Genomic DNA, 72,089 nt, shown 5'->3' on the forward strand with positions numbered 1-72,089 from the left:
ATACATAAATTCCCACAAAGAAACCTAAAAACCATCAGAGATGGTCGTTGCTCGTTTTAAGTCTACAACTTGCTTCATGTTTGTCTTTAATTTCAACATGATCTGCTGATGGTTGTCACCTTCTTTCTAACAGTGACAATTTACCAAGAAATAAGCAAACACAAGCTAAAAAATGTGGGCCCAGTTTGTAACATACATGCTCACTGCGTGGCACCATTATATGAATCCTCGAATTAAACTGAATGAAGCCCAGAATTAAAGTGCTGATACGCAACATTACTAATACTGGTGGGTATTGTTTGGGGGGGGGTGCAAACCTCAGCTATACTGTTAACATTATTTTAATATGTTAATATTTAAAAAGACCAACAGAAGATTGTGGTTCAGTAATGTTGAGTTTAACTTGTAGTTCAGAAGTCAACGGTAGATGGAAAGTTCTGTCAGCTCTGCTGCTATCAGGACATTAACGAGTTTACAGCCTGTCTGGTCGAATGTGCTCACTCTGGAAGAGCTGCTACAGCTGATCTGGGGGGCCGTCTGTCCTCCCAGCATTCCTACCACTGCAGCATCTCCTTTTCCCCTGGTGTCAGCCTCTGCACAGCCTTTAACAAGCCACAGAGATGCTGTCACCTTCTCTGAAAGGGCTGCGGTGTCAACTTGGATTACTGCACCTACTGTGAAGGGGCCGATACACTTTTTGACTCTTTCAGCTGCATCAAAGACTGACTTACAGCCCATGGCAATGCAAAGAAATGATGTGGAAGGTCTTAAATCCTTAAATCCAAGAACAAATTATGTGCTCAGTTGGAGAATGCAGTTCACTGTAAAAAACTCTTCTTTTCTTTCAGCACTGAGAGTAAGGCCGTTTGAGTTAGGTAGCATTTAACTGCTACCTAAATAATTATTTAAGCTGGAGAACTAAACCATAGAACAACTCTATAAGGCTTTCTGTTATCTGGAAGTAACTTTTATATATATTTTTAAAATCATATGAAATCCATATTGATCCTTCAATGTCATCGGGTTTTTTTTTTTAAATCACTTTTATTAGATTCAAATGCTGATTGTTCATGGGGAAAAATTCTGTTTGAATAACAGGCTGACAAGACTGGTGAGTTACCGGAATTACATCTTTTGTGTGTGTTTTAAACACAAAATGTTCATAAATTAAGCAAGTGAGTTAAATCTGAGAAATTTACCATAACAAACTGCGACTTTTGCTTTGTGTAGCTAGTTGCTGGCTGATCTTTTTTTTCAGCTTTTGAAGTCAAGCGCTGTCATGTGAAGCTGCCATATATCACAATTCAAACAACAGGAACTCATGGCACAAATCAACTAATAATATTTACAGTATTTTTACGATAAATCAAAGTCAAGGACAAAGATGTCAGATAGCAAAACAGGAAAATTATTGTGTGCGAAGGCCTGAAAGCAAAAATAATGAAGATGTAGATTTTAACGATTTGAAAGAGAAACAGGAGAGTAAGATAAAGCTGCAGTTCATGTCGTAAATGCAAATGCTTTAGATTTCCTTTTAGATTCACGGGCCACTTTTTTAGGTACACGCACCAGTACTAGGACCTCTGTTTTCCTCAGAAACGCTTTAATTATTCATTGGGTAGATTCAACAAGGTGCTGGAAACATTCCTCACTCACATTTTGGTCCAAATTGACGCAATAGCTTCACACGGGTGCTGCAAATTTATCGGCTGCACATGCATGATGACAATCTCTTGTTCCACCACATCCCAAAGGTGCTCTTCTGGATTAAGATCTGGTAACTGTGGAGGTCATCTGAGCACAGTGAACAAATCGTTCTGTTCAACAAACCAGTTTGAGATGATCGGAGATTTTTTACACGGTCCATCCTGCTGGAAGACGGGTGGACTGTGCCCATAAAGGAATGAATATGTTCAGCAACAATACTCAGGTAACCTACAGTGTGTAAATGATGACGCGCAAGTGTCACAATGTGTGTCAAAGTCCTGCCTTGTACCTGTTGATATGAGGCAGAATGGATTCTTTTATTTAATTTTCATTGTCATTTTTTGCTGTGCCTACAGGAAAACTCGATTTACAGACAAGCTTTCAAGAAATCATCCACGTAAACAATATAAAAAATAATAAAAACAATCCAAAATCATAAGAGATAATCCTCCATAATCATTTTACTGCCCATTTGTGGAGTACTGTGCCAATAGCCTCAGTTTCCTGTTCTTATCTGACAGCAGCAGCCGGTGTGGTCTTCTGCGGCTGTATGTTTCTTGTGCATTCAGAGGTGCTCTCTGCAAACCTTGGTTGTAAGGTGTGGTTATTTATTTACTGTTACAATCTAATCAGCTGGTAAAAATCTGGGGATTCCCCTCTGAATGCTCACAAGGAAAAAGTCTGTTTTTCTAGGATATTTTCGTTAATTTCTTTTAGTATCATTCTCTGTAAATCCTAGAGGTGGTTGTGTGGGAAAATCCCAATAGATCAGCAGTTTCTGAAATGCCTGTTGTGCATTAAAATAAAAACAACAACAAAACAAATACTAAAATTTGTGAGTTAAGGGCTTTGGTAGATATGACACAGATGATGGGATAATGATACTATAGCAGTTTCACTCAGATTTTTTTTTCCCACTTCATTTTTCGCAGTTACCAGAGCCAGCAGTTCCAAGGAAATGATACAACCTGTCTAACACGCTGGCACAATACGTCTCTTTGCCTCAATTGTTTTCCAGAGAAGTGAAAGTATGTAAATCATAAAAGATCACATCAAAAGGTGTTGTCAGGTTCCCATACTGGATGTATGTAGGTCTGTGTGCACATTTTAGAGTCCAGAGTGAAAGCACTCTTCTGTTTTATCACCTAACTTTTATAACCCGGTCACATGAATGTGGAGTGTGTGACTTAAAGACAGGAACCTACTGAAGTAAGACACTATTAATCTGACTATGACAGATCTTCCCTTCAAAGGAGGCCACAGTCTAATTAAGATTCCTCGATGGTCGCCTTGTGTGAGAACTTTGGCACGTCTGATTCTCTGTTGGACACCTGACGTTGGGGGCCTCACATCCAGGCTCCGTTTTAGTGGCCTGAGGTGTGACTTTAGCACTGCTGCTCTCACCCGCTGAGACTGGGTAAACACCAACGAGTGACTTCTGTGGGAGAAACACAGTTCAACCTACCACAGATGGAGGGAGCGTGATATACAGTGTTGTGAAAAAGTATTTGCTCCCTTCCTGGGTTTTATTTTGGCATATTTGTCACACTTATATGTTTCAGATCATTGAACAAATTTAAAAATCAAAAACCCAAGTAAATGCTTATTTAAAACGATGACTTCATTCATTTTGAAATTCATATGTAAAAAAGTTATTTCCCCCTAAAACCTAATAACAGGTTGCGCCAAATTTGGCAGCAAGAACTACAATCAAGCGTTTGTCATAACGTTGTATATAGCATTTGTATTCTATATTTATCCTATTGTAAATTTGATTCTACTGTATATAGTATTTTATTTTTATTTTATTCTATTCTGTACAGTTGTGTACTGTATTTATTCTTATTGTATTCTAATTTTTGCTTCAGAACTTTTGCACTGTCCACTTCCTGCTGTGACAAAACAAATTTCCCACGTGTGGGACTAATAAAGGTTATCTTATCTTATCTTATCTTATCTTATCTTATCTTATCTTATCTTATCTTATCTTATCTTATCTTATCTTAACTGCCAGTGAATCTTTCACATCACCGTGGAAGAATTCTGGCTCACTGCTCTTTGCAGAATTGTTTTAATTCAGCCACAGTGGAGGGTGTTGGAGCATGAATGGCCTGTTTAAGATCCTGTCAAACAATCTCAGTCTGATATAAGTCCGGCCATTGAATAGGCTACTCCAAAACCGCCTTATTTATTTTATTTATTTATTTTTTGTGTAGGTAGGCTTGCTGCTGTTTTGGATCATTGCACTTCTGCATAACTCAAATGAGGTTGAGCTTCGAGGCATGAACTGATGGTCGGACATCCTCCTTCAGGATTTTCTGGTAGAGAGCAGAATTCATGGCTCCATCAATTACAGCAGGTCAAGCACCAAAGCAGCCCCAGACTATCACACTGCCACCACCATGTTTGACCATCTGTATGATGGTCTTTTTATGAAATGCTGTGTTAGTTTTATGTCACATGTAACAGAAGTCAAACCTTCCAAAAAGTTTGAAGTCTTGGATATTTTCATCAAGATATTTTTTAGGTAAATCTGAGATGAGCCTTTGTGTTCTTCTTAGGCAGCAGTGGTTTTCTCCATGGATGCCATTTTTGCCTGGTCTCCTTCTCCTTTTCTTATAATGTTCTTATTATGAACTCTTAATTGAGGCAAATGAGGCTGCAGTTCTTTTGTCACTCCATTGGATGTGTTGTTGATGTGTTTGTGGAATCATTTTGGTAGGCTGACTACTGCTGGGAAGCTTCATCATTGTGCCATGTTTTCTCCATTTGTGGCTAATGGCTCTCACTGTGGTTCGCTGGAGTCCCAAAGCCTTAGAAATGGCTCTGTAACCCTTTCTGGACTGATAGACATCAGTGACTTTGTCTCTCAGCTGTTTCTTTAGATCATGCTGTTATTTGTTGCTTTTTGAGGTCTTTTAGGGTACTTTATTTTGTCAGACAACTTCTATTTAAGTGATTTCTTGATTCGGTAACTCTGGCAGTAATCAGGCCTGAGTGTGTTTAGTGAAATTAAACTCAGCTTTCCAAAAAATGTGACTTATTTAGAGCTAACCCGTGATTTAACTTTTTAAAATCATGATTAAACTTTTCACACATGGCTGGGTAGGTTTGGATAACTTTTCCCTCTTAATAAATGAAATTGTAATTTCATATTTTTTTGTGTTTACTCAGGTTTTTTTGTTTTGTTTGATGACTGGAAACATGTAAGTGTGACAAATATGCATAAAGAAAGAAATCAGGAAAGAGTGCTGTCAAATAGCTTTTGACTGCACTATATTTGGAAAATGGAAACAAAGTCGTTAATTTCAATAGAAACTGTTTGGAAATTGCCGTGTATAGCGGACTTGTTTGGAAAATGTGATCCGTCCTACATGAGTCAGAATAAAGAAACTGACTTCCAGATAGGTCTTGTTTTTGACATAGTTCCAAGTATTTCCTCTTCCTATTGAGTAATGTTAAACTACCTGTAGGAGAGTTATAATGCTTCTGTAGTCTCTGTGCTGTAGGCTCAGGAAAGTCCTGTGTTACTACAAGCTTCCTGGTCACATACGTTGTTCAAGGATAACACAGGAGTTTAAAACGCCACCTTTACAGAGACAATAAGCATTACAATGAATATAACAGCGCACATTTTGGAACAGCAGTTGCTTAAAGGTATTCATGATGTCACACAAAGGAAAGTAACAGTGTATAACGCCTGACCAAACGATGCATAATGAGCCGTTCTTGGATCGCTGGTGTCTGTTGCAAACATGATGAGATGCGGCTCGCCCATTCCTGTTGTTGAAAAGGTGTAGGTACTTTTAGTGACCACACAGGATTGCAAAACACGCCAGGAACAGAAATTTTCACTCCAGCTAATGTGTGGCTTGTTTGTTCTGTGTTCGCTTTATCGCTAATGGGGGGAAAAGTCTGGCCACAGCTTTGATCCAAGGCAGAACATTAGGCATCTTTAAAAGGTGGCCTAACTACATGAGTTAAACTGTAAATATGGATATTTACATATTTGACTTTTGTGCTTCCAGCCTATCCAAAAACTTGTATATTTAGTAACTATATTCAGGCTTCCACAGTTAAGGATCAATTTTGCCAGTACTTCGGGAGCCCAAGATTGGGAAGCTTGAATATCTTTTTACCACCATTTTTCCTGAAAAGTCATGGTGAGATTTAGAAATACTGCAAATAGCATTTATGCCATAAAATGTAGGTTCGACCTGAATTATCAGTGTGTGTTTGGGGCAGATTTAGAGCACTTGTCTATCACCTCTGGGTTCTGTCTCATACAACCTGTTTCTGTACTAGATGGTGAAATATCTGGGAAAACTTATTATTGATAAAAAGTGTGCGTGATGAGGCACCTGACTGACCAAAGCAACTTAAAGTGGATTTATCTCACAGGGAAAATTCCCTGTTTCATTTTTCCTTTGTAATATTATGACTATGAGTGTGAGTCACTTCTGGCTGCGTGTGTGAATTATCAAATTCATCTTCCTGCTTTTTCCATGATGATCCACAGCCAGACCTGAAAAGTAAAAATAAATGTTAAAACTCCAGTCTGCTTGATTACTGAGTAAAATATCTGTGACATCTTCAGACCCTGTCTTTGGTGATCTTTTGTTTTGGTTGAACTGGAGGTAAAAATGTAGCAACACATGAAAGGTCTCCGGTGCTGAAACCAGGAGGAGACACAAATCACAGAGATTTGTCAGGAAGGGGATCCGGAGTAAAAACAAAATATAATACCTGGGTCCATGTGCTGTGTTGTCACCTTGTGAATAAGGGAGCAGCTGAAATAAGTTTTTAAATGTGGGTAAAATCAACAAAAAGTAAATAACACTGCTAATAAATACATACTGCTACCGCTACATAATCATTTGCTCACTAGCATTATTTTAAATTTAAAAAGTTAGATATATTCTAAAAGGAATCACATGTTTATTATAAACCTTACATATCATTATAGTATAAGTTATTATTATTATTATTTCATGATACTCTTAAGAAAAATTTGCCTGGCAACAGCCACATTCAGCCTTTCTTCCTCTCTTTTTGCTTGGGTTTTTGCTTATCTCGATCCCCCCTCTTATCTGGTCTCAATTCTGTCGTCTGCCGCTTACCGAGACGCTTTATATTCACTTCCACTGCTGATTAAATTACTCGAGCCCTCAAACGGGGTTTCAGAGAACATTATAACGCAGTGAGAAAGATGGCATAGTTTGGAGGCTGATGACTGTTAGCGCCTCAGGTGTATCCGTTTAAACAACTGGTTGAACAGGCTGGGATCAACTGACAGACCGCAGCGTGCGCTTAAAATTTATGACACTAGTGCAGCAGCTCAGCACAGACAATGATCTAATCAATGAGCAAACAGAGCGTGATCATGAGTTTTGGGCTCCGTTGTCTGACTGATAAGGCCGCTTGTTCAGGAAGTTGGAAACCTGGGAATTGACACCTTTAACCAGATATGGGTGTTCAGACCTATTAATCCCGAATAACTTCTTAGAGTGACTCTCACTTTTAGGTAGTGGATATTTAATTTGGGAACATCCTCTTAAAACGCAAACAAGATGTGTTTGCATACACCTCTTGCCTTATGAAAATTTCGGTGGTTGAATTCACAAGCATCCTGTTTCCTCTGCTTGTATCGCTGGATAAGAAAATATCATATTTCATATATCCGTGCTCTGAAAACGATGTGACGCCAGACATTTTCCCCTCTTTGGGGTTAACAGTGATGTTTTGACCCTTTTTAAGCTCTGTGCTGTGTTTTATATCCAATCTACTAACCAAAAGCTCACAGATACTTACCTTGCAGTAATAAATAGAATACTTAAGTGTGGAGGCATTTTCATGTCTGGACATGCCAGCAGAAGTTCCCATCTTCCCCTGTGATTGACACACACCATCCAGTGTGTTTAGTGGCCAGTTATTGCAGCGGTGAGCCAACAATGAGCTCCATTTGGCTCCAGGAAGGTGTGAAATGGCACACTTCTCCTTGAACCCCCTCCTGTTGGCTTTGTTGTTGGGATTGATTTAGCAGACAGGGCAAGTCGGGGGAGTGTGTGTCCTTATTCACCGAGCACACACACACACACACACACACACACACACACACACACACACACACACACACACACACACACACACACACACACACACACACACACAGCCTGTTGTGACACAGCCCCAAACTCCACCCCCTTTTACTCACACACAGTAGTGACTCTTCACCCTGCCTACTTCTGCCTCAGTACAAGTCTGACTTCAGCAGTGAGCGCACCACTCGTCTGGATTAGACTCATCCATCACAGAGGGACTTTACAGCGTATCTACACAGAGGCGCAGACCCCGACACAGGAAAGCAGCATGGGGAGCAGTATGTCATGTGTCCCCCAGCACAACTTCAGATTCTCCAGCAAGAGTTTCATACGCAGAAACAGGTAAGAACTATTCAGTCTCTCCGGGTGCTCATACTGTACTTGTGTCGGTGTGCAAACAGAGCACATGTCATGCCCTTGACAGCAGATTGTTATTTTAGACACTGGCTTTCAACCGGAAGGTATTCTTGGTATTTCTTGAGGGTTTGAGAAGTGGGGTTACACAGAGGTTGTGCATTTTGTGGGGCCAGGTTCAGGATCATAATACAGAATAGTCCCGGAGTCGTGCCTGAGCAGCCTGTCTGTCTGGCCAACGGTGTCAATGATCCAGTTACCATTTGCCTCCTCTTTGCATCTCTGTGAAGATGATCTGCCAGCTGTCGATTACTCTGTTTTCCCTCCAAAAGAGGGAACAATCCAAAAAACAATCCAGACTTGAGTATTAACATGATTGATTTTGATCTGTTATTCTTAAATGATAAGGTTTAGTCTGCTAAGTTAGTACATGACTACGTGACTATGGAGATGGCTGGCTTACACTTGGTTTTCTACCTGGTTTTCTTTTAATCCCCCAGGATTATATGCCTGGGCATGTTACCCTTGATTCAGCCTTGCTAGACCATCACATCTGGTTCTAATTCACCTCTGCTTCTATTCTTCATCTTCTGACTAACGATTCAGGATGTAGTTTGGTTAAACATCTCATGTAGCTTTAAAGTTTTTTTTAAATAAAAGGATGAGCAGTGCGACCCTAAAAAGACAGTTGGTTTCAAAAGCTCAGCGGCTCAAACTTGGACAGTGATACACCTTCCAGGCAGGATCATTGGATCAGGACGAACAATACAGTCAGTGTTCCTGTTTTCTGTTACCGTACAACCTCTTTGTGTTGGAGAATCAGGCCAGGCTCAGGTATTCCCTGAAGAAAAGGGGAGTGAGTGGTGCTGAATGCCACAGCAGTGACTTGGAGAATGTTGGGTGTGCGAGTCCACTACCTGTCTATTATCTACAACACATTCCTCTGTCACCTTGCAGTTGCAGATTACACCACAATGCAGGACCATTATATTTTTTCACTGTGCATAAATGCATTTTACAAAGTTTTATTATTTTATTGTTCAATAGGCACTAATAAATAATTAATTCTGCACATGGACTTCCTGGACGGACAACCCTTGATTCCCAGCATAAAAACAAAAGCCGGCGTTGTTAAACTGAGGACACTGGCACACATATGTACAGATAAGCAGATAAACTACTAGCGGAAGCTGTAAAAGCAGTCTCTAAAGCCTTATCTTTGCAGTGAGGGAGCTTCCTCGTGAAGATGTGACACAAATGGTAATAGATGAGGGTCATGCAAAACAAAGAGAGACATTGAATGCTGATTTTTCCCTGTGGATATCCTCGCTATCACAAACACAAGACTCAGTTGTTCTTATCATTTAAAGGACTGGCACTGATAGAGTGGGAGCCAGGCATAGGGATGCTGATTGATTTAGGAGGCAGACAACGTGATTTAAACTAAAGTGGGACTTTGGAATGAAAAGCTTTGCTATAACAAACATTAGATTTTGGTTATTTCACTAACTATACATAGGAGACAATATTGGAATCTCTATAGGCGTGAAGTTAGATTGGGAAATAAACCAAACAGCTAAACATGGATTAGGTGGTAAACACTGGAGAGTGAGTATTAACACATAGCTTTCCTTTCTCATGACAGCAGTCGCTTGTTTCGCAAGTATAATCCCCAAGAGGGACAGGAGAAGTCCAACAGCATCATAAATATCCTCTGCACTGTCACCCCGAGGAAGGTACGTACCTCCATTAGCTCCGAAAACATAACGTCATTCATCTACATGCCAAGCAGAACTGCTCGGCTGTGGTTTTCAACCCCTGTGCCAAATTTTCTGACTTTAAATTCAGGTCTGACTGCTTTACTGCTGACATGCCCGAACTAATATTGTGACTTGGTGGTTGCAGGAAATGTCCCCTAAAGATCTGCAGACGATAGAAAACATCAAATGGGATCCTCCGTTTGCTTACGACCCGATCAGTGGCTGGAAGAAGAGCAGCATCAATGTGAAGAATTATGGACGGATGATTCACAGCTCCAAAGTTCGTTTCCGCTTCCTCCACTGCCAGGTGAGCGCAGCAAAGCACCTTTTTTTTTTTTAAATGACCGTGTGTCGCAATGTCAGGAACACAGCTGTAAAAGAAAACAAAGATCACACTACAAAATCCCCGTTGCGGCTAAAGTCATCTCCAACAATGGCCAAGCCTATGGTGACACATCATGCCAGTCATCCCTGTGGGAACCCAGTGAGTGTCAGAAGCCGAAAAAACAAAAAAAACAAAACAGGTGGAGAGTAACAGGATGTGGCTCTGCAGCCACCAAACACAATGAAACTCGCTGCTGGCTTTGACGCACTGGTTGGCTGCGAATGATCCAATCCGTTTTCCAAAAAGAGAACCGCAGCCTGTGTTTGGACATGCTTGCATAGGCTGTGGTTGTGAAACAGCTTCATGAGAAAACCTCAGGGTACAGAGAGAGTGTGTCTGATTCCAGGCACAGATAGAGGACTTGCTGGCTCCTCATGGTGGGAACTGCAGTTTGTCAAAGTTGTGACACAACAGCTCTGTCAATAAGCGTAAAAGATTCACTGAAGGAATGACGTCACGGTGGGAAAAGAACATACTGTACAGTAAAGAGCAAAAATAATACTGTAACAAGACGGTGGGCACTCAGTGAATCAGAGGAAGACGCTTGAGTAAGATGGTGTGATCCAAAATAAACAGTAATAACGTGCGCCTCCGCATGGGCCTTTATGCATACACAGCTTCATTTACCTGCAACCGGAGATTGCAGTTTTAATGCAAAACAGTAATCCTCACAGATGGGATAGATTTTACTACACGGCAAATTTCATCTTCTCTTACTGTCTCTTCAGGATATACACGACTGCTACCTGGATCTGTTCCAGACACACCTTCATTTCGTTTCCAACAACACAACCGGACTGACATACCAGGTGAGTTTTCAAAATCCAAGCAACATTATCAACAATCCCTTCCTTTAAATCCTCACGATTTCAGGATAGATTAAAAAAAAAGATTGTCACGTCATCATAAGCTCTGACATAGATCCCCCTGTCAACCAGCACTTTGTTGGTAAACAGAAGGTATGATTGCACGTCTTCACCTGTCTCATAAAACGTGAGCAGCCATTAATCATCAGTAGCTGCCGCCAATTAAACCCCTTCTCTAAAAGAGACAGCTAAGCATCTGTGTGCAGTGTTAGTCAGGCTTATAGATGACGGAAAATGGAAGTCAGACATGAATACTTCATTGACTTCCAACACTGACCTCACCGTCATGGTGAATACTTTTTGGTTAAGAACTAGAGCTGAACAGATGGCTCAAACAGATCATATAGCAGCTCTGATGATGATGCAGTGAACAGTTTGTAGTTTATGAATGAACGAATGTTTGTGTGCAAGTGAAGAGATTAGAATAGAATAGCCCTTTATTGTCATTGTGCATGCACAACGAAATTGTGGGTCAATATCAATAGTACACAGCAGGAATAAATACAAAACAAAAGCAATATATGCTATAAAAATAAGAGAAAGGCACACATTAGAGAACAAGTTGCAAAGTGAAATGAGTGAAAAGCGCCATGACTGAAGTTGTTTTACTGTTTATGTGCAGGGGACTCTTCCGTTGAAAGAACTCACTATCTGCAGCCTGCAGCAGAACTGCAATCACAGCCAACCCCAGGAATTCGCCTTTCAAATAAACGGTATGTTTGACTTGAGTAGAAAGGACACAAGCGGTTGCTGGCATTGTGCCGTGGTATCCAATAATGCTGTTTTGTTTCTTTGGCTTTGTGGAATTTAGGCAATTGATCACTTAGACTGAAAATGTATGACGTAGAGCTGTGGATGGCTCTTTTTGATGATGAGACAGACTGACATAATTTTTATTTATTGTTTTAATCTTCTGTTGTGTGGTCAGCTGTGTCGAACTGCCTCATCAGTTCATCAAAGTAAAAATTCTCCTCTCTTTAGAAAAAAACCCACCACAAAAAAAACACACTATTTCTAGACTGCAGCGTTTCCACTGTTATCACATTCTGGGGATTCAAAGGTCCCGCAATCCCTCTCACCTCTTCACCTCCTCTCAAAACCGAGATGAACCAGAGCTGGGCCCCTTCGCCTTCGGTCAGGGAGGGCCAAACTGGCCTTAAAGACCCCGCTTGTTAGACAACAGGTGCACTTCAGTCGGCCCAGCTGTCGAGCAGAAAAGCCCAGCTACCGCTCTTAACCTTGTCACCGCCTATAATCTATGGTGCCACTTTCCAAAAACTGCTCAGGTTAATGCTTGCTGAAATGCCACTTAGCTTTTGAACTTTGAATGGGCATGAAAAAAAAGCATCCGAAAGTTTTTAAATTAAAATCACAAAAAAGCTGTTGTGGCTACATAGCTTTTGTAATAGCACAGGAAATAAAAACGAGAGAAGTGGAATGGACTTTTATATCTGCTGCCGGAATATTGACATTCCCCGGCGTTGCTCTTTCACGCAGTTGGTTTCGCAATTTCCCAGATCAAGCCTGTTATTCAACACTATTGTGTTTTTATTGGTCGGTTTTAAACTTCATTAACCTTCCCCAGGGCACAGCTGCCCGGAAACATTTGGAGGAAGCGTGAGGAAGTTCTGAGTCAAAAAGGGAGAGCTGATGTACATCGGTTCTCTGAGGGAGGCCGCCGTCTTCCCCTCACTGAGTCGAAAATGCGCTGTCGATGACTTAGAAGGGTGACTGTGCAAAAGCAACACGAGAGGATGTGTAAAAATTCCTGGAAGCTTTTACACATGTAGCTGTGAAAACAAGATGTTTATTGCGGCACATTTTCAACAACAGTCAATGACCTGACTGACTGAAAGCCGGGAGAGACGTTTTCGTAATGTTCGGCATGCTTGAACTTTAAAAAAAAAGGAAAGATTTGAGGGAGTGAAAAAGATAACTTTAAGTTTTAGGGAGAGCTGTGGTCAAGGTCGAAAATTAAGACCTGCAGTGAAAAGAAAGTCAACACAAGACTCCAGACGAGCTGCTTATTAAGGGAGCAGTCAACAGGTTCACGGTTCCAGACGATTACAGTAAAAAGCCAGTGGACGGGAATGAAATAGACTATCTGACTATCTGTGCTGGTTATCTGTGGTATGTGTGGGACTGATAGGTAGAGGGAGATTCCAGATCTATTCATTCCAGGTCCTGTTCATTCCTTCTGGATAAGCACTGTGTGGGAAGGAAAATCTCCTACAATCCTTAAATACCAAACACAGCAGGTCAGAGGGGTTTTTCCAACATAGGTCTTACATGTGGTTGACTGTCCTGAACATGTGTTCACATTTATGGCCCTTATTACATAACGCCCTCAAAACATCAAAGCAGGCAGACTGTGGACATGAATGATCTGCCAATGTGAGATTAAAAAAAAAGGGCTTAGAAAGAGGAAGCGGTTTACATTTTTGACCTGTGACCTTTTACATCCTGCAGGCGTCAGCTTGAATCCCATCATCGTCTACTTCGCCAACCAAGAAGAAATGGACATGTGGTTTGGGCTGCTCAGAGAAAACATTGAAGCTAATGGAGGAACTGCAATGTCACCAGAAAACTACACTAGAGTGAGAGTAAGTTCATCAGCCTCGCCTGTGGTTTTTTTCATTACATTTGGCCTCTGTATGTGTGTGTGTGTTCTTAAGTCACACGTTGAATTAGCCAGAAAAATGCTTTGGCTTCAGTCCTGGCTCATAAAACAGGATGGGTGCGTGCGTGTAGATGTAGGTGAGTCAAGTGGGTCACTCACTGCTGGCTCTCCCTGAGGCTTCGATACTAGGGAGTGGCCTTGACCGCATCATGGCCTACATCAAACTAACCCTCACATCTGTGCAGGGGTAAAGTGCTGACTCTTCACCCACAGGTGGGGAATTAGTTGATAAAACACGTGAATTTGGATGTGTCACGAAAAAAAAGAGAAAAGAAACAGAGCCGTGAGTTCTTTAAAACGGCGTTGGCGTACAAGCCGGGGAAGGAAAGCAGACGAACATGATTATGTTTCAGGAAAAGCAGAGCTTTTCTTATATTTACTCAGGTGATGATCTGACTCACTTAACTCATCTCTTGTGTACTCACTCGTGTAGCTCAACAAGGACAACTCTCTCGAGGGAAGAGAGGAGCTGAGAAATTCCATCAACAGAGATCCCATCCACGAGTGGGAAGGCTCACAGCGAGACAGCCTGGGCACCATCACCTATGTCACTAAGGTGCGACTGCAGCACCTGCCCTGCCAGGTACGTCACCTCTGCTTCTTATCAAGACTGAATCACTGTTATGGGTCACTTGGCTATTACTGTACAGACTGTAACAAATGATACATTCATGTTTTCAAACTCTGAGAATTTTTCCCATGATTATAGGCAGGATAACATCAGCCCTTAATCTAGGTGACTCACATAGTTTTCACATTGTGCAACACAAACATCAGCTCAACAAAATGCAAGGAGTGAATGAAAAGGGTGGAGTCTATATGTGTATATAATGTCCTGCAGCTCCTTTTTGTTTCCTGTCATGCTGCACCAGCAGTGTGAGACACCTGCAACCTGGTTGCTCCTGAAAAATATATAAGAAGACAAAAAAAAGTACTGCAAACAGGGCTTCATTTAGCAGCCAATAAAAAAAAAACAGTAGTCATGACACAACTTGCATGGATCTCTGCAGTTTATTTTCTGTGGGAAAAAATCGGCAGTCCCATTGAAGTGCTTGAGATTTAGGGCCTGGGTGTGTGAGAGGCATTTGCTGGGCTCACGCAGTGACTCGACTCACCTCGCAGCTGGAATGTCAGCTGTCTATCCAGACACGCCCTCCGAGAGAGAGAGAGAGAGAGAGAGAGAGAGAGAGTAGAAACATAAACCGTCCCTCTGCCGCACCTTTAAATCCCCCCACTAACTGGTTCTGAGTGGAAATCCTACTGAGATTTAAAGTGTACCTCTCACAGCAAGATAATGCTGCTGGTTTTGTTAACGCTTGGACCGGAGGTTATTCGTATCTTATCGCTGCTTGACTTATCAGGGCTTGCCGTCTTACCTTCAGAGGTACTTGGTGCCTGTTTGTCCTCTAATTAAAAAATAAGTTCTGGCTCAAACATGTTTCTCCAATTCAATTCAGTTTTATATATATGTATGTATATATATAGCACCAAATCACAACATCGGTTGCCCCAAGGAGTTTAGTATAGTAAGGTAAAAGACCCGAGAACAACACAGAGAAAACCCCAAAATCAAGTGCAGGAATAAAATGTAAATAGTAAGACACCAGGAATAAACAGTAAACAGGGAAAATATATACAAACAGGAGGCATACATACAAATCAAGTGAAAGGCACACAGTAGAGGACATGGTAAAATATGTAAACAAGATATACAAAAATGGGAAACTGTATGCATGTATGCTTCTGGTTGAAAAAGAATATAAAATCTCAGCAAAAGAAAACCACACGCTTCATAAATCTCTCTGTCCTCAGGAACAGAATGACAGGCTGCTGGTGATGTACCCATCGACCCTGATCATCCTATCAGAGGAGAACGACGGGCTCTTCTATAAGGTAAGGTTGACCCCTTTCTGATGTTCCAATGAGTCACAGCCCAGGCTCAGTGCATCCAGCATATTCAGAGTGTGCACGAGGAAGTTGTGTTAACCTGTTGTTATACAATTGCAGGGAAAACTTCCGCTCAACATGATTACAGTGACCACGCCCTGTCAAGACGTCAAGCCCAACACCTTCATGATTGAAGGTAAACACCGTGAATCAGTGCACTGCTCTTTAGTCATATCCATGTTAAAGAGATTTTAATGAGCCTGCATTCTTATGCATGTTTCTGTGCTAAGTGCCCTTTTCCATGAATCTGCTAGCGTCACAGAGTGTAACCCCCCCCCCCCACATTTTATCCCTGCTGAATGACAATCTTGCTATAGCACATTCCAGTGAGCAAGTGAACCGAATGACAGGCTTTGTCCTCCCCTCCTCTCTTCCCAGGCAAGATGATCAACCCCATAGTGGTGTCCTGTCTGGACAGGACCGAGTTCTGCGACTGGATCCAGCAGTTCAAAGCTGCTGACGTGCCTGTTCTCAGCCCCCCGCCTCCCGTCTATGACATCATCTACACCCCGACGAAGACGGAGGTGAGGCCTGCTTCTTGCTTTCAGGGGACAAACATAATTAAACTGACCACAGCTGCTATTAAGAGAGCTATCTCTTGTGAAAATATGGGTGGAGTGAATTAAAGTATGAGTCTGGCCTTGCCTCTTTTGTAAACTAACACTCAGCATGATTATATACTTGACTTCCTCTATTTTTGCTGCTGTGTTACCAATTTAACAGTTTACCGTAGGTCTAGACATGACCAAAGTCTGAAAGATTTATTCACAGTCGCTTGCTTTACATATTTAATGCGTGCTTTGTGCCCTTTAATCTCCAGGCTCCTCAGTTTGACAGGTGGAGTGGACACAGCCAAGGAAGGATGGAGTCTGTTAAGTCTAGCCAGCCACCGAGTGGACGAGGATCCCGAAACCTTCAGTTCCCAATTCATGACGAAAACCCTCTCACCCCTGGGTACTCTGAGCCCCGTTGTGTAAGTCGGCTGTGTGCTACTTCTCAATCATGAGTGTTCAAGTGATCTAATAAACTTAATCGCACGCACCAATATTTGCACAGATATAAATATGGTCAGAGTTGTGAAAAAAAAGCCTGTGTTTGTTTTGTTGGAGCTGAGCAACCAGATGCTTTCTTTCACAAAGTTAATTATTAAGCAAGGTCTAGAGACCAAAGTGCTCCTGTTACAAAGGCTCGGGTGCTGATCCTCAGGCCTTCCAGTAAAGAAAAGGAAAAACAGAACAAAGTAATTTTCACTCAAATGATGCCTATCTGTGAAAACTCCAGATTTGGAGTCATAAGAGACCCTTAGCTTCTGCTTCAGCAGTTTCCTAATCATTCTGCATTATCAGGACATTTGAACAAACCCCTCCAGGAGAGGGGGGGGGAAGCTGCCTGCCTATCCAATTAGCTAAAGTAGAGCGTGCTGCATGCCCAGATGTTAGTATTCAGCTTCAGATCTAAGGCACAAATTAAACAGATAGAGACATTTTTCTCTCACACTCACATGACTCTGTTTGCTAAAAACATGAGCAAACAGAAGCTAAAGAGACAGCCTGTGCTGGCACATGTGCTCTAAAGCTCCAGTTCTTGGCTGACTTTTGTCCTTTGGGTGTGTTGTCCTTACAGTACAGTTCCAGCCGTCCTTCTTCGACCGAGACTGCCCAGCTAGGCAGCAGAAGCAATAGCATGTCTTCCCACACCAGGCCCGAGCGTGACCTACGACCTTTGTCGGTGCGCTACTCATCCCCTCAGCACAGCTCCTACCTCCAGCCTGCAGAGAGCTCCAAGCTGTCTCAGCTCTACAGCATACCCTACTCTGCCCAGAGCCGGGCCAGCCCACAGCGGTTGGAGAAAGCTCCACTTGTCAAGGTAATTCAGTCTGGCGTCTAACTCGATAACCGAATATTCCCTTTGAGACCGCTGACGTATTTTACGTGTCATGTGTGCGGTAACTTAAATAGACACCAGGCAATAGGCTGAGACAGGCGATCATGCATATGGTGTTAACAAATGGAGTAACACTGGCACTTAGGCTGGTTGAAAGATCAATTTAATCAAAGATGCAAGGAATGAAATCTCTCTTAGAGTTTATAAACAGAGCTTAAGCCAGTCTGGTGCACTCAGAGGGATTCTCTACTGCTCCACTGGTGCAGATCTGGAATTAGTCCCAAACACACAATCACAGCAATCACACTGTAACACTCACAACTAATTGTGGATTAGTTGATTTTTCTAGTTCCTGTGTCTATCATTACAAATGCAAGGAAACTGGTGAGTGACGCTTCTTTTTCTCCTTAATGTAAAGCTAACTCCTGCCTCTGTTTGAATCCTCTCCAGTCTAACAGCTGGAGCACTCCTCAGACATCCCTGAAGTACTCCCTTGACATCTCCCAGCGCCACTCGGACATGTGTGCCCCACGACAACCCTTGTCGCCTCTCTACGATGAGCCCTGCACCCCCGAAATCTACTCCTTGGAAGAGGCCAGGCCAGTGGTAAGTGGGCCAATGATACTGGATCCACAGGTTCAATTTACACCTGCACAGCCTGTCTGATATCAAGCAGTGCAAACACTCGTAAACACATGAGTATTTGGTCATATGATAACTCTTTTTTTTTAGAACATGCCAAATCTTCTATAGAAGTTTTAAAAGTTTTAAATTGTGATTTAGCCAACCAATCATTTAATTATTTTAGTTTGGCTTAATTTTATTTTTAAGTGCAGTAAAATATTCAGTTTTACTGCACTATTCCTCTTTATGAAGCCATCATTTATTTTATTGGATACATTTATTGTTTTGTCCACTGTAACTGAGGAATGTTGCAACATTTGGGCTAAAAATGCATATCTTATTTCTTTGTTTCTTAGCCGCGGCTCTGGCAAGAGCTGAATCAACAGCAGTACCACCACCAGGAACCCCAGATGCTGCCCTCCTCCTTCCAGCTCCACGACCCTCCTATGGGTGGACGCGGCAGGAGAAGCCTGGTCCTGACCAACTCCCAGGGCCACGCTCTGGACCTGGAGATGGACACACCTGAGAACCAAGCGCAGCAGAGAGCAGAGGCTGTGTCAAGGCTAAAGCTGCTGCCTGTGCCAGGTCAAATGCAAGAGCAGGTGAGAGGCACAGAGATACTCATCTCCCAGGACACTCCGGTTTCTGGAATGCAGTAGTGCAGAGTGAAATGATAAACTGTATGGTAGCACAGCAAGTGTGCTGCAGGTGATATTTAAACAGGTTCAGAAGAAACACACATTTTTAAGAACCCATGAGGATGTTTGTTGTAACTGATCACAGGAAGTAACTATCTCTGTTTTCACATCTGCTGACAGATACTTCACCCGTCGAGCTCTGCCAGAAAGCAGCCTCAGATGCATTATGGTTACTCACCAGGTAAGAATTAAAGGCATGCAATCACAAGGCAAATAAAACATTCCTTTTATGTTTAGAACACCTGTGTGTCATTTTGTGCTCCTAGCCCATTTTTCATCCTGTGAACAAAGACACAGAGGCCTATTTTTTTTCTTTGTGGAGAAACAATGGGCACTCTTTGAAATCTCTAATCTCAAAGTTTGAGCTATGAAAGTCCACACTTTGAGCCCGTGTGCCTAAAAGGACACACCACATTGGCCACGCTCCACCACACTGTAAATTCAACACTGTGCACACTTTGGTGTGATTAAACTCCCGGGTCTGTCAGCAGGTAGACGGAAGGTTAAAGGTTGCAGATTTGAAGGTGTAGGAAATGTGCAAATGTGTCAGTGAATTAGAGCTTAGTGTCGCTCTAAATACGCTGGTGCAGTTGTCCCAACAGGGTGAAGCTCAGTGTAAGAGAACACTGCTCAACAGATTGGATTTATCACTCCACTGTGACTGACAGCACACAACTGCTCACACAGGCTCTGCTATCATTGATGAAACAAGACTAGGATTTCTCTGGTCAGTCCAGATTATCCGATTATCAAGATGAACTAGTAAACATGATTTTACAGGGTGATTTTATTTGACAGGCTGCACGTTTTTTACTATTGACCTTAAATAAAAAGTAAAGGTGGTGCAGCAGTGATATGCAGCTCTACTGGTTTATACAGTGAGACCATATTTTGGGACAATGCACACAACACCATAATTACTTTGGGACTGCTTCCAAGTTTACTTAAACAGGGTGAGGTTTGCTTTTTGCTGCATGAAACTACAAGTATGTTAATTGTCTTCCATTCTTATAGGTCGCAATTCATACCTCGAACCCGCAGAACCAGATGACCAGGAAGTAGACTATGACAACATTTGGGAGTTCGACTGTGATACAGGAATGATCCAGCCAATGGCTGGAATTTCAACAGACTGGACAGGATTAGACTTTGGGGCCAGAGGGCTTGGTGCCATGGCAACACCACAGAGATGGTCATAAAACAAAAAGGATGGCCCGGCGCTCGTCTGGACGTGTGCAAACAACAGATCTCTATCAGGGGGATAATAAAAGCCGGCAAGCACAGCAAGCATCGTGCTGGTCCCACTGTGTACAGTAGGAACCAACAAATCCCAGGAACTGCTTTGTTAGACGTCGGGCAGTTGAGCAGAGGAATGACGGGATGAAGCAAAACGTTATGGAAGTGGCAAACAAAGGATTCAGTTGTCTGTTTAATATGTAGCATTTGTGGAAGGAGACAGTAGAGGATGCTGTATATACTGTGTAGCTTGAATAATATTTTCTAAATCTGCTATATGCTGTAAGTGCACTGTCATTGGTTTTATCTGTAGTAAACCCAGTTTTTTAAAATATTTATAGGTTTTTCAAACAGGCTGTTCATTTCATATTATACTGTAATGTGTAATGTTATTGAAGCATTCCATCAGGGCTTGTTATAGTAAAGAATATATGTATATTTTTGTAAATCTTGCACACTTCTTATTTTATTGTGCTATACTGTCAAGGAAAATAGATGTGGCTGTAACTGACTAATATTGAATTATTAATAATAATAATATCAAAAGTGCACAGTACTGATACCTCTGTGGCTTTTTTTTTTTTTCATTTTTGTTTGAGGTGCTTATTTATATTTGGAAATAAAAGTGTTCAAAGTTTCAGTATATTGTGTCTGTTTTGTCCTCTTCTCCATATAGTAATAGGAACACTTTAAAGGTAATAAAAGTGTCTTGGCTTTAAATAAAATAAAAAGTGAGTGGTGAAGGATCGGTTTGTATTAAAACGTGAGAAAATAACAGCAATAATGTAAGAATAAAACAAGTCTTTTCACGCAAACCTTATGTTGTAAAACAGGTTTTCTGCAGTCTACACACACTAGCTCACCAGGTGCCTCGTTCAAAGTCTAGTAAGACTTAGTTTCCATGTAGGCAAATAATAAACAACAGTTTACCTGTGATTAATAGATTGTACAGTGCGTTGGAAAAATCATGTGACCTCTCTAATTTCTTTACATCTTGTAGGAAAATGTAGTGCAATTGACTGAAACATGCAGGCATACATAGAAATACAGTAAATGATTTAAAAACAAGAGTTTCAGGGTTAGAGTTGAGAGTTGTACAATTCTAACCAGTTTTAAAAGTCAGTATTTTGTATGACCATCCACCTTAGTTGGTGCAAAAATACTATTTTATATTTGTCTTTTCTTTAGTATTTTTCCTAGATTCAATGAATAAAATGATTGTAAGCTATGAGAAACTAGATTTCTGCTAGTAACAAAGTGCCTGAAGATACAATTTAAAGTTATTTGCTAAGTTGTCTGTCACGTGCAGACACAACAGTGATTCATCACTGTTAGCCACCTTTTTCATGCTCAAATGATTCATAAGTCAGTGTTAACTGGCTTAACAAACAACAACAACAAAAAGATTCCTTTGAAAATAGTCAGGTACAAGGACTGAACTGAAAATGAGTGAAAAAGCAGCCAATGTCCAGAAAGAACTCTGAAAGATCCACAGAAAGCCTGAAGAACTGTTACTCGAGATCGTGTTAAAAATTACAAGAAGTGTTAGGGTTACTTTGTACTGATATTTTTACATGCACATTTGTGTTCATCCATTTGTAGTGTTACACAGTAAAATGCTGTTTGTGGCTGCATGTATGTGACCTTTTTAAAAGGATGTTTTTCATTCTGATTAGAGACACGCTGAGCTGTTTGTGTATGAAATAGTTCAGAAATGGTGCATTTGTAATTTTATTTAGCAAATCAAGAGAACTTTGAAACATCTTGGAGTTTATGGTCCAGTGTTGCCACCTGCTGGAGACAACGTCTTGACAGAGTGCTCTTTGAATACCAACAATACTGAACTTTAAACTCTTTAAATTTAAACATTATATTAAAATATATTCTTCCATATAAGCTTAGTCTCATATTTCTGTACTGACTTATCTGCAATATTTTGTTCATTCTAGGGAAAAAAGACATTGTAAATCACACAGCTGGGTCCAGTAACATGAGTTTATGTCGCCATCTAGTGTTTAGAAAGGTTTGAGTGCACGTCTGCTTTTTCAATAACACACACAGCACACAGCCTTAAATACACTGTTTACTTTAGTTCAACTGAAAAGCATCATTGCCATTATCATCAACATACACAGCTCAGTGCAACCTATATGACAACAGTATACAGATCTCTGTCATTAACATAAAATACCATTAACATAATATATAATATACATATAACTGATACTGGCACAGAATGCTGTCCCACTTAAATAAATTATGCCTCTGAATGGGAGCGGTTACAGTAGCAAATCTGTAAAATACAATAACTGTGAGTAAGAATATTTTAAAGATTGGTTGATTTAAATAGAAGCATCTGCTACAAAAAGTCATGTAATGGAAACAAGTTTCTGTAAATTTCTCCTGAATCTCTACAGTCTCTCACAGTAATCCACTTATCACTTATCAGCTCCAAGCTTGCTTCGCACATACTTATGCATCTGATTTTTCTGAAGCCTTCTTTCAGTCAGATGAACTTGCCTCATCTTGCCTTTGGTCGTTTCATTTTTTTTTCTGAACACTTTCGGATGTTAAAGTTTCACTCAAGTCAAATAACTGCTATTAAAATAAACACTTTCTCTGGAAAGCTCAGTGAGACGTAAGATCAGTAATCACAGTGCAAACGTGTTACAACAATTTGCCACTGACTTTTTGGAAAAAAATGGATCACTTCAGCCTCGACGTATTTAGAGGCTGAGAGTTGAAGGAGCAGGCAGCGCCCTGCCGTGCAGTTTCGTCTCACTGCCGGCCGCCTCCGCTTTGACGTACTTACGCAAATATCGAATGGCTGACAGGGCACTTACATTGGCCAGCAGAACTGTGTGGAAAATATAAGGGAAAAAGTGAGTAATCCTGTTGCTAAAATTCAAGTTTCAATGTGTCACGACTTTAAGAGCAATCACTTAATAAGAATTGTTTTGTAATTTCAGTCTTTAAAGAGGAAATTTTCTGTAGTATTAAACACGCTAATGCTGCACACGTACCAGCCTTCCAAGCATCTCCGACTTGTGGATTTGCAGTCTTCAGCACCCACGAGGCAAACGCAATGCAAACCAGACACATGTCTGACTGTTTGAGCGGCAGGAACGGGGCATCCAACCCTTCAAAGACAGAAATGTCTTGAGTGGGTAAGCTGTTCATGGAAATGCAATACACACAGAGAAATCCATTTGTGTTTGGCAGCTGTAAATAAACTCCCACCAAGTTTGGCCTTTCTCTGCTGTCACACAGTGCCCCAGTAAACCCCTAAACACCTGCAGACAGTTTACTTCTAGGAGTATATAAGGCTGCTTGATGCAACTGGTTTGTGAGTATTTGTGACCTTGAAGATAACCCTCATGCGTAAGCAAAAGAGCTCAGCTATCATATCAGTAGCATATTAATTAAATGCATAAAGACTCATAAATAAATATGAGGTAATTTAATTTCCTTCACAACCAAACACAATTACAGCCGGCTTAGAGCTCAGATATGACGCTCATTGAGTGAAGTCAACTTATCACGTACTACCATTCCACTTGGGTTCACTCCCGCATGCCTGCAGTCCAGTACGGATCGTGTGACAGCTGAGGAAAGAGAATCTGTTCCAGTCAGGACTGTAACAGCTGACCGAGCAGTGGACATGTCCAACATTACAGTCATCCACATGTGAGGAAAACAAAAAAAGAGCTTAACTAAACCTGATTTAATGCAAAATATTACAGCAATCAATAAATACAAGTCTATTAGTTTTGGCTTTTTGTCTGGAGGCCTCACAGAGATGCAATCTGTTGCACAGGTTCATACAGTTAGAGCAGTCTTCATCTTGCTCTTAGAATCATCTCATTTAAATTATGGCTGAGTTTAAGCGTGCCACTCCAAGATAATGTAACACAGAATGTTTTTCACTTTTCCATTGAGGCTGGAGTGGAGAACAATATCTGGTCCAGCATACTGTAGTTGATGTGTTCAGAAGACAACTAGGCTCCTTTCACCTCCTCTGGGCTGTGTTTTCTGCGCCGTTCAGGAGATTTTGGCTGATCATTTGAATTCAGACCCCTATCTGATATGTGGATATTTTTAAAATCAGATGGGTTCCTTGGCTTAAGCTTGGAGAACATAAATGATGAAAGAGGGGAAAAAAGGCATCTTGTGTGTGGACTTGGGACTTTTAGTGATGATGCTACTGAGATCTCGTCTCTTTACTTTTTTCAATCAAACCAATCAAAACTGTTACGTCTGAAATCCAGGATACATACTGATTCGACCACTGCACATTGCAATCTTATAGCCTAACGCATTTCCACAGTTACTGTGTGCATCGTTGCGTTAAAGTGGACTTACTTGGATTTGAAACGGCCGTCTGCAGGTCTTCGTATCTGAAAGGCTGCTGTGCTAGTTGGTTGAATACCCTGTCCTCAAAGTGGTAGAGCAGTGGATCAGGAAACATCACGTCTTCATTTCCCAGTGCATTTAGAGAAGAAACTGTCCTTGCATGAGAACTGCCCCTTTGCCTCGCAGGTACGAGAGAAAGAGAGTTCGACGCCTGGTTTTGGACTGTAGATGCTAAAAAATTTATGTTCCTAAAGGAGAATGTTGTTTTCCAGAAGAAGTTTTGTCTGAAGTCTTTCTCTGCAAAGAAATCATCATACATGTCTTTAGAAATATGAGACGAGCTCGCCTTGCGGCTGAACCTGGTCACCACCCTGACAGGACCGGTGTTATCCTCTTCATCGGATTCTGCACATGACTCGTCAGATGAGGAGGATGAGGCAAAGAAATAATCATAAGCTTCCGGGAACTGGAAGTTTCTGTTAGATGAGCGAGAGCTGGAAAAGATAGGAACCGGCTTGTCTTTGGTCTCATCTTCAGTTGCGATGAGCGGATAGAAGAAGCTTTCTGTGTCGAACTCAGAGAAAAAATGATCATACGTTTCAGGGACTGAACTCCCGTCATCGTAGAAGGTGGTTAAGTTATCTGCAGCTGGTTGGCTGGGAGCAGTTTGTTTCCCTCCAAAGAAGTACTGAAATATATCTATGAGAGAGATGCTGTAACTGTCTGTCAGAGAGGAAGGCGGAGGATCTGTGCCTTTGTCTTGCTTAGGCAAAACATAGTCTGCTTTCTGAGATTCTCCTTCATCTACTGTTTGTAAAGTTTTACATTTCTGCGTGTGGCTGAATGACTCAGACTCGAGTGCGCGCAAGTTGTGCACGCTGATATTTTTGGAAATCTTTCGGAGGCACTTTTCAGCCTTTTCTGAGAGGAAAGGTCGAGAAGTGTCACTCACAGATGTCAGCATCACATTTTCCGGGAAAATATCAGCACTTTGGCTCACGTGGGCTGATTCACTCTCCCATAAAAAACTTCGTGAGGGGGAAAAATTGGCCGCGCTATTAGGATTGAAACATGATTCTACAGCATCGGGGAAACCGGAGGCGTCCTCGGCCGTTTGCTCGGGTGTGGACTCGTCTATTTGAGTAAAAAAGCCCGAATCTGCCATCTCCTCGTTTTCCTGTAACGGTGGGAGGGAGCTGGGTGGAGCAGCTTTGCTGATCATTCTCAAACCCAGAATGTCATTTATTGTCAGCTTCTCCATCTCACTCCAAAAGGAAGACATAGCAAACACTGGATTCAGCACCCGTTCAGGTTTACATTCAGCTTCAGGTACCAAGATGGCATCTTCTGCTTTTCCCAACAAGTCGCACACTGAGTCTGGGCTGCTTTTGAGTCCACATTTCTCATCCCCCTTTTTTCCTCCTTGACCTCCAGACTCTTGCTCACTGACAGATGAACAGAAACTTAGCGACATGTCTGTGATATTTCCATTTGACAGTGACTCTGTGTTGAGAGTACAGCAGGATGATACATTTGTGATATCTGAAAGACTTGTTGGTACATCTTCAGACACGGCTGATTTGGTTTCTGCCCGACTCTTGCTTGTTATCTGTGATGCATCTAGTGCTTCTGTGCTTTTCTCTGAAATATCTAATTCGGGTGAGGTGTGAACCTCAAGAGGACGCTCTGTTTGCTGTGCTATATTATTCACACCTATACAGGGTGAACTTTTAGACAGAAAGCTTTCATCGGGCGAGGGATTAAAACTATCAGATGTAAATTGAGCGCTGATAACTTTGCAGGCAGAAGCTTTTAATTGCAGAGGTTTTGTGAGCAAACCTTTTAAAGTTGAGGCTGCAGGTGGAGAATAGTCGGTGTTTGCCGTTGTGGCGCTATATTGGTCTGTGTTGTGAAACTCCATTTCCAGCTGTTGTTGGGGCTCAGCCTCACTGTGACACAGTGTGGGCTCGTCCCCGCCAGAATTTCCAGCCTCCACAGCCAGGACTGACTTAGCGGCGGGTCGTCTGTCATTTTGGCCGACTTCCACAGAAGTAGCATTTGACTCTGAGCTCGATAAAAAACTATGAGTTACTGCTTTGACCTCTACAGCAGATGTTAGATTCTGTTCATTTTCAGGTGAAGTGACGGAGTAAAGCCCCTCGGCTTTTATGTCCCGGCTCTGACTTTCCATTCCCATGTCTTGTTTACCAGTTTCACCTACTGTCATTAAAACTGGCAGTTTAGGATACATTTTCAGTCCAGCTGATTTTTCTTCCTGCGACTTGCTGCAAACCTCAGCGTTTGTTGCCACAGTAGCACTGCTGATTGGTGCAGACGTTACACTGTCATCAGTTTGACTCAGTGTGGTCGCTGAGCTATTGTTTACTAAATTATTGTCGGATGTATCTGTACTCCTCCTCTGCCTGACCACGCTCTCTGACAAATATTGGTGCTGACTATCACATGGAGGATTAGAGGATATAATCACCGGGAAACTGCTGCTGGTCATTGAATATGGCGTTAAAAGAGATGCGAGATGTTTCTGTGGTTCGTTTAAATAAAACGACTTGATATCCTCAGAAAAACAGAGACCTGTTTCTGCTTTTGACGCGCACTGCTCCTCCTCCGAGTCACTCGGCTTGACTAAAACCTGCTTCTCGTGTCCGTGCCCACCTTCGCCTTGCTCCACACTGAGCCGTCTCTTCTTTCTCCTCTTCCTCTTCATGGAAGCAGACGGAGATTCTTGGATCACTGCTTTGTTTGAACATGCTGTGTCTGACTGTGAAACAATAGGGGTTTGCTCTTCCTGCCATTTAATATTTGCCATGTCCAAATCACTGGCTAAATCAGTGGCACACTTTTTACAGAAGTGTTTCAACAATTCTTCCTGTTTAAAGTCATGTAGAAGTGCGCATGTTTGCACCTTATAGCTGTTTGGTGTCGTCACCGAGCAGACGGCCGTGCCCAGTGAGTCACGATTCCACTGCTGTACCTCGCTGACTCTGGGTTCTTTGCAGGCTTCCTCCCTGATGAATAACTCAGTTTCAGTTGATTTGTTGGTGTTGAATACTGAGTTACTGGCTGCATGTTGCAAGGAAATGCTGGGCTCAGAGTGCACTTTTCTCAGTGTGTTTGTCTTTCTGATGGTGTCGACAGGCCTCTCGGTCTCTTTGCCAACTGCTGTTTCACCCCTGGCAGGCAGAAAGTTTAACTTTTGGATGTTTTTTGGCAGTGCACCTCTACTGGCCTGCTGCCCATCGCTGCACCGCTCCTTCTCTTGTATTGCCTCACTGTTTTTTCCAAAGTTCACTCGCCTTGGCTCAGGCTCTGTCAGACTTTTCAGCCTTTCAAAAAACATATTGACGGACTGCAGGTGGATATCCTCCTCGCTGCCCGAGAGGACGCTCTCCATCCCTCCTATGCCGTGTTTGCTGAGGTAGTGTTCCACAGGAGAGCCCTCACAGTGTGGGGGCCCATCGATGGGGCGGTCAGTCTCAGAAAACCCTGCGGTTAGATCGACTCTCTGAGCCCTCATGGCCAGAACAGACCCTGTGTCATCAATGTCACTCATCCCCGAATCTTCGAGACCTGCTAGCGATGGAGGAAGCAGATTACACTCCTCGCACTCAGCAAAGAAGCGCTCCCAGTCACGGTCACAGATTTCCACACTATATTCAAACTCTTCCATTTTGCTTCAACTTCAACAAAACCTGCAAAATCAAATAAAAGAGCTGTCAAGTAAAACCCATTAAAAGCAAACACATTTGTTATCAGGTAATATTAGCACTTAGAGATCTTCTCAGGATGACTAGCAAACTCTCACATCAACTCAATAATAAAGCTGCTCATAAAAATACAAGGATATGAATTTTAAGTGCGCATCATTTTTAATTCACAATTTAAATTGCAATAAAAATCATATAACTAAAATGCCACAACTTACATCTCTAGCAATGTAATATAAGTAGCATATAATGTAGCGTAATATAATCTTTTAATTTCATAATTCCGTGAAATTAAAATGAAAGCAAATAGAATTCAAATGTTTATGTATTTTAGCTGTTTTGTTGCACTTTTACATCCAAACATGGTTCCTACCTGTCCTGCTTCAAGCTGTCCTGCTCTACAGGAGATGAAGGTCAAGGAAGTCTCTGCAGCACCATGCTGTACGTCCTCTGGTAGGTGTTCTTGCGTGTGAGCATGCGACAAGGCAAGCCCCATGATCTGATAAATATAGAGCGGTGCTTCTGACCACGTAATACACGCAGTGTTCTCACAGCCACCATCTCTAACAGAGGTATAACATTTCTGAACTTTAAATAGATTCTGCCCTGGCTAATCTGCTTTTAGAGTAGCCTTAATGTTACTGTTGTTTAATTAGCTGAAAAACTCTTGGCATATTTAATTAAAGCTACGTATTTTATTATTCAAGCCTGACATTTGATCAAATAAGTGTGCTTAAACCTCAGCAAGTAGCCACAGAGGCTGGGAGCAGCTCTAAAAGAGGTCCCTCAGCAGATATGGGTGTCATGGGAGGTGTGTGTCAGTCAGCTGATACCTCACTGTTGTGACATCATGGGGTGACAGCGGATATGAAACTTTCCCATGCAATGTTTCCAGCTAAGGCAGGAGAGCCAGATAGACAGACGGAAGAAAGTGGGGCAACTTGTACGTCATTTGTGACTCTTCTGAGGCTGAAAATCAGAAATCTAAAGAAAAAAATAAGATTGCTTCATCTGAGGGAATTAAAAAATATATAAAGATGTTTAAGAAAATAAATAAAGGTGTTTTATTGTTTTTAAAAACAATGCCAAAGGATAAAAACTAAATTTAGTGAAAAAATATACAGACCAATCCATACACTGATTAATTTCAATTTAAATAGTCTTAATAAATAATTAGGTGTTACATACAAGCACATGTGTGTGTTCAGGTCATTTATTGTCCGTCACGTTATGGCATATTAATATAAACTGTTCATCTGATCATTGATGTAAATTTCTAATCAGCCAATCACATGGCAGCATCTAAATGCATTTAAACATGTAGACATAACAACAGCAACAGCAGCAACATGCAAACACAGCATACACAGAAGAGCATCTCTGAATCAAACTTTGAAGCAGATGAGCTACAGCAGCAGAAGACCACACCAGGTGTCACTCCTCCCAACTAAGAACAGGAACTTGAGAGTACAACTCACACAGGTTCACCAAAATTGGAGAAGATTGGACAAATGTTGTCTGCTCTCACGAGTCTCGATTTCTGCCGCAACACTCAGATGGTGGTTTCAGAGCTCGGCATAAACAACATGAAAGCATGGATGCATCATGCATTGTGTTAACAGTTTAGACTGGCAGCAGTGATGTGATAGTGTGGGGGAAACTTTCATGCTTTAAACTCAACATCCTGTCTGAGTATTATTGTTGATCATGTCCATCCTTTTGTGACTGCAGTGTACTCATCTTCTGACATCTCATAAAGCTCAGATCATCTCAAACTGGTTTCTTGAACATGACAGAGAGTTCACTGTACTCAAATGGCCTCCACAGTCACCACATCTCAATCCAATAGCGCACTTTTGGGATGTGCTGGGCTGTATGATGCCGGTACATCAATATAAGTCTGTGAGGAATGTTAGCGGGACATTAAGTAACCAGATACTTCCTGTTTCCTTCTGATAAGAGAATTTTTAATTATGAGACCTCAATTAGCTTATTGAAATTTAGCAATACAGTTAAATTAGAGACTGTAAGCAGTCCTTATGTCATTAAATAATTTACACTTCAATCTTTGTTTTAACCTCACCTGTCTAATAGTGATGACATGTTCTGTTTCCTTTGTCGCGATTTTTTGTGTGTTCCTCGTTCTGTTGCCATATGAAAGCAAAAGGAAAGTCCAACACAAAGCCTATTTCTTCTTTGCAGTGTTTTAGATGGGTTTATTTGCATCCTGTAATCATTTGGTTTGGAGGGCGTCTTTAGGGTGATTAACTTTGAGTGAATGTTAATTGTCAGTAAGATTTTGCCTAATTCTGCTCAACAGGCATTTGCTGGTGTCTTATGCTTTACTACCATACAACACAGGGCAGGATGACACTATGAAATATTTTAAGTGAAATTTTTATTGGAATTTTAGCGAATGAACATTTTCTCAGACTTTATTTAGAGCTCTTAGAGTGTTTTCTTAGTGCTCATATTAAACTTAAGTCATGCAGACTGGGCAGCGCATAAATCCAACTTAAGACTGTAAGAGTGTGAGAGCTGATTTTTCCATTTAAATTTCCAATAAAATAGTTGGATTTCAGATTTTTTACTTATGTGTGATGATGGAATCTTTCTGTATACCTACCTGTTGTCTTTTTCAGTAATTCATTCATTAACCCTCGAAGGTCTAAGATGTCATCTGTGACCCTAGGTAACTGAAATATTTGATTTAATTTGATATTTCTTAACCAAAGAAGTCTGTTCTGACAAAAATTAAAAAAAAGTCTGTCCCTCTTTTCGCCAGTATGTTAGTCTACACCAGGGCTGTCAAACTCATTTTACATTGTGGGCCACATACAATTCACTTTGATCTTAAGAATGTGGGACCAGTGAAAATCCCCTTTCTGTCAGTGTAAAGAAGTTAAACTAAACATTTAATCCCTCAAATTTTTTAATATAATATTTTTTTTTATTACATTTTCAGTTTTTCTACATAATAAAGAAACGTTGCTGTAACAAAAAGAAGAAATCTGTCAGCATGACTCTTTGGGCTTAAGGTGTAAGAAATAAATGTCTAAAATTACAGAAAGTTTTTGCAACTCATTGCTCAGACTCCTGTAATTAAAAAACATTTCATTTAATTCACAGAATTCTGAAATCTACTACTGTAAAAAACAAACACATAAACAAAAACAGAATTACTTTGGTACAGTAACTTTTCTCTAATTTAACTGTTTATCTGTTACTTAATTACATTAGTGTAGCATGAATGGCCGTGGGGGAGGCCTTCATCGGTAGAAAAGTTGTAAAACTTTAGAAAATAAGGTTAAAGTCTAAAGTCTATGCCCTCTCCCACATTTACAAAACAGTCCCGCGATTCTGGCCCTCGGGCCTTATGTTTTACACCCCTGCTTTATACGATCAGCCTCTTCAGACAGCTTTCCAGTTCGCAGTCCTTGTGTTTTCTTTCCTAGTTTGCATTCCAAATATCTTTCCGTATCCAAATATCTTTTCCAGGTTTGTATTTTCTTGTGTTGTCTTTTATTGTTTCCTTGTGCTTTTTGATCATTCTCCTCATGAATCTTTATCTGACTGTCTGCATGTGTACATCGATTCCTGGATCAAACATTTGCTTTTTGAACTCTTTATCTGACTTCTGTGTCCAGTGTTTGAATCCTCTCCTTCTGTGAAATCACCTTTTGGTTCATATTAAAGTCCTAGTATTAGCATTCCATTAACAAAGGCTTCTTCCACAACAAAGGGGCTTTACAACTGGAACTATAAATATTTAGGTCATTAATGGGAAGAGACAGGGGGAAATGGCAGAGAAAGAAGGAAGGGGGGGGGAGACGAGGAAGGCTAAATAAGTAAAAGATTAGGGCAGGGAGGGAGTGGGAGAAAAAAAGGATGTAAGTGACTTCATTGATGGTGTTGATTTACAGTACCTTACTAATTAAGGTAAGGCACTGTAAATCAATGTAAAGTTTATGTTTCAGTAATTCCACCAAGCTTTCTAACTGAAATTATATTTTTAACACTAAAATATAATTATTTCTGTTATCCATGAATTTTTAAATATACTGTTTTAGAAAAATCCAAAAATTGCAAAGCACATTAGTATTTTTCGATTATGATGCCAAATTACAGTTATTTATTTGGTTGTAGTGGTTGAATGGTGTGCTTGATTAAAATCTCAGAGCGCCAGCTCAAATTTGGGTATGAAAACAAAAATAAGAGCACCGTTTTTAGTTTTACACACATCACTGACAGATTTCTAAAATATTTGTGTTTGGTTGTTGCCAAACTGCTAAAAAGGCGAGGATATCTTATCTGAGGACGCCCTGAGCCTTTGTTTACAGCTATCAGCAGGACTCAGTAATAACAATGTGATTACGGGAACATCCTTGCTGTCAAAATATTCCCAGCACTAAAAGATACCAAGATAACCGATCAGGTCCGATCTCATTATCTGCTGTTAATCTCAGATTAACAGATGTTGAATGTAACCTTATTGCAGCTGAATGTACTGACTAATGATGACAAGTCTTTACTGATAATTTAGAAAAAGAACAACTCCCAAATGATTTTTCTCTCCCTGTCAGTATCGCTAGGAATAAACAAGCCGTCACAATACACCCAGGCATAACATTATGACCACCTGTCTAATATTGTGTTGGTTCCTCTTTTGCTGCCAAAATAGTCCTGACCCGTGGAGGCATGGACTCCACTAGACCCCTAGGTCTGGGGTGTGCTGGGGTCTGTGGCCCCAAGATATTAGCAACAGATCCTTTAAGTCCTGTAAGATCTGAGGTGGGGCCTCTGTGGATCGGACTTGTTTGTCCGGCACATTCCACAGAATCTCGATTGGATTGAAATCTGAGGAATTTGGAGGCCAAGCCAAAGCCTCAAACTCATTGTTGTGCTCCACAAACTATTTGTGGCATTATCCTGGGTGCATTATCCTGCTGAAAGACGCCATCAGGGAATACTGTTACTATGAAACAGGTCTTAAGAAAGGTAGGTGGTTTATTTCAAAGTAACATCCATATAGATGGCAGGACCAAAAGTGTCCCAGCAGAACACTGTCCAAAGCATCACACTCATCCTTTAGTGCATTCTGGTGCCAGGTGTTCCCCAGGTAAATGACCCACACAAATGCCCATGTGCCCATTGTTGGTGCTTTCAGTGATGTACAGGGGTCAGCATGGACACCCTGACTGGTCTGCAGCTATTCAGTCCCGTATACAAAAACTGTGATGCTCTGTGTATTCTGACACCTTTCTTTGAGAACCAGTATAAACTTTTTTCATCAGTTTGAGCTACAGTAGTTCATCTGTTGGATTGGACACACAGGCCAGCCTTCAGTCCCCACGTGCATCATTGAGCCTTGGCCTCCAATGACCTTGTCGCTACTTTACTACTTTTCTTTCCATGGACCACTTTTGATAGATGCTGAACACTGCAGACTGGGAACACCACACAACAGCTGCAGTTTTGGAAATGTTTTGATCCAGTTGTTTAGCTATTCCAATGTGTTCCTTGTCAAACCCATTCAAATCCTTACACTTTTTTCTTCTAACACATTAACTTTGAGGACAAACTGTTCAATAGCTCCCTGATATAGTCCACTGACTAACAGGTGCCATGATGAAGAGATAATCAGTGTTATTCACTTCACCTGCCAGTGGTCGTAATGTTATACCTGATCATTGTATTTGTATATGTAGCAATCAGAATTGATGTCCGAAGGCCAAAAAATGCCAAACAGATTTACTTTCACAAGTGGAGCATTATGGCCTTCGCTATAATGGTCCACTTGATAGTCAAAATCTATTAGAACTTTATTGGGATTTTTTATTTTGGATTATTACAACCGTAACGGACGAGGCTGGTGGACAGAGAAGAAAAAACAGAAAGAAAGACAGTGAAGTTGGGGGAAAGGTTAACAGAAAGAGAGGGAGAGAAAAATAGAGGAGAAGAAGAGGGACAGAGGGAGAGGGGAAAAAAACCCACTGGGAAACCACAGTAACAACCAACATATGCATGCAACAGCACATAGTACTAATAATACAAGATATTTTTGGATCAGCAGCAGCCCAAGATACTGTGTGTCTGTGTGACCTAGACAAAAATTTACACACAGACATAAGCATGCATTCCCATCCTCATGCACACAAACACTCACACACACACACACACACACACACCCAACTTAGAGATGCACAGAAATGGATGCTATGCACACACTCACACTCCCCATACACACTCTATACTACCAGGTCCAGGCACCAATAAACCTCATTGGGGCACAGGCACCAGAGGTGAGGCTGCCCCAATCAGGTTGTGGTTGCACAGCTCAATTGCAGGTTAAGCTGTCATTATATGCTCGAAGAAGTAAAAATTTAGAACAGTTATTTCTCTTGTAAAAGCACACATCTGCCAGGTTTCCCTCACAGTGTCACTCTCCACTGAGACGTTTTTACCTCACACTTTCACAGGGTGGAACTGCAGCCTTTATTTACCTAATTTTCATTGCTATAGATATTTATGAGAAAACAGAGCCTCTAATTAGCCAAACCACAGCCTGGGCTGCATGCCCAAGAGGCTCCTCTCAATTCATCAGCCTCAATAAAGGGAGACAAGCTTGGGCCTGAGTGGCTACTGCACCTGGGGCAGCGGGGCTGCCACGGGTGGGATTCTGTTTCCATCAACAGGATTAAGCTCTTATGAGTCCGTTTATGGAGCTGAGACTGGGATCCGCTCGGGCTGTTTCACAGCTACTAATGTGACAGAATTTCACCCTAATTGTTTACCATGTCAGGCTTGGCAATTCAGCGTTAATTAAACAAAGCCCAGTAAAAAACACATTCATCACCAGCTCAGTGACATGGTGTTTAAACAGAGAGCAGTTTCTGTATGGTCCTGTTACCAAGCATCCTTGGCTGGGGGCACCTTTTGTGTCAAAAAGGGGTGCAAAGTCTTAATTACAGCAAAGGGTAGAAGACAGAAAATAGCAGACAAAGACTTGTATTTTGCATCACTGGAGACTCTTTAGGAAGTGTACAGACTGTTTGTACCACACAGGTTGATGTAGAGTCCGATTAAAACCAATATGAAACTACAGACCGTTTACGCTATGTGGGCATAAAAGAATCAATTACCAACAAGTAGATGGTGCTTGTAATTGTAAAAAAACAAGGCACCCCTTACTTCTTTATATTCTGCTATTAAAATAGGAAATAGGTGCATGGGCAGACATCCATATTTGGTATAACAATCTGATTAAACAGGCTGTTTTCATTCCTGGAAAAAAAAGGAACACAGATACGTTTTGAATGTGCAGAAAGTGTTGAACAACAGAAGAATTCTTGCAGAAAGCATATCGGCCATCATGGCCCAGGGGGCAGATACATGAAAATAAGATCATTTGTCATTGATTTGAACAGACACATGCTGGTTTAAAGAGATTACTCACATGAAACACAGAAGTAGCCTGAAAGCTGCTAACTGAAAGATCTGACTCTCACGCCTCACAGAAAAGTAAACCACACCTGTGCTTGCGCTCACTCAGCATGACAGGATGAAAGGAGAAAAGCATCACAGAACAGCAGGCAGCCTCAATGCATTCTGTGCTGAACAGTTACCTTACAGAAACAAAGACGTTTCCACAATATGTCGATACAGAAGTATAAACTGGCATATCCCCACTCACTTCCACTGCTCAACATCTGGAATGTGTAATCCCCACCCCACCCTAAAAAGGTTCCCCTCCCCACATTCATGTTTTTAAAAAAAGGCAGATTGCTTGATAAATAACACAGGCACCACTTTAGGCTTGAATCTACATTTTCTATTGGAACTCTTATTTTTTTATTTTTTTTTTAAACGTTTTATACTTTAACTTTGAATTTAGTTTATTTCAACTAGTTGGGTTTGTTCATTTCTGGGTTTTTTTATGTCTAAAAATGTTCAGTTTAGAGTAGTTATCAAAATATAAGCACCTGTCTCTTGCTGTCATGGATATCTCATGGTCTCAGTAAACATTTACATCAACGGCCTCCTCAGGCGGAACTTGCTGACACATTAGTTCAGTTACCAGTTAAGATTTCTTTCTTTCTTGCTTACTTTCTTTTTTTGAGGTCTAGTTTTTAAATTTTATGTCCGCTAATTAAACTTAATAAACTAAGCTTTTCAAGTCTAATTTGAACTAATTGTAAATGAACCGTAGTTTTCTGAGGAAAAAGAGCAGAGCGTTTGCGTGTTTATCCATAAACAGGAGCCTACTGTAAATAAGGTAATGGACCGTTTCAAAGCACCAGGGGTTAGTCTAGTCCAGCTGTTAGGCTAAGGAGGCCATTGCTACCTGTATCCTCCTGCTGCTGCTGCTGGATGTAGGACTGCCTGCAGGTACTCAGGAGGATTATCATTCGTCCTGACAATGGTGGGATTTGATCAGGAGCACTAACAACACATTACTGGCTCACCTGAAGCGTCACCGCCCGGCAGTGTCAGCGCACTGGGGATCATCAAGACTCCTCCGCAGAACCTACGCTCCCCAGGTTAGCCAGATTATATCCATTAATTAATTAGGGTGATTGAAATGACTTTTGTTTGTTTGTTTGTTTGTTTGTTTGTTTTTTAAAGCTGCTGCTTTTCCTTTGACAAGAAACACAAATGTGTTCACGAGCACACGCTTCGTCGTGTACCTGCTTTTTAGGTATGGGCCGACCCTGATGACCTCGACTCAACATGTAGTGCGCCATGTTCACCACAAGATGGCGATTAACAACCACCGTTTGACACCAGAGCTGAAGCACAAAGGAGTTTAAGACCTGTTAACCTTGCAGTTAAGTAACAGTTGCAAAAAAACAAAAAACAAAACAAACAAAACTGTGAGACTTTCAACCAAAGGCGTTGATTTATAGAAGCATTGGCAGAGAGTAAACCGCCAAATATGTGGATTCAGCAGAGAGACAGCTCTCTGTACTTAACTGTAACTTCTGTTGTTAGCCACTACACAACCATGAAATTAAGAGACCTTTTCAATTAATTTCCAAGTTAGGCCTCTGCTAATAAATGTGAGGATGAGTATGGACTGTATACTTGTACCGTCTCGTAGCCCTGGCTTACATTTGGAGGCACGATGCATGTGTAGAGTCCATCCTTAGTCCAAAGCTGACAAAACAGTCACTTGTGCAGATCTAACCAATTTAAGCATCCATAGTAGTTTTACTGGGTTTACACTGGGTCATGCATTTATTATTACTTATTATTTTTATTATTATTATCTGTTATCTATCTGTCTATCCGTCCCTTGTAATGTTGTTTATATTAGCAGTACTGATATTAAAAGACTTACTAACTTTATTTTCTAAATCTTTGAATAGAATTATAAGGCGACAGCCTAATTTGTTTGTTCACAAGTAAAAAAAACATAACAAAAAACAAACAAACAAACAAAAACATTTCTCTCCATAAAATAACATCCAAAACTAAAAATGTTAAAATGTGTGTGGGCCAATAATTGTTCTTCATGTTGTACTTTTGCCAGGAAACTAAGCAGACTTGCTGAAAGCTGTCCGCCATGGCTAAACTTGCAGCTTCACAAATGGTTCTTTCATAGGTTGGAAAGCCATCTTGGCTGTGAAACACAGTGATGAAACCTTTAGGTTTCATGCTGATTGCTCGCTCCTCCCTTCTACATTGAGTGTGTAACCACATCATCACGCATTAGCTGGTGTCAAGGTATTTTTAGACCTCAGACAGTGGGTTTAATTCTCCTTTCAGTTTCCAGGCTTAAGGCAGTCTGACTTCTTGCTCATGAAATTTGGTTAACTTTTGCCATTTTTTCACTTCAAGTGAAACAGCTGAAGTGATTGTAAAGCAGGCCGAGTGAGAGCAGCACATTGGCGCAGATAAACAGTGAACAATTAAGGCAGCAGACACATGACATCAGCTCAATGCCTGAGGTGTGAAGTTACCTCATCTGACTCTGGTCTCTGTCCTGACAGCATGAGAGTCCCACAGGCCTCATCAGCTGAGTTAATCAGTGAAGCAGATTACACTGTTTACCTAAGAGCTACAGCTTTTGATAAGAACAATATTACCAACATTTAGCAGAGATGGCTTCAATATGGCTTCATTTTTACGGTCCATACTGTTCATCATAGATGTTCAGGTTATTTTAAATGCCTTTTGATAAGTTTCCGCTAAACTTTCCACACAACCTGTTTGCAGGTCCATTTTCTTGTTGCGTATGTGTGTAAATGAGAGCAAAGTGCTCTAAAGTCATTTAAAAACATGCATTGATCATTATTTATAACTGATGATTTAAAATGAAAGGGTAGAAGGAAATGAATCTGTTCCCTCCTGACAGGCTTGTGCTCAATCCTCTTGGAGGATATCACATCTCAGAGATGCCTGAAAGGCTGTTTACTCTTAGTTAACCATACGGCGAGCCATGTGAGGATTCATTCTTCTCTCAGAGGTCTCTTTAAGTTAATAAGTTATCGGTGGACAAAGAGCTGACAAGCCCACCGCCACAAAATAAGCGACGGCCTTCCTTCCTTTGGCCCGAGTCACAGAGGTTATCAGTGACAAGGGAACAATAGGAAGTGGTGCGACCAGTCACACTGCAGCACATCACTCACCACATGAAAGTCTCCACACGGCTCTGCAAAGCTACGGAGTTGTTGGTCTGCCACTTGCATCACATGCGATGTGACGAGGCTCCTTTGCTGTCACCGTGAAACAAACCTTTGACCTCAGATATATTATTACTTCGCACTGCCTGAAGTTTCCCAGCAGCCGTGACGTGGCGTGACTCTCTCTTCACAGCATCTGCACAGAACACATGACCCACCAACAAGCATGCATAACTACTGGAAGTGTTGACTTTTAGGTGTTAACAGGAGAACTGTGACTTGCAGACATGTCAGAGCTGCTGCACAAACAGGTCCATAAAAGTCCAAAAAATCAGAGTAAAGAAAGAAATGTCAAACTCTGTCCCTCATTTTTTACGTCATATGTGCAAAGAAGAGAAGCTGTGTGAAGTGGCTAAACTCAAACTGCTGATTTGACACAGGAGATATAAGCAGATCGTAAGAATAATAACATAAAAAAGAACCGGTGTTAAGCAGTAGCTCAAATTAAGTTCATTATAAAGCAACAGCAAAATTATATGCAATAGATAACTGTTTGCCACCAGATTTGCTAAGGTTATGTCTACCTGCTCACAACATGTTTTTGTTGCCCTCAAGTGGTTGAGAAAATAGTTATTATGGATTTAAAACTTTCATCAATGTCTTTATTTTAATGAGGGATATAAAGTGTCTGTTCACAAACCCAAAGAAGGGTTTTTAACAAGTTTTTAGTTTCCCTCCAGCTCTTCTGAGCACTTTAATATCTATAAGTTTAATTAATTTAAGTTTAATGATATTTAATAAGCCAATTTCATAAAGAGTAGCTTTGCATGATTTACTGTTCACAATAATCTTCTAACAATCCATCCATCCATCCATCCATCCATCCATCCATCCATCCATCCATCCAGCCAGCCAGCCAGCCAACCAGCTAGCTAGCTTCTTCTGCTTATCCAGTTTAGGGTTGCACTGGGGCTGGACCCTATCCCACCTGGGCAAGGGCATAGGGAGAGAAGTAGACAACTTAGATAGGTCCCTAGTCTGTTAAAGAGACAGACAACCATTCACACCTATGATCAACTTGGAATCACCATTGATGTCTTTCGACTGTGCACAGGGACTCAGACAACCAATAGTAGAAAAAAACTGCCTGAAACACAACGTTTAGTGCAATCTTTGACTCGCAGAGATTGTTTGCTCATATGCTGATCTCATTACTGACATGATGAATGGGAACATCCACCACTGTTACAGTTTATATATGATGGAAAATAAGGAAAAGCATTAAAAGTCTGCAGTGATCTGATTTTCAAAGAGCCAGTTTAGAGAGAGTGTATAAAAATGAATTAATGGGCTCATAGGTGGCACCTTGCCCTCTGTGGCTGTATTATCTTTAGATGTGGGCTCTAGTATGAGCATGAAACCAGTTTTCAGGGTGTCTCTCCCCTGTAAGGAAAAGGCGTGTGATACCGGTTGCATGCGTCCTTGCCAAAACCAGCCAGTAAATCAAAGCTTGGCTGCAAAGCATTTCAGTGTAACGCCTCAAGCCAGGAGTGCACATAACTAAGTCTGAGTCAAATGTCTGTCAGTGTGCAGTGCCCTGTTTGCCCTCAGTATCTGAGTCAGCCTGCTGGTCAGAGTGGGTGTTGGCGTGCTGAGGGCATGGGCCATCCCCCGCGTAACCTCAGTCTGAGCTGCCACGCAGCTTTATCACTGGGAAGAATGACAGAGAGTGGGCACAGTTTTTCCCTCTAGTATCAAAAACTGTCTCACCACAGCTCTTTTGTGGTTCAACAGTTTAGCAGAGTTCCTCCTCCAGCTTGATTGTTTCCTGTTAATCTGGATCACCCACCGTGCAGGTTATCAGTGTGCAGCGAGGTAAAGTGTAGCGCTTACCTCCCTGGTTTGTTTAACTATCGCTGTTTGTTTGTTGCCCGACATTTGTTAATGATGTGTTGCTTCGGGGCTGAGTGGCACATTCTTGCTCTGACACTTCAGATGTTTTTTAGCTCCTTTGCCATTGAGGCCCAGAAGCCTGTAGACTGAAAGGCAGCTAAATTAACACAACCAGTCAGTCAATGCTGGCCTTTGCCGACTGAGAGCGTGTAAGAATTTGTACTGAGGCCTCGCCATTCATTCTGCTATACAACAGGTCTCTGACAAGTGCTCCCTGAGCTCGTCTGGGTCTGCTGGGAGAGCAGCTCTCCAAGGAAAGAGACTCTTGTACGAGGCCAAATAGAAAGCTTAGGTAACAAGAGGTAAGTTGGAGCTTCTTGGCTTGGTGCTGCCATAACAGAAAGGGTAATAAGAAGCAGTGGCTAATGTGTTCCTCTACTTAAGGAAAGGGCAACAAAAGCAAATGGTCAGGGGTCAGCTATACTAATGCCATCAGCTCCTAAAACCTCTCAGAGTTACAACCCTTTTACACTAGAGAATTATCAGCTGTATAGTGTGTATTCTCAAATGTCCATAGTCTTTGCATTCAAACACTGTCAGCAGAATGGGAAGAAGAGGAAACCCCTCATTATATTGGAGTCCCAGTACTGTTAGCTCTCGGGTCACTTCAGATAATTAGCCTGATTTTAGCAGTTGTTAGGTTTTGTTATGTGGCGGTTCCTGAAACCTGGTCGAATCACTGGATAAATCATTATTTTGTTTTATTCAGCTCCATCATCACATATCAGTATCTCTATGCGGGGACTAAAACTTAGAGATTCTCTTCAAATTAAGAAAAAGAAAATAATACATTTGTCATATAGCAAGAATCAATCATTTTGTGTAATCTGGGCATCTTACATCATACACTGAACAGCATCATCACACAGCACCATGCAGCTAAAACTTTTTATTTCTTTGGCTTTAAAGCAGGTAAAGCATGCCATAAAAATAAAGCTGAGCCCTATTGATCTGAAGAAGAAGCAAGTTGTGGCATTGCCACTGCTAATGGTCATGCCATTACTCTTCCTGGGTTCACTGCAAGTTCTCCTCTTATGTGACTGTAATGCTGGTAGATGCTTATGCAAACATGTTCTGGGCTGCCGCTTTTCAGACATGTGTAATCATACATTTATTGTCAGCTTCAGATAACTTTATGTTACAAAATTGGGGCTTTGTGTTTCCTTTCTCTCCTCCTTTTTTTAATCTCTGCCTTATTTCATCATGGAATAATCACCTTTAATTTCCGTGGGTTTGACGGTGCAGTGTGGTTTATCACCACACACAGTTCTGCTCTGAATTGTTTACACGCTTCTTTGAATATAACACTGGGAAAACCCACACAGGGTCTCAAGGGTCAAAATGCATATTTTTTGGGCACTTCTGACTCATGGACTGGGGGTGATGGGTAATTGGAAGAAATGTGCCAACAGAAACAGCATACATGAGAAACTCTGTCTACTTCAGTTTTAATCAAACTGCACAGAGCATGGCATGCTGGGAGAAAGCCTACCCCCACCATAGCCTGGGAACACGCCAGCTTGTCTTGAGAACTTCCAAATAATCACTGCTTCCCGTCCTCTACTCTCTCAGAGCTCCCACTGTGTTGTAATATAACCTTAGAAGGGGGTAGCAGGGCTGTGCGAGGCCAGTGCTGTCAGTTGGTACATTATAGTAGACGCTGCCGGACCGCCGCGTGATATTACTAAATACTCGCCATCGCTTTGAGGTTGCTGAGGTGAACTGCTCGGTTCTGGCAGGTGGGGAGCCGGGCGGGGCTCGGGCTTTCACAGTAGGCTGTGGTTGATTAAAAGTGTTTCAACACAGTGGTGACCGGTGCTACCCAACTGCTTGCCATGAGGAAACTAACAGCATCATATATTACAACGATCGGCTGGGGATGGGAAGTGTTCCCACATCAGTCACAGCACGAGAAGCTGATTTAAAAGGGTGAGGCATTTTTAATATTGTCCCAGTGAAAGGAAAGAATCAGTCTCTGTCAGCTTTAAGTGAGTTTATGTGCTCAAAGCTTGGTTACTGCAACATTTCAATCAAAGCATTAAGTTTTATAGTAGGCAGGCCATAGTGAGATATAGTCGAGCTGATGTCTGGCGGTATGTTTTGATCTGTTTGATCCAAGAAATGGAAGAACAGCTGGTAAGAAGATGCAATGGGCCGCTGGGGTTCATTATTTTTCCAATTTTACAACATGATGCAATTCCCCATTAAAGGACAAAGTTCAAGATTATAATGAGATATCAGCCAAACCCACTGTCCATTTCATTCATTATTCTTTATGTCACGAATCATGAACTGTCAGATGATTACGGTAATTTTTTATGTGGTGCTTTTCTAGACTAACTTATCACTTAATGTTAGACTTTAGAATAGAATACACATTTATCCATGTATTCATGCAGCTCTGTATTTTTTATTCTGGACCTCAAACCTATATCCATCTATAACATGCATGCCTGTGAGAGACTGCGAGAGGAGGTTGGAGAAAGCAGAGGAAATCCCCTCAGACACAGGCAAAATGTGCAACCTCCACAAAGAAAGGCAGCTGACCAAAAGGATGAAACCCAGAATATTACAATACAAATCACAATATTATTCGTATATATATGTATGGATAACATTCTTGTAGTGGTTATCCATCCATCCATCCATCGATACATGAGTTAAAGCTTTATGTTTCATGTTAGCAGCCATTGCATTGTTCTTTCTCGGCTTCCGTGCATTCATCATACTGCAGTTTACAGTGTGCTTTCAAGTGGTTGAAGAAGTTAGTTGGCTTGCTTTGTGACAGATACAGCTCTTCAACCCTCTTCCTATCATTTATTAGCATCACTTGCTCTAAAGCCAAAGTATTTCCAACCATCTCCTTCAAGCGACAAGCTCTTCGCCTTCTGCTGTGGTTGATATTTGAATTTTATAGTATAAATCTGTCTTTTTATCTAATGTTACTGCTACAGGGAAATTCAAGCTGCATGGTGCAGGGAACAGCTTTGATTTGCACATGTAGGCATGTGGTCAGGTAATGATTTGCTTTTGGTTTGCGTTCTGTTGGTGAAGCTTTTCAGTATTGCCCGTTCATGTTTATTTAATTGTGGAAAGGCAAACTTATAAAATGTAAATTATTTGAACAGCCTTAAAATGTAGCCCAGGTATATTGAATTATGGAACGATTTCGGACTCAGCTAAAAGTTTTTATTCGAAGTGTATGTGTCTATGCCACTTGTATTTTTGCCTTTATATCCATGTGGTTCATGACATACAAATATAACTAAACATAACAGGGGTAAGTCCATTTTGTGTTTAAAACACTGGTATGCTCAACTACATATAAATGACAGCAACTTAAAATAAAAAAAATAAGATGGTTAAAGATAACAAATGATGGCAGTAATGTTTAAAAAAAATCTTTGCTCACTGCCAGCAGGAAACATCTGGCTGAACAGTCATAATCAGACAGATATTAGTAATACATAAAATACAGACCCCTTATTCATTTCAGGGAATACAAAGTACCAGTAGATGATTTGGTAATGATTTGGTAATTTCAGTGGCGTGAGCTACACTATCTGGTCACATAAGGACAAAAATGTGAAGGTGTGGTTCGTGAATGGATGGCTGGGTAATCATAATTTATCGCCTCAGTGGCCTTGCTCTTTGGTAGAAGTAAACTAGAATTTCTGCCAGCACACAGTTTGTGTAGGTTGAAGCCTTTTGGAAGACTTCTACCTTCACTTGTCCCCTCAGCTCAACTGATTTCACCCGAGGCTAAAATGTCCCCTTTACTCCTGCTGTTTCACCTTCCCTTATATGACCATCCCCTGCTTCCCCTGCAGTGGGCCAGCCTGCCACGTAAAGAACCTTCCCCGTGGAGAAAGAGGCTCCACAGGTAAGAGCGGCCTGAGGACGAGCTCTCCTGCTGGGCGGCGACACAAGCTCCCACACTCTGCCCTTTCTCTGGTGACAGCTAAAGTCCTCCTTTTACAGTCACCCACCCACCCACCACACACACACACACACACACACACACACACACACACACACACACACTTGAAAGAAGAATCCAAACTGCTGATTGCCGTGTTTATGAATGTCTCAAATGTTTTTTTGTTAGCTCTCTCTGCGTGAGCTCTTGGGTCACGACACCTGCTGCCATAAGGCTTGTTATCATGGCTGAATGAATGAAAGAATTCACAGAAGTCAAAAATGCCCAAAACACAGTATATTTTTATAGAGTATCCTTGTTCTTCTCTCTTCAGTCGCCTTGGGTAAAGCGCAGCACAGGCATACATGGCCACGCACTCAGGGGCTTCCCGCTGTGTCTTGCTTTCAGTCCGAAGCTATTTCAAATGTTATTGATGTGTCTGCCAACTGTGAGCTTTCTAAACAACTACCCTGCTGCAACAGGTTACAAGTCCAGCTTCCCTCTCATTAGGCTCTAATTGATTGTAATCTGCCCTTTGAGAAGTACTGGCCCGCTATGGGGTTGTTCTGCACATGTGAGCGCCCCCACTGTCCCTTGTACTTGTCCACCTCACTCACCAGCAGGGTCTGGAGTACAGACACAATTGGTCCTCTCAGATGGAATCATTAAAGCGGGCAGGATAGCATGAGCTCTTTCATACAACAGGCCTAAGCGGACCAGCTTGAGACCAGGGACAGTGGCCACTCTCCCTGCCCAGTGGGAGAGCCCCATCCTGGGTAGGCTATTGTTGGCCTCACCCCTCGACTGACTGCCTGCAGTTCTGACTGCATTGGCTTGATTTGTATGCCAAGGTCCTGGACTAAAGACAGCCATGCAGGGGAGCTGGGTCAATATTGGTTTTGAGAGCTGGAGGAAAAATGTCAAAATGTTAAATTCTATTGACTTCCCCCCACTGCTATTTGTTTCTGTGGCAAAAGGCCTAGTGGGCCATTAGTGTAAACAGGGCTTTGTCTTAGGGCTCAGCTTCCAGCAGGAGGTTTGTAGAACAAAACCCAGAGACAGAGGGTCTAGTCTGACTCGAAAATGGTTGAGCTGTGGGGCTGAAGAGAGACCTTAAAATGACTGTGATACTGAAAGCACACTGTTTTGATCTCACCTGACACTGTTAAAGTCGGACTGCTCTCTCTGAAAGTCATGCCACTGGAATGATGTGAAACCACGAGAGAGAGCTTAAAACTGACTGCGACCACTCTTGGTTTGTGTTTTCAAAGGGTAAATATCAGGAGTAACATAATGAATATTTAAGAGTAATCAGTGTTTTCCCTTGTCACTTTCTTTTAGTGTGTAATATGCTTTCTTGACATCTTTTTATGCATTGATCTTTCAACATGCAAATTTCGCACCTGTGTCTTTATCCAAAGGCTGATGGGGTAACAGTGAAGAACAGCTGTTTTACAGCAGTGCACCCTTGTTTCTTTTGCTCAGGGCTCCCTTGTCGCTTTCAAGCCTCCTTCCGGGAATATGGGATTCTTTTTTTAAATCACTTCAATTAACATGGAGCCGTAAACCTGTTCTCCTTCACTATTTTCTCACGCTTGTCCTCTGTGCTTTCTCTGTGGTTTCTTTTATTAGGTAACAGACTTTTGTTCTGCTGTGACACTGCATCACTTCCTCTGTGGGCATACAGCGATGCGAGGATGCAAGCACAGAGGAAAAGGTACTGAAAGAAGGGATACCTTTTTGCCAAAAATTGCCGTTGTTTTTTTGTGTTTTTTTAAATCTGTAAATGGCTGATTCAGCCTTATGTGCACCTTTATGTTGTGCTTGGTAAATGATACTTAGTTTTACCACTGCTAATGGATTACTTAGCAGGCAGTCATACTGAAAAAACATTTGTGGGAAATCACACATTGCTGCAAAGTGGCATGCTTCACTAATTGTGCACCAAAGGATCAGCAAAGCTTGCAAAAGCATGCAATGTACCTACTTACTGACACTTCTTCCTAAATTGTGCCGTAAAGTAGTCTGACAAGATTCGCTCAGCCCCCTTACTTTTTAGGCAAACAACATTTTTACAGTCCGTGTGAATAGGTGCACCTTTAATGGATCACAAAGGTCACAGAAAGGTGAATAAAAGTCCTCATATACCCAAGCGTTGACCGATTAAATGAAATTAAATGTTATTAAGGGTAGGTGTGATGGAAAAACAGGGGTAAAAACTGAATGAGTGAACAAGTCAAGCATATACTGTGTGTTTTATTCAGTCTTTGGAACCCTACATAACCTAAGAGTGGCAGACCTACTCAGCTGGTGCAAAAGACAATGAAACCAGTCAGACTGTCCCATCCAGTCCAGCTGTCACTAAACCAGCTGGGTTAGAAATGATGCATAAGTCAGGGTCAGATGAAAACAAACCTTTTTATCAAGTGCAAGTGTTTTTTTCACACACACGATTGATTATCTTCTTCGTTTTCTTCCGGCTGCCTCCCCGAAGTGCATAATCTGCCTCCATTTCTTGCCCTTGACACAACATGCGATATCAGAGTTACTACAGTGGGCTAGACATACACAACACATCAGTATCTCTTTCAGCACAGTAGTGAAAACAGGCCCAGGGAGGAAAATCCACGAGCAGCATTTCACTGCAAATCCACTTGTTTCATGGCTGCTTTGGTTACATTTGCAGTGACTCTCATGTTTATGTGACATAAATTCATCAGCTTGTGATTAAAAAAAAAAAAATGGCATTCATCCTGCCACCAAAAAAAGAAGCTGCACATACTCATGTTGTTGCACTGATGCATGGGCACAGCTTTTTCTATTATCATGGAAAAGGTTTAAGCAGAATGAGCCAGGGACGTGGACAATGCCAGCCTTCTGCTCTGAGCCGTAGATGACATCATGATGATTTAAGCCTTTGCAAGTTTGAGTAAAATTATAAATATTTAAAAACAAAAGTAAGCTTTATGTGGACCAAATTTTTTAAAGCTTTTTGAGCCTGATCCAATTTTATATACTCACGAACACTGAAATAAGAAAGTTATGGAAAAATAAAGTTTGGGTTTAGCTGCAGTTTTATAATATTAACTCCATGTTATCAGGTTACTTTAGGTGCCCTACATGATGGGGACTGCTTTCTGTTTGCCACTGCACCTTCTGGCCTGCATTTAGGTGGGAGGGCTCCTATACAGGCCACAGGTATGGGAGTGATTACAGCTGATAAAGGCCACTCAATGAGATGATAACATTGAATGTGGATTTTTTCAGTCTAGACGAGGAGCAAGTGGGGACTTTTGGAAACAATGACACAGTTGCTCATGTTTACTTCTTGACTGGGTCTTATCAGTCACCATTCAAGGCAAAATCATTGAATCCTACTGATTAATTCAACACGGGTATGGAAATACAGGAATTTGTGACCTTGTTGTCTATGCTTGCAACTACTGTGTTGTTAAATTGCATTTCACTCTGATCCATGTGTGTGTGTGTGTGACTGGTCTTGTGTTTGTAGGCAGGATATTTTCACCTTAACTAAATGATTTTGCAGTTTTACAGTTAGTGAGCCTCTAAAGATATGCGCTTTGAGCAGACCATCTCTCTTCGAGTAACTCAATAGACTCTATAGAAAAAAAAAGTTACAATACAAGTAACGAGAAAAGGCATCTGCCGCCTTGGCGAGTAAAGAAATGCAATAGTTGTAAAAAGGCAGGCACCTGTGGTCACAGCATGGCCTCCTAATCCCCATCTCTACTCCAGCAAACAACCCACAATTCCCTTCAGTCGGGCTGACTTTGCATGAATATATTTGCTCATTGTGATTGCCAGCTTTCTGCCGGCCCCTTCTGCTGAGAGAATGAGCAAACATGTCCCTCTCCCCTGTGGACCTGCTGTAAACCAACGACTGAAAGACATGGAACAAAAGGAGGGGAAAAGAGCAGTCAGAAAGGTAAAGAAAAGTCAGTTGAAATCTGAAAGGCAATGGAGCTGAAACAGAAAGGATAAGAAGAGCGTGTTTGTCTCCGACTGCTACTGAAACCAGTGGCAGAGTTCAAGGGAAGTGAAAAAAAAAACCCTAAAGCAAAACAGAAAAAAGTAACTTTCTCAAACATGCATTTACCAATAAGTATCCCTTCTCTCTAAAGGAGCGAATACTCATCAGTCACTGAAGTATGAAAGGGATGAAGTGGCCCTCTGTGGCTGTTGCTCCAGGGAATAGTTGTCCCATACCTGACACCTCATTGTGAACGATCATCTAAAGAGTGCACATCCTCCCCACCCAGGCTAAATCAACTCAGACATTTATGCACTCGACTCAGAGACGGTTCGAAGGTTTTTGCTGTCCCTGTGAGCAGCACTTTTGGTTTTACTCTTTCAGTTATTAAAATGCAGCTTAATACCTGCTTGGGTTTACAATTAAAGTCGCACAGGACTGTTGAAAGGTCCTATGATTATAAGTTGTTTAGAGTTTAGAAAACATGAAAAAAAAACTAAAAATAGAATAAAAATAGAGCCACGCTACTGAATTTAGTTTGACACGTGAAGAAAAAAGAAAATTCTGGATGTGACATTAGTCATTAGTCACCTGGAAACTCAAGCTGCATTACCTACACTACAAAGTGACATCATGAGAAAACACCTGCTTGTAGGATGCAAACACACTGCTTGCCCAGGAAACAGCTGCCCATCTATTGTTGTCTGGAGTTTTGCTTTATGGACAACATGAACCTCTCAACAAAGACAAGTCCCTGTGGATGACAATGGCCTAAGTAGGAGGCAGTGTGAAGGGCATGCAGTGTTAAATGAAGTGCAATGTCAGCCTTTTACTTGTTTTTATTGGGCAGTCAAGTCGATGGCGCAGCTCTGTTGGGGGCAGCAATAAAAGAGGAGGGAAGATTCCTTCACACTTAGGTGTCTATCCTGCTATCAGATCCTCACATTAGCACACAGACAAACACCAGCTAGATCTTTACTTTGAGTGCACAGTACTGGGTGTAATGTAACTTTATTTTTTTGTTATTCTGGAGGAGCTTCATGAGTTACTAACATGTTTTTCAGAAGGATGTAAGAACTGCCATGATGCAAATGCAGACTTGTCTTGACACAATAAGTGACAAAGCTGATAAAACAGGTGAAGGAAAAACCCGAACCTTTCCTATGATTTCAATCTGACTTTCAATATTACTCCATCATAAGGGCACAAGGGGTCATCAAATTAGTGTGAACCACGAATCTACTTTCACAGGTTGTTTCTAGTCGAAATGCAAACTAGTTCATAACAATTTAACCTGATATGGGGTAAATGTGCGGTGTAACAGGCTCTTTCGTTTAGTTTTTGATATTATGTCATGTGTCATTTACATGTCATTACATTTGTCATAAACATGGGGAAGAACATGGGGCTCTTATGGACTCCTTACTAAACTAAACCAAACCTAGCTAAGTTAAGCTAAGCTAAGCTAGGATTGTGAAATGTTCACACAATCTATTGATTTATTTTGTTTACATGCTCACATCTTTTAAGTAGCCTTGTTTCATGTCTATGCCATAATTCACTGAAATCTTCATGCGGCTGCAAAGTCAATCTGCTGTTTTCCTGCTGAGGGTACAGGATCTTCATCGCATCAAGGGGCCAAGACTTGGTTTGTTAAAAGGGAGTTTTTCCTTACCACTATCACCAACTACACCACTACTCATAGGGGTGAGGTTGCTGGGGTTTTATGGTATTAGGGTCTTTACCTTACACTATAAAGTGCCTTGAGGCAACTGTTGTTGTGATTTGGCACTATGTAAATTCAACTGAACTGAATTGAATTGAAAGGATGGGACCATGTGCCATAAAATCTTGGATGAGAATCTCCTTCCCTCAGCCAGAACACTGAAAATGGGTGGTGGATGCGTCTTCCAGCATGACAGTGACACAAAACATACCACCAAGGTAACAAAGGAGTGGCTAAAGAAGAAGCACATTCAGGTCATGGAGTGGCCTAGCCAGTCTCCAGACCTCAGTCCTATAGAAAATCTATGCAGGGAGCTGGAGCTTCGACTTGGCAAGCAGCAAAATGAAGAGGATTTAGAGAGTTTCTGTAAAAAGAGTGGGCCAAAATCCCTCCTGACATGTGTGCAAACCTGGCAACCAACTACAAGAAACATCTTACACCTGTACTTACCAGCAAGGGTTTCTCCATTAAGTATTAAAGTCATATTTTGCTTGTGGATCAAATACCGATTTCACTCAATGACTTGCAAATCAATTTATAACTTTAATATAATGTGTTTTTTCTGGATTTTTGGTTGATGTTGTGTCTCTGTCCACTATAATGAAACTGCCCGTAAAAACTGTTCATTTATTTGTGAGCAAACTTACAAATTCAACAGGGGATCAAATAATTATTCCCGCCAATGTTATAGCAAGAAGCCCACATTTGGAATTGCTTTTGTATTGTCTGTAGAGTTAAGCTTTGTTTTAGCTGTTGTTTGGTTTGGTTTAGCCAATAAACGTACTGGGTTAGTATTACCAAAATTTTAAGATTACTAAGGCTGTTTAGGAATCTCATAAACACACATGGTGCAAGCAAAACATATACTTCCTATTTAAAATACATTCACTTCTATGGTGATTGTTGCACACTCCCACATAGACCACTGCAAACACCAGAGAATATAAGTTTTCTTATTACTGCTTTATTGTCCCGGCTGCATGCACGGCTGCTGACCTTGCACTTTAGTGGTTATCAGTAAGCACAACAACTTGAAGGACACACATGCATCCACACACCCTCTGATGAACACATTTCCATCACTCAGGCCTGAGCCCAATTTTTAGGACTAAGCAAAAACTTTGCATAAGAACTTTTTTTGACGAGAGATAAATTAGTTAGAGATGCAATTACAGACCATTTTCATATTTCTGCAAAGAAACCAGACTTCTTACATAATACTTCATCTGCCAGCACACCAAACACATTAAATATGGTGTACAGGATTAAAATGCACCTATAAACATGCATGAATGCAACAATAACATAATATCCTTGATTTAAACTCAATAACACAGAAACTACATAGCAGAGTAAGGAAGGGAGAGGGAGCTGCTGCACCAACTGGCAGATTGTAAACTGAATAAATAAACAGATCTAACCGGCTGTTAAAATATCACAACATACAGTGCACTCATTGTGTAACCAGGATGATCCTCACCAAGAAGTTTTCCCGTCTTTATTGTTGGGATTGTCTCACTAAGATCACCCAGACAATCCTTTGTGTGTCTCAGCTTAAGTTGTGTATGCAGAGGAAAGCCTGTAGTTGCCTCCACCTATTTAGCTTCTTAACAATGAAATCTATGAGAAGGACTCCTGTTTAGTTTCGGTGCATTCAGATATGTGAATTTCTGCTCTGCTGGTGCCATTTAAATATTTTGGACCTAAAAGATCATTTGATAACTTGTTGACAGGTTGCAGGTTATTATAATTAAGATAGTGTCTTTTCTTTTAGTTATATACACAGACTGTATACAAAAGATGAATGATGACATGCCTCTTCAGTCTGTGGACTCCACATTAGCATTTTGGAACTTAACACTAGCATTTAGGTCAGTGTTATATTGTTGTTGAAGCCACAAGTGAACATATTTGGACGAGCCGGTGGGCTGAGATGAGGCTAAGCTTAGACACAAAGATGATATATGATTAGTGGAATGATTTGTATCTAGGGTTCTTTTAGTTTAACTGAATTCGTAACACTTAACTCTATCCATCCATGCTCTTCCACTTATCCTTATCAGGGTTACGAGGGGGCGGGAGCCTATCCCAGCTAACACAGAGCAAGAAGCGGGGTACACCGTGGACAGGTTGCCAGTCTGAAGCAGGGATAACACATAGAGACAGCCAATTATTCACACTTATGGGAAATTTAGAATGACCAATTAACCTAACCCCACTAACTGCATATTATTGGACTGTGGGAGGAAGCTGGAGTACCTGGGGAAAACCCACATAAGCACTGGGAGAACAAGCGAAGGCCCCACAGATAAACCCGAGTCAAGTGGTAGATTCAAACTTGAACCCGTCTTGCTGTGGGGTGATAGTGTAGACCACTGCACCACTACTAAATAACACTTGAATAAAACCTGAAAACAGGGATGTCAACTGACTTCAAGGGACGTCATACAGCCCACTTTGATCTTAGGTGAAATTGTCCTTTGTGTCAATGAAAAGAAATAGAACTATATATTTAATACCTTACTATAAAAAATAAATGTAATTTCAGCAGCGTTTCTTTATTCACATAGTAAAGAAATGGTCCAGAAAAGGTTCTGGTAGCTCGTTGCCCAGACTATCCTGTAAATATAAAAACAGAAGATTTTAATTCATTCACAGAAAACGCTTTTTTTTCTTCACTTCAAACACTTGACTCACAAAAAGAGGTAGACAAACCCTGACCTTCAGATGGTCTGTACCAACAGGCACTGATGTTATTTGCCAAACGATCTAATTAAAATATGCAGTTCAGTGACGTGAATTACTGGAGATGAGGCCTAGCGGAGAGTTATAGGTCGGCACACCTGTCAATCAAAGCGGCCACGCCTCAACTTTGAGCCTCCAAAAAATCCAGATGGGTGAGTTTTTGAAAAATCGAATCCCTGTGCAGTTGTTATGGAAGGGACAAACTGTCCATAGAGTTCAATGTGATTCATTGTGCCATGCTCTAAATATATTTAATATTATGTTTTAAGTGGGCCATTTTAACACGTGTTGGCCTAATTTGTCACACCCAGAGGTTGTTGACTGGAAGAGATTCAGATCAGTGGCAAAAAAGAATCTTTTTTCAGCCTTTCAAACTACAGTTAAGGGTAAAATCAGAGAGATATATAACTATGCACTTACAATAAATAAGAACTATAAAAGATCTGCACCAGCAGTAAAAGTGAAACAAGCCATAGTTTTCTTTTTAAAAAAATGAAAAAACCCCCCAGCTCTTACAGCTGCTCAGTGAAGGATTAAGCGTGTTTTCAGGCAGAATCCTGGAATTAAAAAAAAAGTAATTCACAGTGCTTATTTTGAAACACAATGAAGAAGCTGATCCACTAATTCAGTGCCACAGGTGCACAAATACCTGTGTAAGCAGAGTTAATACTGATAAAAGCTCCTGGAAGAAGAAAAAAGGAAGGAGAAAAAGTTCCCACACTTTGACTGTTTTGTTTCTCTGTGTCCTTTTTTTCAGTGCTGCCAAAATGTAAAGCAGCGTGCCAGCCATGAATGAAAAACAAAATGATGGGGGAGGGGAGAAAGAAAAAAAAAAGAGAATAGAGCAGAGAAAAACCAACAGTGACTCGTGTAACTCACCTGTTGGTGAGAGTTTTTGTTTGGTGTTCATTCAGACAGTAGTCGGCCGGGCGGCCCCTCCCCGAGGCTGCTTTGGTTCCCAGGTAGGGAGAAGAGTAATGGGAGGAGAGTTCCCACCACACTCCCTAACCGTTCTCACCACAGCTCATTGGTCAGAAGTTGCCTCATCGTTGGAACACGACACCCTTCCAGCAGTGCGGGCAGGTGTATGGATCTGCAGGCCAGAAGTTGCTGATAAGTGTGTGTGTGTGTGTGTGCGTCAGACACGAGGACAAAGAGACGTGCGAGAAGAACGGGGGGAGGGGGGGGTGATGAGCAAGTTTCCCTGAGCTTTGTCATACAAGTGTCATGCATGTGAGGTGTCGCGTAGCGCCTTATGCGTACGTGCTTTCTTAATCTTTTTGCATTCAGCAGCTGTTCCAACAGCATGAAGTCATGTTTACACAAACAGCGGGTATTTTGCCAATATATAGGCAAATCAGTTGATTTAATCAAATGATGGTGGTTGCGGCACAGTTCATCACAAAGGAAGCAGGGATTTTTTTCTCTTTTCCTGTGTACAGCTTTTCTCTCGTCCCTTTACGTTCACTCTGTGCACACAACAGAAAACAGTTACAGGCTTTTGACATTTAATGTACACGCCAAACGTTTCCAAATGATATGAAAATGTCAGTGTGGTTGGAAACATTTATGATGAATGCTGCATATGTAGCCGCACACAACATGTTCACATGTTTGGAAGCCTTCCTGCACGCGCGCGTACACCTTTACCTTTCTTTGTAGTTGACACAGATCGCTCACATGCTCTTCATTCGTTCTGCTCAGCTGCGATGCTTGACGCATGTTGTGTCCGCACTCTGTATAGAAATTGCAGTTGGCGGCATGCATTTTGTTGCCAACCTTGACAAATATAACAGGAGGCATCACATTTATCACATCCTTTTCACATACCTTCAACTTATTTGCTTGTTTTGTTTTGTTTTTTATAAGAGACTGTACCGCAGTCATGATAAGATCTGATCACTGTCTTTTGTTATATAACAAAACTTTTTTTTTTTTTTTTTTGCTATTTGACAAAGTGCTGAGAAAATGATAAGATTAACATCTCCAGCCTGGTTTGTTGACACTGTGCTGACTGTTATTGGAGCCATAGCACAGTTAGTGATAATCACACAAACTAGTGTAAATAAAAACGCATGCATATGCAGGCTATGGTCTTTATCGTGCTATTTGTCATGTTAATTCGGTTCGTTTTTGTCATCTTAACACCAAATGAGGGTTTCATCCCCAACCTAAAGTATCATAATATAAGGAGAATATCTCTGATATATATATTTGATATAAAATATATCTTTAAGAATTCCTTTGATAATGATATACCCCCAAAACGACATGTAAATTTGACGTGATAGCAGTAATATACCTTATTATTTAGCATCTATTTGTAGCACTCGTTAGGCTAACTGCTGTCTAATCACACCTTAATTTGGCTTTGGCTGTTCTTGTTTCTGTTTCTTTAGTGGTTTGAGTGACTCATTCCAGTGTCTGGAGGGACAAGTTGGCAGGCCTGAGAACAAGAAGCAGAGCTAACACAGGAAGTGACACATCCAGCAGTACCAAGAGCTCGCCATGCTATGGTGAAAATAAGATTTTTACTTCAAATGTTTGTATTTGTTTTAGGTTTTTTTTAATATTTTGCTTATTAGATTTATAATCAGACGATTGCTCCGTTTAGTCTGCAGGTTTTTTTGTTGTTTTTGTTGTTTGCTGTAAATATGATGCGATCAGTGTTTATATGCTGATCGCACACTCTCCTGTGCTTTCCTTTGTTTTAGTTATCTCACATCTTCAGTTTAGCCATGACCTGTTTCATGGCTCCACAACTTTATCATACATTATGTTAATTGATAAGAGAAAAACTCTCCTCTCTGCTTTTGCGTGATTCACAAAATGTGTCACAAAACACATCAAATTTGGTGCAGTTTGTCCACCTTTCAGCACCACCTCTGTTCATCAGAATGCTTATAAGATGCTGACTTGCGGAGACGAACGAGGTCTCTTTAAGTTTTCAACAGCAAATAATGTGAGTTTTACCCTTTGTCAATCTATGTGAGGCTCAGTAAGTCAGTCGTGAATTATCTCTGGTGTTTGTACTTGGAAATAGAGAACAGGTCTACCTAGATATGAGGGAACTTGCTCTGCACCCAGGAACGTCATGAACTGCTGAGTAGCTTCCTGAGTTTAGCTCTTATCACAGGATACGGCTTCAACAGTGCACGGTGACTTCCTACTAGTGGAAGTTTCAGCTGAGCTCGGCTGTCATGTTTGGCACTGGCACCTGGAGACGTGTTTACTGTCACCTCCGTCTGACTGACACGGGGCAAAAATAGGTGGACTGTAGACGTTCAGTCTCTGCTTCCCTCATTCAGGCAAATAAAAGAACTTTTTAACAAAAGACCGGCATTTTTCACATGAGGAATATGCACAAGTACGTGCATACATACTCTAGTAGTATGAAATTATGATTTTAATGGCAGAGAACACACAAAAACAGTAAGTACTGTGTATAAAAGTAGCTTAACAAACACCAGGCATTTTTTTCTCCCCATGTCTCTTCTCAGCAATCTATTTCTGGTTCACTGCTTAGGCTTTGAGGTGGATGGTTTAGATCATTTTTGTTTTTCCCTGAAATTTATAACATGACACAACATGAGTAAAACTTAAGCTCACATGGGCATGTGCTGGTAGACAATATATTTGTGGAATCAAAAGCTAAACTCAAAGCAGTTTTGAAGTCTACTGTTTATCTTTCAAAAGGCTAAAAGAATTAAGTGTTTGTGTGTGTGTGTGTGAGACTGTGTGTGTGTGGGTGTGTGAATGAACAATTAAATGTGTCTGAGGGTGTGTGTGCGTGCATATGCGTGTGCGTATGTGGTAAGGCGTGTGGCTCTGGCTTCTGCCTCTGTGTTTTAATGTGTGTCAGTCTGCAAGCGAGGCAATGAGCCCGGCTGTGTGCCTGCTGGAACTGCACGTGTGTGTGTGTGTTTCTGTCTGTGTGTATGTCTGTACGTGTGCTCGCGGCTGCTGACGGGACCTGTCACTATCAGGCCCACACATCTCTGGCACCGTCTGCGTTGACACTCTGCCCGAGGGGGAACGAGCCTGCAGAGGTTGAGGAGAGCAGCGGTTTCCCACGGCTGCTGCTCTCAGTCCCGGCCCTGCCTCTGCATTCCACGGCTGCCAGCGCTCTGTAAATGTTTGGACAGCCTTGAACAAATAACACACCTTGAAAGGCACAAGCACAGGCCCTCTCTGCCTCTCTCTGCACAGCCCGTCTCTTCACCCACCTCCTTGAGCTCACATAACTAGCACCCCCACCCACCCAAACCACAAATCTACCTCCCTCGCAGCCACCCGCGTGGCTACTGCCTCTCTCAAACTTTCCCAGCTTCACTCTCGTGCACAAATAAACAGCAGCCCGTACTCTGTTACTATTGTACACTTGCATATACAAACATGCAGACACACACCTGTGTACATGTAAATAAATACACCACTGAGACTGTTTTAACTTTTCAGGAATATGTCCACAAACACCGAGTTTGCGGACAAGTACGTTTTTCTAAAGATTTTTCTTTTTAACAGAACATGCAAATAATGGGCTGCAGATGCATTTTGATCTGTCCTGAAAGTTGTTTTTACTTTAGCGCCACTGTTGATTGCACCTTTCATTCTGGCACCACGATCTGTGGAAAAATGAAACAATCCCAGTAGTTTTTAGCCAATTTGTGTGACTGTCCATATTTGTGTATATTCAGTAGCTACAGTCAGTTAAAGTAAAGCTCTTCGATGCCAAGATGTAGGGAAAATGGTCTCTGCCCACATCCACAGTGGTTTATTCCCAGGAAACAGCTCCCGACACATCTAACCCCATTTGACATTTTTCGTGGGTGGGAACCGAGTGATGGACTCAGCTCAGTATCCTAGGAAATATGTACTCACTGGATTATTCCACACCCAACAATTTATGTTCAAATGCTGTCCAAATGCAGGAAGCAGTCTGACCTTTAAATGGACGTGCATGAAAAACTCTGACTTTTTTAGGCTAGAATTTGCACTTGATGATGGATCCGTGGTTGGCGCTTGCAACCAAACAGTAGGAGTCCTTAATTCCTGTACTTGCAGCAGGAGTCATTTGCGATTAAGATATGTCCTTAAACTAGCCACACGTGAACCATCCACAGCCTTTCCTGTCCTTATTTGTTATAACCATAACAAGATACTACAGAATGTAAGAGTTTTATCAGTCCTGTCTTCGAGAGAGAAAAAGAAAACAAGCTGAATTTTCCACTGAAAACAAAGAATACAAAAAGTCTACATGAAACCAGTTTATTCTTCTCATATGAGGTACAAAATTGCAAGACTCTCCACTGTATCCAGTGACAGTTTGGGCATTGTTTAAGCGTGCAAAACTTTAATACTGCAATAAAAAAGCACTACTGAAGCTCATACTGAGGACAAAGTGTGGTGCAGGAGAAAAATGCATGTACGTTTCATGCCATGAGAATATTAGTGAGGTTTGCGGTGTTTGATGTGATAAAGAAGCTCGACGTGTATGCTTTGATAGACACGCACCCCACCCCCCACAATCCCCCCCCAGCACATGCATTTAGTTTACATGGCTTCCTAACCACACAAACACTTCCTGCCAAAGATGAGTTGCAAGCATGATGATAGGTCTCAGGTTTGGGTAAATCACTTTGCTTTACCTCAGTTTAACAGAGCTACGCTACAATAACACAATTACTACTCTCGGTTCGGTTCGATTCAATTCAGTTTTGCTTATAGTGCTAAATCACAACAACAATCTCAAGGCGCCTCAAGGCTCTTTATATTGAAAGGTAAAGACTCTACAATAGTTCAGAAAATAAAAACCTTGTGAGCAAAGACTCTGTTACAGTGGAAAGGAAAAAGTCACTTTTAACAGGAAGAAACCCCTGGCAGAACATGGCTCAGGCAGGGGCAGCCATCTGCTGCAATTGCTTTGGGGTGAGGGGAAGACAGGACAAAGGGCACACTGTGGAAGAGACCCAGAGATTAATAATAACTAATGATTAAACGCAGAGTGGTGTATAAACACATAGAGACTGAAAAGAGGTGAGTGAAGAGGAAACACTCATCATGGGAAGCCCCCAGAAGCCTAAACATACTGCAGCGTAACTAAGGGAGGATCAGGCCGAACTATTCTATAAGTTCTATCAAAAAGGAAAGTTTTGAGGCTAATCTTAAAAGCAGAGAGGGTGTCTGCCTCTCTAATCCAAACAAAACACTCTGGTGACCAAGACAGCCGAGCTACTGTGATTCAAAACATGGCTATCAGCGTGATCCTCTCATACACAGTGCATTCCTTGGGCACTAGGCTTCATGCACAATAACATGGCACAATAATAATGAGGCTGAAGCAGTGTGAATTCCCACACAGCCACCGACGCTGCACTGTGATGTCTGCCAGCAGCTGTGGAATCTGGAGTTTCTTGCTCATGGTAAATCCCACGAAACATAATGCAGGACAACTTCCACTGCAGCAGCCACTCAAATGTGCCTCTGTTTTCATTGTCGAGAGGCCTCGGGGTACATATTTCTGTAATTTGGCTTCTATGCTCAGCAGTTTTGCAGCTGTGATGACATTTGGGTGTCGCCCCCCTGTTTCTCACGATCTCGCTGCCAACGCTGCTCCGGCCACTGGTCGCCAGCCAAGACTGAGGTCTGTGTGTCAGCCCCCACTTCTTATGTACACATGAACACTGAGAGAAGGTGCTTTTGAAAAAACAAACAAAAAAAAAACACTCCAGGCAAATGAGTTCAACTGTGGACTTTTTTCTTTTTGTCAGGGTCGGTTTTCTAAAGTTTGTGTCAGTGGATTCAGGGCGGAAGAAGAGTGTCAGAAGTACAGCAGAGTGAAATGGTAGGTGACTCTGGAGATTTTACTCTTTTGTATTGGGGATTAAACAGTTTTTTGTCATTTGAGTTTCTGTCAGGGTGTCATTGTTGATTTTTGCAGCCTTTAATAGAAAGAAAAAAGAAAGGTGGAGCTACATATTGTGGTTAGCTTTACCAAATACTGTTATAACAGAAAACCAGAGCTAAATTTTCTCTGGAAGGCATAACTGCTACCCTTTTGTGACCTGTAGTAATCTAAATGATCAATTTTCTTTTTTTTTGCATTTCTCTACTGCAAAGAGCAATCTGAAATGATTTCCTGGTTGGGAGGAACTAATGAATAGGGCCGAGGACAGGGTTGAAGGAGTGATGAGCGTGGGAGCTCCCCGTGGTATTCCCCGCCTGCTTGTTCTCAGCTGTCCTCCTGGAAACCTCGGTCCAGCTGCTGCCCATTACACCAGGAATGTAAGTTTGGGTCAGATGCCAGGAGTGTGGTGGCACCTTAATGACAGGGTGACCATGGGCCCAGGCCACTTGTGAGTTATTAACATGGCACACTTAAATCCTTCCCATGCCCCTCGGCTACCCCTCCTTTAACCACCCAGCCTGACAGCAGCTGCCGGACTCTCAGTTTCCCAGAGTCAGGAAACAGGGAGTGTGTCAGCATGTATGCATGTGTGTGCGTGTATGTCTCGGGGTGGGGAGTTTATGGGGTCATGGTATCTGATTAATTGGTCAGATATGCATACCAGTGGTTCTTGTTTTGTCTGTCAGGGTTTAGGCTGATTTGTGTAATCGCTTGAGACAGCAAAGGCTTTACATCTGAGGAAAACTTGGGAAATATGTATAAATCAAACAAACAACATATGATTGAAGTGCAGACTTTTAGCTTTAAATCAAGGGGTTTAACAAACTCACTGCACTCCTGTTTCGGAATTGCAGCCAATTTTATACAAAGTCCCCCATTTTCAGAGGCCCAAAACTATTGAACAGTCCCCTTTTCATGGTCAGGTGAGACCTGCCCCTTGGTATTTCATGACAAAAGAAGATGATAAAAGATCTGGAGGTTATTCCAAGAATTAAACTTGCATTTAGAATTCACTAGTTACTGGAACTTTTCAGTAGAGATGCCGATGCAAGTGAAAGAGGCCATCGTTAGGCCAAGAATCCAAAATAAAACTTTAAGAGTGGCTAAAATATAATTCTCAAAAAAGAGTGAATGCATTGTTCAACTAATTTACCAAGTATATTAGTGCATAATTATATCTTTCATGAAGAAAAAAGCCCTTAAAACATCTGACAAGTCAAGAATACCCTTGAGGAGGTAGGAGTATCATTGTCAACATCTGCTATCCAGAGACACCTTCATGATTTTAAATAAGGAGAGTTTACAACAAGTTGCAAACTTAAGAACCTAAAGGCTAGATTAGACTCCCAGTAAACATCTAAAGCAGCCCCTGGACAGTTATAACCAAGATGAACTTGTACCAGAATGATGGGAAGAGAAAAGGATGGAGAAGGAGAGAAAAAGCTGATGATCTGAAGCATATTGCATTATCCATCAAACATGTCAGAGCATGGCTACCAGTGGAACGCCCATTCCACTGGTTCCACCAATAAACTTGTGTTTATTGATGATTTGACTGCTGATATAATTAGCAGGTTGAACTGTTAAGTGTACAGGGCTATACTCTGCTCAGATTCAGCCAGATGCTATAAAACTCATTGGACAACACTTCACAGTTGAAATGGATAATGTCCCAAATCTTACAGCAAACACACCCCAAGAGTTTCTGAATGCAGACACTGCAGTAAAGGCCCAGCAGAGCATCTCAGGGGAGGAAACATAGCATTTGGTGATGTCCATGGGTTTTAGACTTCAGGCAGTCATTGACAGGATTTTCATCCAAGTAATAAAAGCAGCTCTTCAATTTAAAAATTTGTTAGTTTGCCAAACTACATCTGAGCTTCTGAAAATGGGGATTATTTAGGAACCTCTTGAATTTCAATCACATCTTAATGACTTGATTTTGAAGTCAATGTAGTGGTGTACAGAAACAAAATTACAAAAACTTATTAGCCTAACTGAATGTTTATTACCCCTTTATTAATATTGCTTATAGACATTTGGTCCAAGGAATTATGAGATGAATGAATATTTTAGACAAATGTTTCATTGAAGAAGAATTGTGGAAAATATGAATTGTGAAGGTTTTCGGTGGAGAAGGAAAAACTTTAATTGACTGGATGTGGTTGTGAATGAACCTATATACTTAAAACCACTGCATGTGACTCACTTCCTGGCTCTGCACCATCAAAGGTAACTGAGTCTCTGAAGTGCTTTTGAAATGACCAAGGAAGGAAAATAACCACTCTCATTTTCAGGACTTTTTGGAATTCCCCTGAGTGTACATCAAGTCCATTTATTTTCTCGGATGGTCTGAATGTAAAACATGTTTGTCATTGTTTGAACTGGCTTGATTGACAGAATTTAAGGACTCCACTCATGCCACTATGTGTGAGCCAGGGAGTGTTACAAGCACCAAAATCTTGTGGTTGGCAGTTTTTCTTTACATCGTCTCTCAACATATTCAGGCAGTGAGCACCTGGGCGGATCATTTTGGTCCTAATGATATAGCCAACAAAACAACCCAAATGGTACTTGAGGAAGTTTTTTAGAGCCTGGGCCTAATTACAACACAGGACAAAAAAATCAAACCACCCCTCACTTAATTGGCTTCTTTTCTTTCATGCTCCTATACATGGCCATTCAATCATGAGATGGAGGCAAACAAAACCCTTGCTTTCTCCTTGACCCAAAACACTCCTCTAATTGCCACTGCATGGTGAGCTATAGCTGTAGATGGACAACTAGTTAGTATAGCATCCCAACAGTCTGCCAGGGCACTATAAGATAAACACACAATGGTAAATTCAGGGTGACAAAACCAAAGAATGTAATTATTTTTACACTTTAGTATTACATGCATATTACCTAGAGCTTTGCAAATGTTAGGTATGTGAAATGGTGAAGAGTCTGATGGCAGGAAATTGGTTGGTATGCTTTCAAGTGAGTCAGACCACTTCCTTGATTTGACTCACGTGAGATTGCAAGCAGTATTTTTTGCATTTGCTTTATTTTGAAAGATCCACACTCTGTAAAATCTAAAGCGACAAAGTCGCTGCAGTGCTCACGCTGAAGAAAAATCTGTGCTTACTGGCATAGTAACACTAGTTTCCCTCCATGCTTGGAGTCAGAAATGCATGTTGTGGGGTTAAGTGTTGCTCTGCTTCATGCGTCTGCTGTCGAGGTCATGACCCAACACATTCACACATGTGGCATCTGCACAGTGGGTGCATGCCAGAGCACTGCGCCTGCAAGACGACTGAGAGCACATTTGCAAACAAACAACATGACAAAATGCATCGAGTGCCTCACCACATTAAGATAGCATTTTTAGCAACTTTTATCACAAGCTGGATAAAAGATGTAACATATGCAAAAAAACAGGAGAATCTTTATTAGAGGACATGCAGCGCCCAATCGCTCATTCATCACAGATGAATACGATTCACAGATGGACAAGTGGAAGAGCTGTTAGCGGCTATTTGTCTGTGTGTCTGAGCCACATTGAGGCCACCGTGTGGGACCCTCTTTTCACTCTCTTCCCCTCGCACGGCTGCTTCTAATCTCTGACCCCCATCAATAAGATGCATTCAGAGTCCATCAAACAGACGAGCGGCTGCACAGGCAGCCGCAAACCGCTGGGGGGAGAACCATGGGAAACACTCTCTTAATTGTTCCCCAAACCCTTTTAAAGAATATTAAGCTGCATTAGCTGACCATGAGCCATTCTCCTTGGTGCTTTTCTTCTAGAGTGGGCTACAGCAGCCCACTCAGCCAACTGGCCATTAAACGTGACAGGTCTTTGTGAAGAACATAGAGACAAACTCAGAGGAAAGTACAGCTAGCAAACCCCTGTTTAAATAGCAGGAAAGCTAAGAGGTTATTTAGCCTCACATCTGGTTTGTATCAAGCTCTCCGTGCAGTCTGCCTCACTCCACCAGTCTCACATCTATTAAGGGCTATTAAGTATCCCAGTGAAGTGAGTCTATCCATAACTCTGGCAGGGCCTGAACAGAAACAATACAGGAGGCTCATTATAGGTGCATTTTTCTTCCTTTGGTGATATCATTGATTCAGTCATACACCCCGATGGCACTGTAAGAAGAAGCTAGAAAACTACAGTTAAAAAAAAACACGCCTTGAGTAACAAGTTTTTGAATTGGGTATAAATAGGCCAGTCCTTCTCAGTTCCTATAAGCCTCTTTACTTACTTACTTTCAGCGGTAATGAAGAATTGCAGTGCACTAGTCTGCAACTACTGATAAATGATATTTTTGATGCATAAACAGACAAACATGATGTTAATGCACATAATATAGATGTAATATTCAATACAGCCATTAAATATGAATCAACCCATAGATAGTTCTAATTAAAAATAGATGTAAAAACATATCTTTTTATGTAAGCATTCATAGCACTCCTCCTACATTTGTACCGCTCACTAGATGTCCAGTTCTGACCTTTCCTTGCAACACACTGGATGCCTGATTTCACCATGTCAAAGTGGTGACCATGCATTTTCATTCTGGAAAAGTGGATGATGTCCTAGGGACTTGGCAAGGTTAGGTGGATCGTGTGTTCTGTTGTGGCCAAAAAAAACATTTTTCTTTTTTAATGCACTGTGTGATAGCAATTTCACAGCTGAGGTAAATGGGTGTAAAAGAAAAGAAAACACAGCTAGGACACTAGTACTAGCACGTTAGACTACTAAGGTTAAAATTTTTATTATCTTATTCCAAAACATGCAATCATGTGCTGGTGTCTGCACATGACATGCCAAGCAATTAAAAATGGCATTAAAAGTAAGACAATAGTGCCACAATATTTTCGTATACAATATTGTAACAATACTGCTCGTATTCTGCACAGACTCATACAAGTTTATATTTGTATTTACATTTTAGATTTAATTTATGTTAACTAGCAACTTCAAATAAATTAAAAGTAACCAGTTGAGGTTCAAGTATCTGAGTAGAATGCCTCGTGGGTGTGTTGGTCTGGGCGTGTCCCACCTGGAGTAGGCACTGGGGTAGACCCAGGACACGCTGGAGAGATTACACCTGGGAATGCCTCAATAGGCTGTTTTCCACTAGCATCTACTTCGCTCAACTCGACTGTACTCTATATAGTTTCTGCCATTTTCCATTATTATTTCATAATAGAGTACCAGCCCAATGTGGGTGGGATTGTTATAGCAAAGTGAACTTATCTGTATGTGAGACAAACACAGCAATCAAGGACAACGAGTCGATGGTATACCATATTGGGATATGGATTTTTGCCAGAGGGTAAAAAAAAGGAGAGCCAGCGAAGGCGGCGGGCAGCATGTGTGGCCATTTTCTTCGTTGCCAAGTTTCTAAAATAGCAGGTTTCATTCTTGTGAAGGAGTCTCTCTCTCTCATGACTCATTCAGTGATGTCTCTCCCTGGCTAATCAGTGGTATTCAGTTTCTAAAAACCGGCCGAGTAGGTTCTTAAACAGTACCTGATACCAAGAACTAGCACCTAATGGAAAACCCTAAAAACCTAGTTTATTCGAGTAGGTGCTAGTGGAAAAAAAACAAAAAAATGCTAGAGGGGATGGCTAGACAGAGGGATGTCTGGACTTCTGACAGATGGATGGATGGATGGATAGAGCTCAGGAGGTAAAGTTGGTCAACTGCTAATCGGAAGGTTGGAGGTTCAATCCCTGGTTGCTGTTAGGTAGAAAGCACTTAATTGTGAATGGATGAATGAGGCGTGTTTCATAAAGCACTTTGAGTGCTCAGGTAGAGTAGAAAAGCACCATTTAAGAACCAGTCTGTTTACAAAATAGCAATGACATCCAAATGAATGAAACTTGCTTTTTCTACCTGAAGAAACCAAGACTATGAGTAGAACCTGGGCAGTGAAGACCAGTATCAGTATAATTAGTATTAATACTTAGCAGTACGAGGAAGCTAGAGAAGCTTAATGGTTTTGGATGTACACATACCTAAGGCTGTTGACATTTTATGACATCTCCTTCTGAATTCAGTCAAAGAAAATGCATCTCCATAATTGCCTTCGAATTCAAATCATGCATGAAGTGACTTTTTTAAGGCTTCTCCTGTGTAAGTTTAGGTCAAAAGATGTTTCTTGATTTGTCCAAAGTGAGTTGCATTATTCCAAGTTGCTGACCCGGTCTTTCTCTATTGTTCTTCACATTAGCCACATTAAGAAGACTTTATGAGCTTGGAAGGAGTGAGTCATGTGTTAAGGTTGGTGTTAAGCTGCTGTGCCCTTTCTGTGCTCAGGCCTGAACTCGCCTTGTAGCTCTGAGTGACACCAGGGGATTTAGAGGTAATGGCGAAGCATTCAGGAAGGGTTCCGTCTAATTTGAGGGATCAAGTCTTCTGTTAGGCAAAGGATTTATATTTTTAGCAGACTGATACAAGGAACATCACAGTCATTCATTGACTTCTTTCACTCATTCATGAGTGGAGGCAAAACATTCAGTATTTTCTTAGTACAATCATGCTCATCTAACTCTTTAAGCACACAATCAGTGACTTTAGCACATTTACTTGCCACCATATGTTGGACGTTTTTTTAACAAATGGAAAAGCTCAGTTTCGTTCTTCATTTCACTCATTCTGTGTCTGAACTGCTCGCTGTGACCTTATGACATCATTACTCAAACATTTTGCCTATGCGGTCCCCTCTGTGGGCTCCGAAAACAACATACGTTACATAGAATGGGCCGTCCATTAATCAAAAGCAGTTAAGTGCTAAATAGGCAGATCCTAAGGAGCCAGGATGAGAGATCCACCCCTCCCCAAACTAACCACCGCCGCTCGTATCAGTCGACGGAAAGGGGATTCATCACCTTGTCATTCTTAGATAATAAAAAGCTATGAGACTGTGTGGGCTGAGGGGATCGGGAAGAATGTGCGAATCTGTGATGCGCAGGGAATGAGTGCCGATGTTCAGGAATGGGCAGGGTCTTCTTATTGGCGACACAAAGGCGTTGCTGTGCAATCAGCTCGGTGTAAAATCGCCACTCTGTGGCCCTCACAAAGGCTCACAAAGGCAGGGGGCTGGTGGCTGGGGCGGGAGTGCAGCGACACAGCTGTGTGCAGAGCCTACACATCCCGGCTCAATATGGGCTCTCCTCACATCTGTAGCAGCCTGGCCCCTGCTTCCGCTGGGTCCCGGGACAATGAAGGCCCTCGGCCGACCCCTTTGTTGCAAAGTTTTTCAGAGTCCCTTTTTAGCCTAAATCTTAAATATTTCATTAGGCCTCCCTCACCCCTTCTCCCTTTTCACTAGCGTTTTGAAGAGGATCGCCAGGACCTCTAGACTTTACTCCCCTTCGCTGTAGTAACACCCTGAAGACAACAAAGGGTTTCTTCTAAAACTGCTGGGGACCTGCTGTTACTCGAAAACAGGCGCTGTTTAAAATTAAACAGATAACGGTTCACACGAAGAGTCTTTTTTGAACTGCTTCCTGATGGGATAGACTGCTGGAAATGAGTAAGCTGGTGTCTGGCTTTAAAAACACAACTGCTATTGTTAATTTTGACATTTGTTCATCAGAATCAGAATATTACACGTAATTAGAGGAAATTATGTGGTCACAGTTGCTCCAAGACAGTAAGGACAGTAGGATATACAAATATCCCTGATATATTACACAGAAGAAATATAAAATTGAAATTGAGGTGCCCCTTTTGTTATACTGATAGATATTAAGGGTGTATAACAATTGCAACAAGCATGTTTATGTGTTTATGTCCCCAGATCTTTAATTGAAATATGTAATTCAGTTTAATTTTGATTGGCGATCTCTCCCAAAAGCTCCCTAATCTCCCAAATGCAACACTGTACACTTATACATCAGTCTGTTCGTCTGATGGCTTATTTCTTACAAAGGTTATTGTCATGTATCCACTGGAGAAAAAAAAGGATGTAATGCAAAGTCAGTTATAATCTAAGTGTAGCAGTTAAAAAGTTAGCAGCAGCTGGAAGAGCAGTCAATATTTGGTGTGGAGTGAATCAACCTTTTTAAAGGTTGCCTAATAACAGTGAACCTGATGATAAAAGCTGAATGAAACTTTATTGAAACTCAAATATATTCACAGCATATGAACACATTAGCAACACAGAGTGTCATTATTAAGTGTTGAGTCGCAAGCTGCCCCATAATATATACGGGCCGCACAGAAATGGCATGTATAGAAGAGGTGACCAAACACTCCCATCCAAATATTAAACACTTGTTAATAACTTTTCCGGCCCTGCAGCAGAACGTCTGTCACGAAGCACTAAAAGGACTGAAAAGGATTTGTCTTTATGCTAAGCCTTAAACTGGCGTGATTGGACTGAGGGACAAAGAGATGCTTTTGTCAAAAAGAGAAGAGAGGGGTGTTGATTTATCCAGCACTTTAAGGGACCCTAATGAATAATTCAGTGTTATCATTCAACTCGATGCTCAATTATTATGTTTTTCTTCTTTCTTCACACGTGAGGGACCCCGGCAGACAGGGGGTATCATACAGGGGCACCTTGGGGGAAGTAATGCGCACACAAGGACAAAACAAGAAAGGCCACAGTGCAGTCACTCTGCTGTCAGCTTGATAAATATAATGTGTCACCAATTAAAAACTCATTGCCATTCTTTAATTCAGCCAAGGCCTTGTTAACCGCTCCCTGGCAGGGAGGCTGCCAGAGTAGCCACAGCCTCTGCGACCAACACCACCATAATGGAGGCCCCTGCTTTCCCATCCTTTTAAAACCACGGCCCTTTCCTTTGGCATGTAAATAAGACATTCATTCGGCAGCACTTTTCCAATAGAAAAAAATGACCATCGATGTCTTTGATTTTCATCTTTTTCCCTGGGAAAACAATGAATTCTATAGTTTCAGATTTTTATTCAAAAAACCCTTTTTGGGCTTTTCTTAGGGACCTTTCTCATGGTAATCATGTTGACTCAACTTTGTGCAATGTGGCTATACAACACATATGAACCCTAGCAGGAGTCCATTACAGAAATACCATTTAGCAAGCTGTTTCTGTGAGAAAGTCAAACGTTTGAGAGGCTGTTTTGTGCCAGTCGGGGACAAGGGTCTCAGCAGAGCAGCAGGAGTCCTTGGAAACTTCAGTGAAACTAAAAGCCTCTCAGGTCTGAGATAGTTCCCAGCTGAAGTCAAAAGTGCCGAAAATGCAGAAAAGCAGGTTTCCTTGAGCAACGTATGACTCCTTGTCAACCGTGACTGTTACGCTATTTAGCAACTTTTCTCTCTGGCGCTGGATAAGTGGATGTCATCGAGCCTTTGAAATACACCTACTCTCACACAAGTTTTCAGTTTACAATAAAACGAGACAGACGTTCTTTGTGCTGTTCGGAATTATAGTTCCCAAAATAAAACAATAAATTATATGGTCTTCCCTTTTCCTCAAGCCTAATGCATAAATCTGGAAACGACGTTGTGTCTCTGTGACTGAGTTTTCTGCTATGGTTCAGTTTTATTAGGTTTGGCAAAAACATTGTGGTTGTACTTATGGGGAGAACAGTGGTTGTAGTGAAATTGCCACTTTGTTGAAGTCAGGGAACATTTGTCGTGATTAAAATAAAAACCACATATGGTTATGTGGTTAAAATAAACCAGTGGTGAGTGTCAAGGGGAGGCGTAGCTGTATCCCATCTTAAAGCACAATTGAATTGTGGTCGTTGCTCTATAAGCTTGTTAAGTGATGACACATTGAACCTGTTTCTGTTTCTCCAAGCCTCTACTGCCTTGGCTCTAAACTCTTGCCATTTTTGTTTCTCTTCAATAGTGCTAATTATTATATAATGGTACGCACTAGTCATTTTATCTCTGTACAATTTTTTTATTAGTACTATTCATGTGCTAGATTAGCGCATGGCTAAGCTTATTCTAGTGATTCAGAAATATCGCTCTCAGGCCGACTAAGCACAGGATTGTATAGCATGCTCTCTGACAACTCCTTTACAGTTTTAATAAAACCACACATTAAATATAAGTATACTTATGCTTCCAACATGTATACTTTCAGCATACAGACACACAGTCAAATGTAAGGTCGCGCATTTGTTTAAAAATACACATCGCTGTACAAATCAGATATAAACTATCACCAAAAATAAAAAGACAAAGATTGCAGAAAATCTGCTGCATTATAGTTCAGTTAAAGACTTGCTGAGGAGGACTGAGAGATACATGTGAAAAGTGACTTAGTGCACTAAAGCGTGCACTAAAATCTCCAAATTATTGGATGATAGAAAATGTTTGATTTTTTTTATGTTTCTCAGATGAAAACAGCAAGATTGGATAATCTTTGAGAAGTGAGATTCAAATTGTAAATGCTGGTCTAAATATGACATGCAAATATGATATTTGTTACTGTGACGTAACTACCTTAGAGGAGTTTTCAGTGCCAAACTCAAGGACCTCAGTTTTGTCCATTGTTGATGTATTTTATAAAGCACACATTGCTCGACAGTTGTCTATCATATTGGAGATGATACAGCCACGAGTAGTAAAGGAAAAATGTGTATTCCCTAACTTCCTAAGCCTAATGATATCCCTGTAGCTAACCAGGAGGTGGTAAATTATAATATGTCAATTTTGACATATTTAATTTTCTTTATCTAAAGTTCATTAGATGTCTAAGGTTAATAGCAGTTCTGTGACATATCATTTCTAGACGTCAGCTAGCAAGCTAGCTTCCTGCTAACTTCTAATGCTGGGTTCCCGACACCTTGGAACTCAGGAGTGATGTAGCTACTGAGCTAGCGCGTTCCAGAAAAGGTGAGGAAAACCAGGATTTGCATTGGTTCTTAAGCTAAGCAGAGCCATTTTGTAACACTAGCAACACAACAGAATACCTGCAGCACATTCGTGGATAGAGCCCGATCAGTGCTCTGTGAATGCCTTATTTAGTAAATCACAAATACACAACTGTGGCAGTGCAGATAAAAGTTTTACAATCTTACTACTTTTTACGTTCAATCTTAGATCACTAACTCCGCATTGCGAAGGCTGCTCTGACTTCCCAAGTGGGAAATCTGAGTTGAGGGGGCGTTCAAGATTCAAATACTAACTGAGAACTTGGAAATTCCAACTTCCGACTTATTCAGGATGTCCTGAATCCTCTACCTTGCCAATCCTCAGCTGCTTTTGTTTTCAGTTAACTATTTTGCAACAGTAGGTGGAAACTGAATGACTTTATGTACTTAATCTTAAAGTAATTAATCATGGAAAAGTACCGACAAAGGTAAAATATATACAAGTATTAGTTAAAGACTAAAAGGATAAATGGCTTAGCAATCACAGAGGGAGAGTTGGCCTCTTTGTAAGGTGTCTAACTGTTTGTTGAGTCACTCATTGAGTCAGATTGTTAAGTTTCCTTCTCCCGCACATCTTTCGTGTGACACTGTCCTCAGCAGTGGGGAAAGAATCCAGATTTAGAGACGTTTCTAAGTGATGAATTGTAGGAATTCAGAGGTCACACTATTTATAATTCCCAGCCTCTCAGTGTCCTTCATCAAGCCTATTTGCACATTAATGCTGGAATGCAAAATATTCCATTCAGCACTAAATGAGCGGGGTCATCTTGGAAACATTAAAGCCCAGAGCGGATAATAAAAAGAATGAAGTATGAATGTCTGAATGAGCGTAGGCTCGATCTTCAATCCAACACCAGTCCCCCTCCTCCTCCTCCTCCTCTCTGCCCGCTCATTATCCCTGTCACACGGGACCAGGGCCCACTTGGCACAGCCTTGTGGACTTAATTGAATTAGACATACCCGCTTGTTTAGGCATTGTGCGCTGGCATGAGAATCTCCCAGCCATCTCCATGAAGGCAGAAGAAAAGAA

At 41.4% G+C, this 72,089-nt stretch overlaps 2 protein-coding genes and 1 long non-coding RNA gene across 3 annotated transcripts; 2 read left to right on the forward strand and 1 right to left on the reverse strand.

Annotated features, from left to right (window-relative positions):
• Positions 1 to 7,974: 7,974 nt before the first annotated feature.
• Positions 7,975 to 20,882, forward strand: plekhn1 (pleckstrin homology domain containing, family N member 1). The gene is made up of 16 exons (XM_031726454.2): positions 7,975 to 8,150; positions 9,808 to 9,898; positions 10,068 to 10,229; positions 11,036 to 11,116; positions 11,796 to 11,886; positions 13,643 to 13,776; positions 14,287 to 14,436; positions 15,666 to 15,746; positions 15,861 to 15,936; positions 16,179 to 16,324; positions 16,621 to 16,773; positions 17,424 to 17,666; positions 18,135 to 18,290; positions 18,665 to 18,910; positions 19,127 to 19,187; positions 20,021 to 20,882. The coding sequence occupies exons 1-16, from the start codon at positions 8,077 to 8,079 to the stop codon at positions 20,203 to 20,205; spliced, it is 2,130 nt and encodes a 709-aa protein (XP_031582314.1). The 5' UTR covers positions 7,975 to 8,076; the 3' UTR covers positions 20,206 to 20,882.
• Positions 20,883 to 22,329: 1,447 nt separating this feature from the next.
• perm1 (PPARGC1 and ESRR induced regulator, muscle 1) lies at positions 22,330 to 29,228 on the reverse strand. The gene is made up of 5 exons (XM_031726498.2): positions 29,154 to 29,228; positions 28,694 to 28,819; positions 24,605 to 28,305; positions 23,266 to 23,382; positions 22,330 to 23,099 (listed from the first exon to the last, which is right to left on the reverse strand). Exons 3-5 carry the CDS (start codon positions 28,281 to 28,283, stop codon positions 22,969 to 22,971), a joined length of 3,927 nt encoding a protein of 1,308 aa, XP_031582358.1. The 5' UTR covers positions 28,284 to 28,305; positions 28,694 to 28,819; positions 29,154 to 29,228; the 3' UTR covers positions 22,330 to 22,968.
• Positions 29,229 to 55,684: 26,456 nt separating this feature from the next.
• Positions 55,685 to 60,503, forward strand: LOC120435076. Its single transcript, XR_005609506.1, has 3 exons — positions 55,685 to 55,795; positions 60,050 to 60,123; positions 60,399 to 60,503. It is a non-coding gene; the product is annotated as an uncharacterized LOC120435076 (long non-coding RNA).
• Positions 60,504 to 72,089: the final 11,586 nt, after the last annotated feature.

This window comes from Oreochromis aureus, linkage group 20, assembly GCF_013358895.1.
Source record: "Oreochromis aureus strain Israel breed Guangdong linkage group 20, ZZ_aureus, whole genome shotgun sequence".
NCBI classification, from domain to species: Eukaryota; Metazoa; Chordata; class Actinopteri; order Cichliformes; family Cichlidae; genus Oreochromis; species Oreochromis aureus.

What these genes read in the sequence shown, in the direction of transcription:
- plekhn1 (XM_031726454.2), top strand. Translation starts at nt 8,077, where the DNA reads ATGGGGAGCAGTATGTCATGTGTCCCCCAGCACAACTTCAGATTCTCC. An exon ending in CAACCGGACTGACATACCAG is followed by an intron (nt 11,117 to 11,795) that starts GTGAGTTTTCAA and finishes GTTTATGTGCAG; the next exon opens with GGGACTCTTCCGTTGAAAGA. An exon ending in CAACACCTTCATGATTGAAG is followed by an intron (nt 15,937 to 16,178) that starts GTAAACACCGTG and finishes CTCTCTTCCCAG; the next exon opens with GCAAGATGATCAACCCCATA.
- perm1 (XM_031726498.2), bottom strand. Translation starts at nt 28,283, where the DNA reads ATGGAAGAGTTTGAATATAGTGTGGAAATCTGTGACCGTGACTGGGAG. An exon ending in GACGGCCGTTTCAAATCCAA is followed by an intron (nt 23,383 to 24,604) that starts GTAAGTCCACTT and finishes CTGTCTTTGAAG; the next exon opens with GGTTGGATGCCCCGTTCCTG. An exon ending in CGGAGATGCTTGGAAGGCTG is followed by an intron (nt 23,100 to 23,265) that starts GTACGTGTGCAG and finishes TTTTCCACACAG; the next exon opens with TTCTGCTGGCCAATGTAAGT.